Genomic DNA, 72,089 nt, shown 5'->3' with positions numbered 1-72,089 from the left:
CGTATGAACCACACACAGATGGCGCTGCTAATGTCAAATCAATATGACGTTCAAGAAGCACAAACTTTTAAAAGACTATGTGTGAAATTTCATGACATTTCGCTAAGTCATAAAAAAGTGACAGCCGTTTAAGTGAAGCTACTTTTGTTATTTTCAAAACAATGGATCATCACTAGTTGAGTCGTATGAACCACACACAGATGGCGATGCTAATGTCAAATCAATATGACGTTTAAGAAGTACCAACTTTTAAAAGACTATGTGTGAAATTTCATGATATTTCGCTAAGTCATAAAAAAGTGACAGCCGTTTACGTGAAGCTACTTTTGTTATTTTCAAAACAATGGATCATCACTCGATGAGTCGTATGAACCACACACAGATGGCGATGCTAATGTCAAATCAATATGACGTTTAAGAAGTACCAACTTTTAAAAGACTATGTGTGAAATTTCATGATATTTCGCTAAGTCATAAAAAAGTGACAGCCGTTTAAGTGAAGCTACTTTTCTTATTTTCAAAACAATGGATCATCACTCGATGAGTCGTATGAACCACACACAGATGGCGATGCTAATGTCAAATCAATATGACGGTTAAGAAGTACCAACTTTTAAAAGACTATGTGTGAAATTTCATGATATTTCGCTAAGTCATAAAAAAGTGACAGCCGTTTAAGTGAAGCTACTTTTCTTATTTTCAATACAATGAATCATCACTCGATGAGTCGTATGAACCACACACAGATGGCGTTGCCAATGTCAAATCAATATGACGTTCAAGGAGCACCAACTTTTAAAAGACTATGTGTGAAATTTCATGACATTTCGCTAAGTCATAAAAAAGTGAGAGCCGTTTAAGTGAAGCTACTTTTCTTATTTTCAATACAATGAATCATCACTCGATGAGTCGTATGAACCACACACAGATGGCGCTGCTAATGTCAAATCAATATGACGTTCAAGAAGCACAAACTTTTAAAAGACTATGTGTGAAATTTCATGACATTTCGCTAAGTCATAAAAAAGTGAGAGCCGTTTAAGTGAAGCTACTTTTGTTATTTTCAAAACAATGAATCATCACTCGATGAGTCGTATGAACCACACACAGATGGCGCTGCTAATGTCAAATCAATATGACGTTCAAGAAGCACAAACTTTTAAAAGACTATGTGTGAAATTTCATGACATTTCGCTAAGTCATAAAAAAGTGACAGCCGTTTAAGTGAAGCTACTTTTGTTATTTTCAAAACAATGGATCATCACTCGATGAGTCGTATGAACCACACACAGATGGCGATGCTAATGTCAAATCAATATGACGTTTAAGAAGTACCAACTTTTAAAAGACTATGTGTGAAATTTCATGATATTTCGCTAAGTCATAAAAAAGTGACAGCCGTTTAAGTGAAGCTACTTTTGTTATTTTCAAAACAATGGATCATCACTAGTTGAGTCGTATGAACCACACACAGATGGCGATGCTAATGTCAAATCAATATGACGTTTAAGAAGTACCAACTTTTAAAAGACTATGTGTGAAATTTCATGATATTTCGCTAAGTCATAAAAAAGTGACAGCCGTTTAAGTGAAGCTACTTTTATTATTTTCAAAACAATGGATCATCACTAGTTGAGTCGTATGAACCACACACAGATGGCGCTGCAAATGTCAAATCAATATGACGTTTAAGAAGCACCAACTTTTAAAAGACTATATGTGAAATTTCATGACATTTCGCTAAGTCATAGAAAAGTGACAGCCGTTTGAGTGAAGCTACTTTTATCATTTTCAAAACAATTCTCTGGCGCATAAGATATATATAAAAAAAGCTTCCCAATGTGCGAGCAATTGGTGACGAATTTTTCTCGCTCCATTACGTCGAGACTGATAACAACATGGTTGTCTATTAGTCTCGGTTGAGTATGCGTGCCATTGCTGGCTGTGTAAATTGATCCTATAAGGACACGACAAATTTTGACGTGTGAAAAGTAAATGCCAGATAGGCAACCAACAAGCAGCTACCAAAAATGTCTGTACTGATACTTTAAATGCTAATGAGAAAGTTTGAAAACTCATTGAAAGCGATAATAACGTGAAAAATCATTGTTTGTTATAATAGAAACCAGTTTTGAGTCCCTCGAAGCTATGGAAAATATTGACACGAATCTCGAAGAAGCGGATACTTCTAGCAACATTTCAATCAAAAAGTATTTAGAAGGATTTAAAATAAAATCCACCATGTAAATCTCTCCAGCAGATTGTTTCCTTTGTTTAAACTCTTTCCAGAGGACTGAAGATAATTTATTTTTATTTTATCGATTTATCGTATGATGTATTTTGAGTCGTATATATATTTTCGATTCACATATTCGTCTTTCAACACTACGTATCAAAGTTGGAAGATATTTGAATTTCAATTTATGTCATCATATGTCATAAAAACATCAGTTGCTTAGATATTCAAAACCCAAAAACTACATTAGAAGAAAATAATTATCTCGAAGATAAATAAGATATTTAAGAAAAGGATAAACAGATACTGTAATTAAAGAGGAAATAAAACAGAAAATTAACATCAAAATATAAAACTTTTTCATTATCATATGCACTAGGACTTTTCCCAATAACAATCGAAAATTTTTCACTAAACTAAAATCTAAATACTCAAAAACAAAAGAAGAAATATTATATATTAAGTATTTTGTGATTACTATGACGCTATCTAACTACATAGGGCAGACATCTCAGTATTTAGAAAATAGATTAAGAGGTCATCAATACGATAAAAAATATAGAACTGGATTAATACAATAAAAAATACAAGAAAAAACCTTCTTTCTGATCATTTCCGTATTAGGAAAGTTTTATATTTATAAATGACTAATTTATTAGAAATAGCAAATATTTCTGAGCCTAATTTCGATCTTTTAGTGTTATCTGGAGTGAAAATAGAAATGTATATTGAAGATGATGAAAAAACTTTGGAAGTGATTAAGTTCACAGTTCTATTTCGACAATGATTCACTCTGCAACCTAGCTTGGTTCTTCTAAAGAAACCTCAGTGATTTTTGCTACTCAAGTTTACATTATAAGACTTTTTCTACAACCGTGAGTAAAAAGTAAATAAAAAAACTTTCTGCTTGAATTAGCAAAGCAAGAAACAGTTTCCCTTCGGGACATTGCATCAATTTACAATAATACTGAAATTGATACAAGCTTATCACTCAAGCTCATATCTGCTCTTATTTCCCACAAGACTTACCGTCACTGTCCTAAATACACTTTAATTTAATTTTCTTGACGTATGTGATCGAGGTAGTTCATTTAATTTTTGACCGTTGTACAATTATCAAGATCAAAACTTTCAATTTAATACGTTACCGGGATACACACAAAACGCATGCTTAGCCTACTTCCCTAACAACATTCCAAATTATGCATAAGGGTGTAGGACTTATTTTTAAAGGACAATAATACAAAAAGTATCTAGAAAGAAGGTTAATTGTAAAAACAGTGTCATACTAAAATAATCTTTCAATACCAAAGATGTTTTATGGTTTCCTGTACTTGCTAGAGCAGTTGTGAGCTAGGAGAGCATAAATAAATCTTTTAGAAAGCTACCAAGGGATACAAAGTTATATTTATAGTTTTAGGATAAATATGTCTGATAGCGAAGAGAAAATGGAAATATTTTTGATCAGAAAAAGTTTAGATAGTATGTAGTTATCCAAACAACCACCAGACAGTGTGGTTTTGATTATAACTGGAAGATTTTGCTCTTCAACTATCAATTTGGATGATTTTTTTGGAAAGTAACATTTGAAATCATTCCACAAACGTCTTCAAACCATACTAGAGATACTTCTGATTATATCATTGAGAAAGACAGAATATTGTAGCCATGTGAGATCTTCCAGAACAGTGAGATGATCACCAAGTTATTTTAAAAAATTTTAGCGATGGAGGAAGCAACTAATCCCAAAGAAATCACTGCATGAAGTAACAGATCACCATTCTGTCTGTAAAATGGAGTCATAGATCTGTTGAATATTTGATGTATATCTGTAGCGTATTCCCAAGGTTTCTTCAACATTAAATATTCGTGGATCTATCTGGTTAGCACCATTTGGTACTCACTAATGAGCTCTTCTGCATATGATTATTTGTTTTTTTTGTGCTTTCAGTGGGTGACTGACATCTTCAAGTGTTTTGGTTACAGTCACTGTTCATTCTCATTCCAAAGCTCTAGTCTCCTTGCTACGTTTTCTTCATTTCCGTCTTCCGGTTGTCTACAAATTCCTCGTAAATATTCGCTTCATGTATTTTTGATTATAATTATATTTGATTCTTGGAAATTAGTTCATATTATCATATAAAAGTTGTTTTGTCATCTGCATATTTCTAATTTATTGTGATTAAAGAAATCGATTGTAAGGACGACCCTCTCTGGCCTATTTTTCTTGATCTATCATTATTCATGTCAACGTCTATCGGTAAAAAACATCCAAGTGCTGTCAATTTATTCAACGGCATAGCTATTAAGACTGAAATATGGATGGGGAGGAGTCACACTTTTCATTTTCTTGATAAAGCCGCTTTCACACAAATTTGTCTTTGGGTATGACAAAAAAAAAGTTTCGTATCTGATTATAACTCTGAGATTTCCACGGCGATCTGATATATAATATGAACAAATCATTCATAATACAAGGGGGTCCTAGTATAAGTTTACTAAGCTTAGATGAATTTGGGTAAAACATTTATTTGTTATAAAAATTTGATAACATTTTTTGGAAAAAAAAATAAACTTTCAGTGATTGATTTGGACAAACGTTTGGAATTTTGTGAAATATTTATGAGGCATTCAACTTTTTTTAATAGTATATCATTTTTAGACGATGTAACGTTTTATTTAAGTTTAATTTACATATCAGCACCCCCAAAAAATTATTGTTTGTGTAGGAATCGTCGGAGAAAGATTTATTTTTTTTTCGGGAATTTTACATTTGAACTATATTTGGAACAACCAAAAATATTAGATTCCAGTATTAGTTTCCAATGTTAGTTTCCAGTATTAGTTTTCAGTATTAGTGTCCAATATTAGTTTATAGTATTTGTTTCCAATGTTAGTTTCCGGTATTAGTTTCCAGTATTAGTTTATAGTATTAGTTTCCAGTATTAGTTTTCAGTATTAGTTTCCGGTATTAGTTTCCAATATTAGTTTCCAGTATAAACTTCCAGTATTAGTTTATAGTATTAGTTTCCGGTATTAGTTTCCAGTATTAGTTTCCAATATTAGTTTCCAGTATTAGATTCCAATATTAGTTTCCAGTATTAGTTTCCAATATTAGTTTCCGGTATTAGTTTCCGGTATTAGTTTCCAGTATTAGTTTATAGTATTAGTTTTCAGTATTAGTTTTCAGTATTAGTTTCCGGTATTAGTTTCCAGTATTAGTTTATAGTATTAGTTTCCAGTATTAGTTTTCAGTATTAGTTTCCGGTATTAGTTTCCAGTATTAGTTTATAGTATTAGTTTCCAGTATTAGTTTTCAGTATTAGTTTCCGGTATTAGTTTCCAGTATTAGTTTATAGTATTAGTTTCCAGTATTAGTTTTCAGTATTAGTTTCCGGTATTAGTTTCCAATATTAGTTTCCAGTATAAACTTCCAGTATTAGTTTATAGTATTAGTTTCCGGTATTAGTTTCCAGTATTAGTTTCCAATATTAGTTTCCAGTATTAGATTCCAATATTAGTTTCCAGTATTAGTTTCCAATATTAGTTTCCGGTATTACTTTCCGGTATTAGTTTCCAGTATTAGTTTCCAATATTAGTTTCCGGTATTAGTTTCCAGTATTAGTTTCCAATATTAGTTTTCAGTATAAACTTCCAGTATTAGTTTATAGTATTAGTTTCCATTATTAGTTTATAGTATTAGTTTCCATTATTAGTTTATAGTATCAGTTTCCAGTATTAGTTTCCAGTATTAGTTTCCAATATTAGTTTCCAGTATAAACTTCCAGTATTAGTTTATAGTATTAGTTTCCAGTATTAGTTTCCAGTATTAGTGTCCAATATTAGTTTCCAGCATAAACTTCCAGTATTAGTTTATAGTATTGGTTTCCAATGTTAGTTTCCGGTATTAGTTTCCAGTATTAGTTTATAGTATTAGTTTCCAGTATTAGTTTTCAGTATTAGTTTCCGGTATTAGTTTCCAATATTAGTTTCCAGTATAAACTTCCAGTATTAGTTTATAGTATTAGTTTCCGGTATTAGTTTCCAGTATTAGTTTCCAATATTAGTTTCCAGTATTAGATTCCAATATTAGTTTCCAGTATTAGTTTCCAATATTAGTTTCCGGTATTAGTTTCCGGTATTAGTTTCCAGTATTAGTTTATAGTATTAGTTTCCAGTATTAGTTTTCAGTATTAGTTTCCGGTATTAGTTTCCAATATTAGTTTCCAGTATAAACTTCCAGTATTAGTTTATAGTATTAGTTTCCGGTATTAGTTTCCAGTATTAGTTTATAGTATTAGTTTCCAGTATTAGTTTTCAGTATTAGTTTCCGGTATTAGTTTCTAATATTAGTTTCCAGTATAAACTTCCAGTATTAGTTTCCAGTATTAGTTTCCAGTATTAGTGTCCAATATTAGTTTCCAGCATAATCTTCCAGTATTAGTTTATAGTATTAGTTTCCAGTATAAACTTCCAGTATTAGTTTATAGTATTAGTTTCCAGTATTAGTTTCCAGTATTAGTTTCCAGTATTAGTTTCCAGTATTAGTGTCCAATATTAGTTTCCAGCATAAACTTCCAGTATTAGTTTCCAGTATTAGTGTCCAATATTAGTTTCCAGCATAAACTTCCAGTATTAGTTTATAGTATTAGTTTCCAATATTAGTTTCCAGCATAAACTTCCAGTATTAGTTTATAGTATTAGTTTCCAATATTAGTTTCCAGTATTAGTTTCCAGTATTAGTGTCCAATATTAGTTTCCAGCATAAACTTCCAGTATTAGTTTATAGTATTAGTTTCCATTGTTAATTTCCGGTATTAGATTCCAGTATAAACTTCTTGTGTTAGTTTCCAGTATTAGTTTCCAGTATTAGTTTCTAGTATTAGTTTCCAGTATTAGTTTCCAACAAGTATTATTTTCGATACTAGTTTGAGGAAGGTGGATTGAAAGACATGGATCAATAGAGTGGCCACCTAAATCACCTGATCTTACCTGCTTTCACAATTCTTGTCCACAAGCTGTGATTCTGTACTTTTCTACTCAAATTCGATTTTATCTTCTAATTTCATCCAAGAATTTACATTATTCGTTTCTGTTTCTACGAAGTTCTTAATTTTTTTCTATCCCTCCGAATGTTTTGTTGTACATTGCAAAAATTATTTAATGTAATAGGCGTTTAAGAGCCGAAGCATATTTCGTTTCGATTTGTACTATCTCTTAATCGATTTCTACGAAAATTCTCTCTTTCGTTTAAATAACTGGTTCAATTCTAGTTGAGAGGACTCGAACGGAATTGATTGTTTCCAAACGGGAGTAATCTAATCCCGTTCATTGACCACGTATCCGTAGAGGAGGCTCTGCATGTTATGTTAATTGAATAAAGTTAATATAGGCCGTAGAAAATCGAATTATAGACATACTTAGCTGACTGATGTAGAAATATTTATTTCAACTTCTCATTTATTAACGAATGTATATACATTCTCATATAACCAGCAATATATTAAAGAAGAAATTGTCTTATTAAGATAATCCCACTTGATTTATTACCTAAAATAATATCAGCCGTACGCCACTGGCAAATCCACAGTAAAATTATATTTATTGCAAATACTGTATCATGCTGTTTACAACACGTTAAAGTTTTATTTTAGGTTATAATTTTTCAAATTTAATTCTTGTATATGGTTCGAAGATGTTCCCAAAATTACCTGGCCTGACCTAGAGATGGCGGTAGACGCCATGTTGTTTAGTGTCCATAGAGCGGTACTGCATGATCGTCGAGCTGGCGGGCATAGTAGGAATTTCCAAAAGTGCAGTACATCATATTTTAACTGAAAAATTCGACATGAAAAAGCTGTGCACGTTTGCTCGGAATGGAGCAAAAACAGCGTCGAGAAGATGTTTCCATCGAGTGTTTTATAACCATGGGTGAAACGTGTGTCCGTCACTTCACATCGGAAGCAAAAGAACAATCAAAACAATGGACTGAAAAGGGAAAACCGGCTCCAAAGAAGGTACAGATCTTTCCATCTGCAGGTAAGGTCAAAGCATCTGTTTCTGGGGAAGCGCGTGGGATAATTTCCATTGAATATCTCGAAAAAAGAAAAACATGCACCCTATTCGCCAGATTTAGCCATCTTGAATTATTTGTTGTTACTAAATTAATAGTAAATGATGGAATGCCATGCACCTTCTTGGCAATTTATCGACTAGAAACTATTTTGAACCTTCTAAGGAGACTTCCAGGGCATGCACGTCTGGTGTTTCATTGAAGCATCAGCTTGAATGACGCAGTATATTAATCTTCTTACAAACCTATAAGTTAGAATTCATAACTTAGAATGATATTTAAAAATCAATTTAGATCTTATAGTGGCACGTGTTGTTTCCAGTGTTTTTCATCAAAAAAAGCTTTTTAGAGGAAGTCGGAAAAAATTTTATCTTTAACGACCACCCCACTATACATATTTAGGAAAAATCTAGAGCTACATTTAATTTATGATATAAATTGATATAATTCAACTTGAAATATGAGAAAGTGCGTTGTACTTATGGAAAATCGTTTTGCTTTTAAAGTCGATAGCTATAGTACCATGACTATAACAAAACATTTCGTCATCACTTTTCCAGTGGATAAAACAGTATTCACCTTTTTCGGAATCTGTTCTTCTTTTGCAATCCATTGTCTTAACTGTTTTCCTCTTGTTTCAAAAGTGTAATGGGGGATCCAGGTATGGATCAACGCAAAAAATCGAGTTGATTTTGCTCAAACTTGATTCACGCGTACATAATTTTTCACTCAATATTCTATCTTGCTTGAATCTTGTCGTATTCACTGGAATCTGGATCTGTACATAAATTTATCAAAGCTGGAATGACAAAATATGATTAACAACAATCCCTGTCCGATTATTAACCTTTTGAGTTTGTTGTTTCGTGCTTTCCATCGTTCCATCTGCAAGCAAGATCATGGCGTGAAGTTTGCGTGAGAATTTTCATTAACTAACCTGAAAAAAGAGAAACCATCAACGGCGAGTATTATGCGAACTTATTGCAACATTTGGATAAAGAAATCAAGCAAAAACCGCCGCTTTTTGCTAAGTAGAAAGTGTCGTTTCATCAAGACAATGCACCAGCTCACACATCCGTTATTGCAATTGTTAAAATTGATGGATAAAGTTTCAATTACTCCAGCAGTTAATGGCAATTTTGAGGAGATTGACCATTCTTATTGATCATGGATAGGAAAAATGTATGGAGCTAAAAGTTGTTATTTTTTTCCAAACTTTTTGTGTTTGTTGGGCCCGGTACTTCTTGGACCATCCTCGTATGGTATAGAATAGTTTTTTCAATAGAAAACCATAAGCATAAGCAAAAATCACATAGTGTAAATGAATCCAGATATGCAAATTCTTCAAGTCATCCTGCAAGGCCAATAGAAAAAGAAATCCAGGAAGAAGACAAACATCGTTAATCAAGAACCTCCACACATTTATTTTGTATATCTTTCTGTTTTACTTTAAATGGTATGGAGGAGCCGCCAAAGTGTGTAACTTTTAAAATCTAATCTGTTATGTAAATATGCTGATTACCAAGTGAATCCATATCTTAAACTTGTTTGAAACCAGATTTATTGACTATAATATCACAAATTCCATTAGCAGACTTGCCTATTTCATAATTAGGCTGTATCTGCACACCAAATCCAATTAATAACATTTTGAGTTTCGACCACTAGCGGCAATGTTGGCAACTACCATGACTACCAAGCAAATATTACTTTCATTACAAAACATAACGTCTTCTAATTGGATAACATGTTATGAATAATTCGATCATCATCAAAATCGTGTTCCATGAGCTCCTTGAGGTAATAACTAGCATCGAATGTACATATGTGGATTTTTCTGAAACTCTAGCACCAATTTTAGTTCAATTTCATTCCTTATCTGCTTTGTATTTATAGCGAGGTTGTAGCTTACAAAACAAGCCTCAAATTTCCAAATATCTAAATGCGTCACTGTTATAAAGCTTCAACGACCGGCATTTTCTCCCTAAACAAAGGATATTACATGTGAATTCTTTCCTAATTACCCTTTTTACAGAAGCAATTTGATGGAATCTTGTTAAGAGTGAAAACGCAAGATTGGAAATAAGGAAAAAAGGAAATCTGTTTAAGCAGGAAAATTCTTCTTGTGACAACTAAACTCTAGTCTGTTATTTTTTTGTATTTTGACTTAATCCACGCGAATCTTCCATTGTTCCAAACAGTGCAGAAAGTCTTTTCCTGATAGTTCCTTCAGGACGCACGCTGCTTTGTCTTTTACAGCTTCGACAGATTGAAGACTTGTTTCTTTTAATACAAATTTGAACATTACCTTTTTTAATAAGTTTGAATCATTTTCCATCGCATTCAAAGTGTAAATACGGATTTCAGACACCAGATTTTGCATCTTAAAACTTGCCGCACGCATTCTTTGTCAATTAAGTAATTGCACGTTCATCTTCAAGCCACTCAACACGTGGACGCGACAAACATTCATTCCTATACATTTATTTTAATGAGTTTTAAGTTCCAGTTACAGTTGTTTCCAAGTTCCATGTGAAATTCTACAAAAATCCGTTGAACTATTGCTACGACAAAATAAAAAAGCGAAGGAAACGGCTATACTGGTTTGTCAACATACATCATCGCATTCGATTAATCTTCATGCTAAACAATTGATAGTCTGTAGCTTTTGTATTTTCATTTATTTTATTTCATCATCCATTTAATCAACTGTCTCATTTTGATTTCAAATTTTGTATTCTCAAATCGTCTGTTACGAATTGAAGATGATGCTTATTGTAAGTCTTGTATTTCCCAATAAACCAATTCAATATTAAACTAATTACTGATATAAATCAATTTATCAAAGGGATTTAACTAGTTTTGACATTTGCTGAATTATTGAATCAAATAATGCAGCGATTGGGTGTACAGATGCAGCCTAATTATGAAATAGGCAAGTCTACTAATGGAATTTGTAATATCATAGTCAATCAATCTGATTTCAAACAAGTTTAGGATATGGATTTAACAAATATCTTCCTGGTAATTAGCATATTTCACACTGTGAGTAACTCCATACTATTTTGAGTACAACAGGAGATACAAAATAAACGTGCCTATTAGTAGTGGAGTTTCTTGATTAACGATGTTTGTCTTCTACCTGCATCTCTTTTTCTATTGGCCTTGCAGGATGGCTTGAAGAATTTGCATATCTGGATTCATTTTGCAATATGTGATTTTTGCTTATGCTTATGATTTTCTATTGGGAAAACTATTCTATACCATACGAGGATGGCCCAAGAAGTACCTGGCCCAACAAACACAAAAAGTTTGGAAAAAAATAACAACTTTTAGCTCCATACATTTTTCCTATCGATGATCAATAGGAATGCCATTAACTGCTGGATTAATTGAAACTTTATTCATCAATTTTGACCATTGTAATAACGGATGTGTGAACTGGTGAAACAACACTTTTTTCTTAGCCAAAAGCAGCGATTTTTACTTAATCCCTTTGCCCAAACATTGCAATAAGTTCGCATGATACTCACCGTTGATAACTTTTCCATTATCGCACGTAAATTTCACGGCATGATCTTGCTTGCAGATGGAACGATGGAAAGCATGAAACAACAAACTCAAAAGGTTAATAATTGGACAGGGATTGTTGATAATCATATCTTGTCATTCCAGATTCCAGTGAATACGACAAGATTTAAGCAAGATAGAATACTGAGTGAAAAATTATGTACGCGTGAATCAACTCGATTTTTTGCGTTGATCCATACCTGGATCCCCCATTACAATTTTGAAACAAGAGGAAAACAGTTAAGAAAGTGGATTGCAAAAGAAGAACCTGTTCCGAAAAAGTGAAGACTGTTTTATCCACTGGAAAAGTGATGACTAAATGTTTTGTAATAGTCATGGTATTGCAGCTATCGACTTTAAAAGCAAAACGATTTTCCATAAGTACAACGCACTTTCTCATATTTCAAGTTGAATAATATCAATTTATATCATAAATTAAACGTGGTTCTAGATTCTTCATAAATATGTATAGTGGGGTGGTCGTTAAAGATAAAATTTTTCCCTAAGCTCTCTAAAAAGATTCTTTTTGATGAAAAAACACTGAAAACAACACTTGCAGCTACAAGATCTATGTTAATTTTTGGGTATAATGATTTTCTCTCTGAAACTATCCTATTAAATTTAAGATAATTTTTTTTTCAAGATCAGATGATGAAACACCTTCATTCTAACTTAGACGTCTAACTTAGAAGTTTAATATACTGCGTCATTCAAGCTCATGCTTCAATGAAACACCAGACGTGCATGTGCTGGAAGACTTCTTAGAAGGTTCAAAATAGTTTCTAGTCGATAAATGCATGGCATTCCATCATTTACTATTTTGTTTTTATTATTTTGGGTAAATAATATAATCAAAATATTTTTCTTAAATGTTTATTATTTCTATTCGTAAACTGAGCTGTTTCTTTCATCAAAAGTAATTGAGTACGAGGATGGTCCTAAAAGTACCTGTTTTAACAAAGAAAACTGAAAAATTTTGGAAAAAATAACAACTTTCAACTACATACATTTTTTCCAGCGTTGATCAATAAGAATCGACAAGCTTCTCAAAACAGCTATCAACTGTCGATATCATTGTGGAAAATTTTTGACCACCGAATCATTTTTTCAAGTTTAGGAACAACAAATAATTCGTGGGGGCCAAATCTGGCGAATAGGGTGCATGTTTTTCTCAATGGAAATCATCGCACGCGTATCTCAAGAAAGAGATGCTTTGACCTTGCCTGCATATGGAACAGTCTTTGCCTTCTTTGGAGCTGGTTTTTACCTTTTCAGTCCATTGTTTTTAATTGTTCTTTGTTTCGGGTGTGAAGTGATGGCTAGTGTACTCGTCGAAGATCATCCAGTACCACTTTGTGGATTTTCTCCAGAATTTCTGGAGTCGTACGGCCTCGTTTAAGCTCTACTACTACTACTAACTGTTGAGATATCATTAAAAATACGACAAAAAGCTTACTTGAAGATTTTATATCTATAGATATCAATAAATTAAAATAACGTTTTATGTAATTTTAAAATATAAATATCAATTTGAATATCTTTTATTTTTTTATTCGATAGATGAAATCAACTGATTTCCATACCAGGTGTGAATGAAGCTTCATGATTAGTTTTTTATGTGCAAAAGCTTTCCTTTGGTAGTCATTAATTCCAAACTGTGTGATGTGTACAAGGAAAATATATGAGACGAACTTGCAGTTTTAGATGGAGAACTGTTTAACACCAGACTTGGCTCCCAGTGACAAAAAACTGAAAGTAGAGGTTTTCAGCTGTTTACTACGACTCAGACATAAAAAAATGGTACATCGTATGCAAAAATTCGATAATCTAAACGAAGATTACATCGAAAAATAAACATGTGTTATTAAATACCAATAAACAAAGTTATTAATTGATTGGTTACCAAAAATATTAAAATATCATTAACGCTTACGATGCACATAATTACTGAGCAATGAATATGCAAATCACGTGATTACTTTTGTTAACTTTGACGCTAATAACTAAATTCCATGTCTATTGGTAATTAGAGACAGTTGAATGAGAAGCTTGAGCTCATAGTACAAAAAATTTTGAGCACGTTATTAATGATAGATGAACCAATACGACAAAAATTCAGTTGGAATAAGCAGGAAATACGAGGGTTGTTCAAATATAAACTGGAATTTTTGAATAAACGCGCGAAAAATAAAGAGGCACTTGGCAGAATACGAGATAGATGTCGTCCCTCTATGAGTTGTTTCTTTATATAATTCTCTTCGAAATATAAATTTTGTTCAAGTAGAAGCTCCTATATGACAACACAATTACACTGTAGTGCTGATACAAGTTTTTCTTTTAACCAAGACTCGAAAAGGGTCCCTCTGAACAGCTATCCTCAACATTCTTCGAACTCAATATCATACAAATCGTTTACCTTTGGAATTGGGTGCTTTTTATTTTGTTTACTTTCTATTTACTGTTTTAAATTTAAAACAATATTTTTTTGAAAATATTTCCAGGTTTCGTACCGAATAAACTTCTATTTCTGCAAGAATACCTTGAGGATTTGGTATTAGAGGTATTAGAGATGATTTAACAGGTTTGATTTTTGGAAAATTCCCTTTCACTTCTCATCGTCACACCTTGGTGTGCATTGTTTCTTGAACAGTATTTATTCTGGACACTCCTTGACTACAAAATCATTTGAAAATGATTAAAATCACTTTTTGAGCCTCTGTTGATAGATACTGTCGTTTCTTCTCAATTATTTCGCCTCTATATTTGCAAATCGACTTGTTGGTGGTTTATCTTGAAGCAAGAGTTGTCACAGTTATCAATACACAGCATAGTTCATAATTAATTTACCGACTGTAAACCGGAAAACTTACTAAAAGTACAAGGAATCAGGTTTTTGTGTAATGTCGTTGTTTATTTATACTTTTGAATGATTCACTGATTCTGAGAATTAGAAATTGTAATACAAGACATGGACAAGTTGTTTACTATTCAGTTTGTAGTGGGGCGTTTCTTATTTCTTTAGTGAGGTGAGGAGGTGGCTTTGCCCGAATTTTCGAGTGTCTTTATGAGGTAGAGTCTGTTCATAGTATCAGTTTCCCCCCAAAAAATTTGTAATAAATAGAGACTCGAGAACAATACATGGAAATTGAGTTTTATGAGATGAAATAAATCTGAAACAGACTGAATTTTTCTTCAAATTTTGCCAAAACAACTTTCGAATTTTCAATGTTTAGTTCATTCTAAATTTAAAACCATATTTTTTTGAAAATATTTCCAGGTTTCGTACCGAATAAACTTCAAGGATAAACTTCCATTTCTGCAAGAATACCTTGAGGATTTGGTATTAGAGTTATCAGAGATGATTTATCAGGTTTGATTTTTGAAAAATTCCCTTTGACTTCTAATCGTCACACCTTGGTGTGCATTGTTTCTTGAACAGTATTTATTCTGGACACTCCTTGACTACAAAATCATTTGAAAACAATTAAAATCACTTTTTGAGCCTCTGTTGATAGATATTGTCGTTTCTTCTCAATTATTTGGCTTCTATATTTGCAAATCGACTTGTTGGTGGTTTATCTTGAAGCAAGAGTTGTCACAGTTATCAATACACAGCATAGTTCATAATTAATTTACCGACTGTAAACCGGAAAACTTACTAAAAGTACAAGGAATCAGGTTTTTGTGTAATGTCGTTGTTTATTTATACTTTTGAATGATTCACTGATTCTGAGAATTAGAAATTGTAATACAAGACATGGGCAAGTTGTTTACTATTCAGTTTGCGGCGGGGCGTTTCTTATTTCTTTAGTGAGGTAAGTGGGTGGCTTTGCCCGAATTTTCGAGTGTCTTTATGAGGTAGTATCAGTTTCCCCAAAAAAAATTTGTAATAAATAGAGACTTGAGAACAATCCATGGAAATTGAGTTTTATGAGATGAAATAAATCTGAAACAAACTGAATTTTTCATCAAATTTTGCCAAAACAACTTTCGAATTTTCAATGTTTAGTTCATTCCATAAAAAAAACTACGTTCTAAACCGAATATGGTATCATATAATTATCAAGGAACGAATTTGAATATCGTGCTAAACGAATTTCGAAACAGACATTCCAATACCATAAAAATGTTAATGTATTCCCGTTACTTTAGCTGAATTTTCAACGGGCCTCGTTTAAAATAACTAAACGGGGTGTAGAACATATTCTAGTACCCTTCTAAACCCCTTTCAACTAACAGTAAACTAATTTGCGAAACGACCGTAACACATTTGGTTTGCTAATACCGGCGAAATGTCCCAAACTGGACTCGCGTTATTTTAAATATGGCAAACGCGGAATAAGGTTTTAATTAACGGACTGTATAAACAGCCAAATATGTACGGAATTGAATGGGGATCGTTTCAACTTTTTGTTATACATGATACCATTCTTCTTTTATCTATTCTTGCCACTATTTTCGGTCTTTTGCTACTTTTCCCATTTGCTGTATTGCTTTCTTCTGCTACTTGTTCTAAATAAGTTTCCTTGGACCTTCTTTTCGTTATTTTCTTAAGTCTTTTCCAGTTTTTTACATTACCGTATCAGGAAAGTATCAAAACAAAACTCTTTTTGTTATTTTCTTATGTATGAAACTATCAGAACTTTTACAATTGCATCTCGATTGGTAAAAATTCTTCTGAAGAAACTTGGTCTGTTATATAAGATTTGATCAAACACTATTGACCTCGACCCAGACGAACTTAACAATTTTAAAATTATTTCTAAAAGAATCAGTGTCTTCCTCAGACCTGTAGATTGATTTGGGCTAGAGCCAACCATACTCAGCATTCAAACCGAGACCTGCGGCAACGATGAGTTATCAGCTAAGTTATTTTTGAATTTTTCAGAAGTGATGATTAAAGTTTTATCTTCTTTAATCAACGAATCCATGCACTTAACAATTAATTTTATACTGCTTCAGTTTTTAGTGATTTCGCTAATACCTTCGATTGTGTTGATCATGGAATTCTGATTAACAAACTAGAATTTTATGGCATCGGAGGTGTTGGTAAAAGCTAACGGTAAAGTTTCAAGTAAATTACCAGCTGGCAGCTTTGAGACCAGTTCCTTTTGGCTATTCATTAATGATGTCACGTTAATGGTAAACTGACTTTATTCGCAGATGACACCAGTGTAATCTAGGGTGGAGCTTAACATTCTACCATAGATCTCATCAAGTTCTGGTCTGACGCGAACGGTCTCTGTTTAAATATTTAGAAAACTTGTTTTATATTTTTATATTATCCTTAACCATCCTTGTTTTGTCTGTCATTTTTCTTAGTTGTTTCTCTATTTTACTATGTGTGTTTTTTTGTTTATTACCCATGTCTCACTAGCTTTGTTTCATCCTTTATTAAGTCTTTTATTGCATCTACTTTTTCTTCTATTTTCTCGATTGTATCTACTAACTATTATTTCCATATCGTCTATTTTTACCAGTTTTAGATTTCTGTAACCAATTATTGTCTCCAGTTTATAGTTCGTCTCTTCCATTATTTTTATTATCCTACCCATGGAAAGTGTGAATGGATGAGGACTCCAATTATCTCCTCATTCCATTCCCGTCTCCATTTCAAACTCCTCATCAAAGTATTTCTTCTAGTATATATTTCATTTGGTAATATCCTTTTTTTATGTAGTATCATCAATTTATTTTCTTGCAAGTCTCTGAGTAGTTTATTTGCGTTCCATGCTGAATGGAAAATCTTCACTAGCCATCCTTTATAACGATAAAATTATTAAGAACTCTATATAACGAAAAGTCAACAGTTTTTGACGAAGATGTTAACGACATTAACGATTATAAACCTTATATAAACTTTATAGGATGGATTGAATTTCTATTTATCGATTTTTTCGGTATATCTACTTCTTCAAGTGCTTAATGTCGTTTTTTTTGTGTGTATTAAGTTGTGAAACTAATTAAAATCGATGTTTTTGTTTTCTTTTCGTTCGCGGTAATCTACGATTTATCTTTTCGTTAGCAGACAACGTGTTACATCAAATTATTCATAAATTTTCATAAAGAACAGTATTATTCATTTTACTACCCTTTAAAAACCACCAAATGAGTCACCGACACTAGTCCCACTATCCCCTCATCGTCGGCATCTACATTTTTATGCTAATTTTGCCACACTCCAAAAATAATGACATACGAAAAATCTTTTTCACTTCCGTAGTGCCGTGTGTTTCCCTTACACACGTTAAGGCTTTTTATACCAGGACGTATCAAAATGTTTATTCAATTTGGTACAATTGAGGTTAATCTGAAAAGTCTTCGATTCAATCAATCAATCTTTCAGATTTATTGATTGTTATAAATTTTATACACATGTTTTCATAATCTACAAAAATCTTCTGATGTTCAATAGTTAGTTATTTTTATATTGAAAAACTAAAAAAATTTCAAAATCTTAAGCCTCTGACACTGGTCTAGTGTAGTGATATTAAATCAGCTTCCGAATACCAGTGAACGTGATTTTTTCACTGCTTGTACTTCTATTATCCTTGTTCTTTAATTATAGTAGCACATAACATATGTACAGAGTGTCTCATATTTTAAAGGGGATCCAAGAAGTAACGAAAAGCAAAACTATAACGTATAATCTTTGGAGAATGAGTAGGTGGAATAGAATTTTATAAAGTTGTAAATATTAAACGCGTTTCTTACGTTTTGTTTTCCCATGAAATCGCTCTTTATGAGTCACAATTATGGGATTTAAATTTAAGTGTAAGAAATTTACGTAATTTGATATTTTCTTGAAGATATTTATTTGTGTTTTTTCTTTTCGATATATCGTAGTACGAATTTGCCTACCAACGAATGCACCCTCGTTTGTAAGGGGTGAAAATCTATAGTATAAATTAAGCTTACGGCAGACTTGTATGTGGATGTGCAGTGTTGATTTGGATAAGGGAAACAGAGATGGGAATTAATGGAAATAATGATATTATTTTAGTAAATGAAGGTGTGAGTGTATGCTTGAAGGTTAATAAAAATGTTTATAAAATCGTTTATTGGTCATTCTAGGCTCCCCCATTACTTATAACTATACATTTGTCATTTCAGTTGATCAAACCGGAACCGTCCAAACATCTTTTAGAAACTTCTGATGTCAATTATTTTGAATACATTTCGAATCTACCTAGAAGATGCTGAAAATAATCTCCACCCTCTACTTAGTAAACAAATAATACGAGGGCTACTACTTAAGTTTTCAGACAAATAAAAACAAATATCCATAACTGGATATCATAAATTCGATGTTTTGACTGTTCAAAAACGTTTTTCTTCGAACTGATGTTTCGGATTAAGCCAGCGCGGGGCCTGTAGCTGATTCTGGATCCCTTGGTTTGTTCCGAAGTAGATGAGAGAATAAATGATACCATTTTTTGAAATAAACTCCCTATATTTGTTATTACTTTCATAAATCAAGTTTGTTTGCTGTTTTTAAAACTTTGTTTGATAAAATATTTTAGACGTACGTTATTTTAAATATTTATCACCAAATTGGTGTTGATATAATATGGTACAACTAGACTAACAGGGTGAATCAAACAAAAAATCTCATCAACTTTATTTTGCATAAGTTCTTGATATTGCCGTTTTGTATTCAAATGTTGATTCTTACTTGTATGCGTGAACTATCTTGGATGTCCAATATTGTTTAACTATCCCACCGAGACAGGCGTTAGTGTGCGGGGCTTCTCAATTCGCAGGCCCGTTAGCATTTGCTACGTGGCTAATCCGGCACTGGTTATAGAATACGAATTATGTAAAAACTTAGTTGAAGAGTAAATTTATATAAAATGTCTTTAATTGTAGGCGTTTCAAATTTTAGTCTACTGTTTTCGATGTTATCTTAAAGATTAATTTGTTATCAGATGATATTTTTGAGAATTCTCATTCAAGGAACGGTAATTTTTTATTATATATATACAGTAATGAATGAAATAATTTGTTGTTTAGTAACCGAATACCTTCCATCTCTAGTGACTAAAAAGACTGTTCGTTAGTGGTTCGGATTACAAGTACACCCTAATTGCTGGTTCAGAGGAAAGGAAATGTGATAGGAATTTTTGCTTTTCCTGTTTGCCGTATTAAGGATTCAGGATGTAGGGTTAATGACTACTAACAAAGTTTTTGTTTAAAGTGTACGTGGTTTTAACAATACACAAAAGCCACTTGTTAATTATTTTTTGCCACTTTCATAGTGTTTTCTCATCAAAGAAATATTTTAATACCCTCGATCAAAATAATTTTTTCGTGTTTCCAAATCGTCTTCATTTTAGGTCTTTTTTGGTTTAAAACTACTTTCGGCCTATTCAAAATCTTTGAATATATCTAAAAAATAAAAAAAAAATATTTTAAAATAGAAGAGACTTAGATTCAAGACGATTTAGAAACATAAATATATTAAAATGTCTAAGAAATGAAAAATTAAAGAAATAATTTTTTTGTGTTTCCAAATCGTCTTGGTTTTAGGTCTTTTTTGGTTTAAAACTACTTTCGGCCTATTCAAAATCTTTGAATATATCTAAAAAATAAAAAAAAATATTTTAAAATAGAAGAGACTTAGATTCAAGACGATTTAGAAACATAAATATATTAAAATGTCTAAGAAATGAAAAATTAAAGAAATAATTTTTTCATGTTTCCAAATCGTTTTGATTTTAGGTCTTTTTTGGTTTAAAACTACTTTCGGGCTATTCAAAATCTTTGAATATATTTAAAAAATAAAAAAAATATTTTAAAACAGCAGAGACTTCGATTCAAGTCGATTCAGAAACATCAACATATCAAAATGACTAAGAAATGAAAAATTAAAGAAATAATTTTTTCATGTTTCCAAATCGTTTTGATTTTAGGTCTTTTTTAATTTAAAACTACTTTCGGGCTATTCAAAATCTTTGAATGTATTTAAAAATAAAAAAAATATTTTAAAACAGCAGAGACTTCGATTCAAGTCGATTCAGAAACATCAACATATCAAAATGACTAAGAAATGAAAAATTAAAGAAATAATTTTTTCATGTTTCCAAATCGTTTTGATTTTAGGTCTTTTTTAATTTAAAACTACTTTCGGCCTATTCAAAATCTTTGAATATATCTAAAAAATAAAAAAAAATATTTTAAAATAGAAGAGACTTAGATTCAAGACGATTTAGAAACATAAATATATTAAAATGTCTAAGAAATGAAAAATTAAAGAAATAATTTTTTTGTGTTTCCAAATCGTCTTGGTTTTAGGTCTTTTTTGGTTTAAAACTACTTTCGGCCTATTCAAAATCTTTGAATATATCTAAAAAATAAAAAAAAATATTTTAAAATAGAAGAGACTTAGATTCAAGACGATTTAGAAACATAAATATATTAAAATGTCTAAGAAATGAAAAATTAAAGAAATAATTTTTTTGTGTTTCCAAATCGTCTTGGTTTTAGGTCTTTTTTGGTTTAAAACTACTTTCGGCCTATTCAAAATCTTTGAATATATCTAAAAAATAAAAAAAAATATTTTAAAATAGAAGAGACTTAGATTCAAGACGATTTAGGAACATAAATATATTAAAATGTCTAAGAAATGAAAAATTAAAGAAATAATTTTTTTGTGTTTCCAAATCGTCTTGGTTTTAGGTCTTTTTTGGTTTAAAACTACTTTCGGCCTATTCAAAATCTTTGAATATATCTAAAAAATAAAAAAAAATATTTTAAAATAGAAGAGACTTAGATTCAAGACGATTTAGAAACATAAATATATTAAAATGTCTAAGAAATGAAAAATTAAAGAAATAATTTTTTTGTGTTTCCAAAACGTCTTGGTTTTAGGTCTTTTTTGGTTTAAAACTACTTTCGGCCTATTCAAAATCTTTGAATATATCTAAAAAATAAAAAAAAATATTTTAAAATAGAAGAGACTTAGATTCAAGACGATTTAGAAACATAAATATATTAAAATGTCTAAGAAATGAAAAATTAAAGAAATAATTTTTTTGTGTTTCCAAATCGTCTTGGTTTTAGGTCTTTTTTGGTTTAAAACTACTTTCGGCCTATTCAAAATCTTTGAATATATCTAAAAAATAAAAAAAAATATTTTAAAATAGAGGAGACTTAGATTCAAGACGATTTAGAAACATAAATATATTAAAATGTCTAAGAAATGAAAAATTAAAGAAATAATTTTTTTGTGTTTCCAAATCGTCTTGGTTTTAGGTCTTTTTTGGTTTAAAACTACTTTCGGCCTATTCAAAATCTTTGAATATATCTAAAAAATAAAAAAAAATATTTTAAAATAGAAGAGACTTAGATTCAAGACGATTTAGGAACATAAATATATTAAAATGTCTAAGAAATGAAAAATTAAAGAAATAATTTTTTCGTGTTTCCAAATCGTCTTCATTTTAGGTCTTTTTTGGTTTAAAACTACTTTCGGCCTATTCAAAATCTTTGAATATATCTAAAAAATAAAAAAAAAATATTTTAAAATAGAAGAGACTTAGATTCAAGACGATTTAGAAACATAAATATATTAAAATGTCTAAGAAATGAAAAATTAAAGAAATAATTTTTTTGTGTTTCCAAATCGTCTTGGTTTTAGGTCTTTTTTGGTTTAAAACTACTTTCGGCCTATTCAAAATCTTTGAATATATCTAAAAAATAAAAAAAAATATTTTAAAATAGAAGAGACTTAGATTCAAGACGATTTAGAAACATAAATATATTAAAATGTCTAAGAAATGAAAAATTAAAGAAATAATTTTTTTGTGTTTCCAAATCGTCTTGGTTTTAGGTCTTTTTTGGTTTAAAACTACTTTCGGCCTATTCAAAATCTTTGAATATATCTAAAAAATAAAAAAAAATATTTTAAAATAGAAGAGACTTAGATTCAAGACGATTTAGAAACATAAATATATTAAAATGTCTAAGAAATGAAAAATTAAAGAAATAATTTTTTTGTGTTTCCAAATCGTCTTGGTTTTAGATCTTTTTTGGTTTAAAACTACTTTCGGCCTATTCAAAATCTTTGAATATATCTAAAAAATAAAAAAAAATATTTTAAAATAGAAGAGACTTAGATTCAAGACGATTTAGAAACATAAATATATTAAAATGTCTAAGAAATGAAAAATTAAAGAAATAATTTTTTTGTGTTTCCAAATCGTCTTGGTTTTAGGTCTTTTTTGGTTTAAAACTACTTTCGGCCTATTCAAAATCTTTGAATATATCTAAAAAATAAAAAAAAATATTTTAAAATAGAAGAGACTTAGATTCAAGACGATTTAGAAACATAAATATATTAAAATGTCTAAGAAATGAAAAATTAAAGAAATAATTTTTTTGTGTTTCCAAATCGTCTTGGTTTTAGATCTTTTTTGGTTTAAAACTACTTTCGGCCTATTCAAAATCTTTGAATATATCTAAAAAATAAATAAAAATATTTTAAAATAGAAGAGACTTAGATTCAAGACGATTTAGAAACATAAATATATTAAAATGTCTAAGAAATGAAAAATTAAAGAAATAATTTTTTTGTGTTTCCAAATCGTCTTGGTTTTAGATCTTTTTTGGTTTAAAACTACTTTCGGCCTATTCAAAATCTTTGAATATATCTAAAAAATAAAAAAAAATATTTTAAAATAGAAGAGACTTAGATTCAAGACGATTTAGAAACATAAATATATTAAAATGTCTAAGAAATGAAAAATTAAAGAAATAATTTTTTTGTGTTTCCAAATCGTCTTGGTTTTAGGTCTTTTTTGGTTTAAAACTACTTTCGGCCTATTCAAAATCTTTGAATATATCTAAAAAATAAAAAAAAATATTTTAAAATAGAAGAGACTTAGATTCAAGACGATTTAGAAACATAAATATATTAAAATGTCTAAGAAATGAAAAATTAAAGAAATAATTTTTTTGTGTTTCCAAATCGTCTTGGTTTTAGGTCTTTTTGGTTTAAAACTACTTTCGGCCTATTCAAAATCTTTGAATATATCTAAAAAATAAAAAAAAATATTTTAAAATAGAAGAGACTTAGATTCAAGACGATTTAGAAACATAAATATATTAAAATGTCTAAGAAATGAAAAATTAAAGAAATAATTTTTTCGTGTTTCCAAATCGTCTTCATTTTAGGTCTTTTTTGGTTTAAAACTACTTTCGGCCTATTCAAAATCTTTGAATATATCTAAAAAATATTTTAAAATAGAAGAGACTTAGATTCAAGACGATTTAGAAACATAAATATATTAAAATGTCTAAGAAATGAAAAATTAAAGAAATAATTTTTTTGTGTTTCCAAATCGTCTTGGTTTTAGGTCTTTTTTGGTTTAAAACTACTTTCGGCCTATTCAAAATCTTTGAATATATCTAAAAAATAAAAAAAAATATTTTAAAATAGAAGAGACTTAGATTCAAGACGATTTAGAAACATAAATATATTAAAATGTCTAAGAAATGAAAAATTAAAGAAATAATTTTTTTGTGTTTCCAAATCGTCTTGGTTTTGGGTCTTTTTTGGTTTAAAACTAATTTCGGCCTATTCAAAATCTTTGAATATATCTAAAAAATAAAAAAAAATATTTTAAATAGAAGAGACTTAGATTCAAGACGATTTAGAAACATAAATATATTAAAATGTCTAAGAAATGAAAAATTAAAGAAATAATTTTTTCATGTTTACAAATCGTTTTGATTTTAGGTCTTTTTTGATTTAAAACTACTTTTGGCCTATTCAAAATCTTTGAATATATCTAAAAAATAAAAAAAAATATTTTAAAATAGAAGAGACTTAGATTCAAGACGATTTAGAAACATAAATATATTAAAATGTCTAAGAAATGAAAAATTAAAGAAATAATTTTTTCATGTTTCCAAATCGTTTTGATTTTAGGTCTTTTTTGGTTTAAAACTACTTTCGGGCTATTCAAAATCTTTGATTATATTTAAAAAATAAAAAAAATATTTTAAAACAGCAGAGACTTCGATTCAAGTCGATTCAGAAACATCAACATATCAAAATGACTAAGAAATGAAAAATTAAAGAAATCATTTTTTCATGTTTCCAAATCGTTTTGATTTTAGGTCTTTTTTAATTTAAAACTACTTTCGGGCTATTCAAAATCTTTGAATGTATTTAAAAATAAAAAAAATATTTTAAAACAGAAGAGACTTCGATTCAAGACGATTTAGAAACATAAACATATCAAAATGACTAAGAAATGAAAAATTAAAGAAATAATTTTTTCGTGTTTCCAAATCGTCTTGATTTTAGGTCTTTTTTGATTTAAAACTACTTTCGGGCTATTCAAAATCTTTGAATATATTTAAATATTAAAAAAATATTTTAAAACAGAAGAGACTTCGATTCAAGACGATTTAGAAACATAAATATATTAAAATGTCTAAGAAATGAAAAATTAAAGAAATAATTTTTTCGTGTTTCCAAATCGTCTTGGTTTTAGGTCTTTTTTGGTTTAAAACTACTTTCGGCCTATTCAAAATCTTTGAATATATCTAAAAAATAAAAAAAAATATTTTAAAATAGAAGAGACTTAGATTCAAGACGATTTAGAAACATAAATATATTAAAATGTCTAAGAAATGAAAAATTAAAGAAATAATTTTTTTGTGTTTCCAAATCGTCTTGGTTTTAGGTCTTTTTTGGTTTAAAACTACTTTCGGCCTATTCAAAATCTTTGAATATATCTAAAAAATAAAAAAAAATATTTTAAAATAGAAGAGACTTAGATTCAAGACGATTTAGAAACATAAACATATCAAAATGACTAAGAAATGAAAAATTAAAGAAATAATTTTTTTGTGTTTCCAAATCGTCTTGGTTTTAGGTCTTTTTTGGTTTAAAACTACTTTCGGCCTATTCAAAATCTTTGAATATATCTAAAAAATAAAAAAAAATATTTTAAAATAGAAGAGACTTAGATTCAAGACGATTTAGAAACATAAATATATTAAAATGTCTAAGAAATGAAAAATTAAAGAAATAATTTTTTCATGTTTCCAAATCGTTTTGATTTTAGGTCTTTTTTGGTTTAAAACTACTTTCGGGCTATTCAAAATCTTTGAATATATTTAAAAAATAAAAAAAATATTTTAAAACAGCAGAGACTTCGATTCAAGTCGATTCAGAAACATCAACATATCAAAATGACTAAGAAATGAAAAATTAAAGAAATAATTTTTTCATGTTTCCAAATCGTTTTGATTTTAGGTCTTTTTTAATTTAAAACTACTTTCGGGCTATTCAAAATCTTTGAATGTATTTAAAAATAAAAAAAATATTTTAAAACAGCAGAGACTTCGATTCAAGTCGATTCAGAAACATCAACATATCAAAATGACTAAGAAATGAAAAATTAAAGAAATAATTTTTTCATGTTTCCAAATCGTTTTGATTTTAGGTCTTTTTTAATTTAAAACTACTTTCGGCCTATTCAAAATCTTTGAATATATCTAAAAAATAAAAAAAAATATTTTAAAATAGAAGAGACTTAGATTCAAGACGATTTAGAAACATAAATATATTAAAATGTCTAAGAAATGAAAAATTAAAGAAATAATTTTTTTGTGTTTCCAAATCGTCTTGGTTTTAGGTCTTTTTTGGTTTAAAACTACTTTCGGCCTATTCAAAATCTTTGAATATATCTAAAAAATAAAAAAAAATATTTTAAAATAGAAGAGACTTAGATTCAAGACGATTTAGAAACATAAATATATTAAAATGTCTAAGAAATGAAAAATTAAAGAAATAATTTTTTTGTGTTTCCAAATCGTCTTGGTTTTAGGTCTTTTTTGGTTTAAAACTACTTTCGGCCTATTCAAAATCTTTGAATATATCTAAAAAATAAAAAAAAATATTTTAAAATAGAAGAGACTTAGATTCAAGACGATTTAGGAACATAAATATATTAAAATGTCTAAGAAATGAAAAATTAAAGAAATAATTTTTTTGTGTTTCCAAATCGTCTTGGTTTTAGGTCTTTTTTGGTTTAAAACTACTTTCGGCCTATTCAAAATCTTTGAATATATCTAAAAAATAAAAAAAAATATTTTAAAATAGAAGAGACTTAGATTCAAGACGATTTAGAAACATAAATATATTAAAATGTCTAAGAAATGAAAAATTAAAGAAATAATTTTTTTGTGTTTCCAAAACGTCTTGGTTTTAGGTCTTTTTTGGTTTAAAACTACTTTCGGCCTATTCAAAATCTTTGAATATATCTAAAAAATAAAAAAAAATATTTTAAAATAGAAGAGACTTAGATTCAAGACGATTTAGAAACATAAATATATTAAAATGTCTAAGAAATGAAAAATTAAAGAAATAATTTTTTTGTGTTTCCAAATCGTCTTGGTTTTAGGTCTTTTTTGGTTTAAAACTACTTTCGGCCTATTCAAAATCTTTGAATATATCTAAAAAATAAAAAAAAATATTTTAAAATAGAGGAGACTTAGATTCAAGACGATTTAGAAACATAAATATATTAAAATGTCTAAGAAATGAAAAATTAAAGAAATAATTTTTTTGTGTTTCCAAATCGTCTTGGTTTTAGGTCTTTTTTGGTTTAAAACTACTTTCGGCCTATTCAAAATCTTTGAATATATCTAAAAAATAAAAAAAATATTTTAAAATAGAAGAGACTTAGATTCAAGACGATTTAGGAACATAAATATATTAAAATGTCTAAGAAATGAAAAATTAAAGAAATAATTTTTTCGTGTTTCCAAATCGTCTTCATTTTAGGTCTTTTTTGGTTTAAAACTACTTTCGGCCTATTCAAAATCTTTGAATATATCTAAAAAATAAAAAAAAAATATTTTAAAATAGAAGAGACTTAGATTCAAGACGATTTAGAAACATAAATATATTAAAATGTCTAAGAAATGAAAAATTAAAGAAATAATTTTTTTGTGTTTCCAAATCGTCTTGGTTTTAGGTCTTTTTTGGTTTAAAACTACTTTCGGCCTATTCAAAATCTTGGAATATATCTAAAAAATAAAAAAAAATATTTTAAAATAGAAGAGACTTAGATTCAAGACGATTTAGAAACATAAATATATTAAAATGTCTAAGAAATGAAAAATTAAAGAAATAATTTTTTTGTGTTTCCAAATCGTCTTGGTTTTAGGTCTTTTTTGGTTTAAAACTACTTTCGGCCTATTCAAAATCTTTGAATATATCTAAAAAATAAAAAAAAATATTTTAAAATAGAAGAGACTTAGATTCAAGACGATTTAGAAACATAAATATATTAAAATGTCTAAGAAATGAAAAATTAAAGAAATAATTTTTTTGTGTTTCCAAATCGTCTTGGTTTTAGATCTTTTTTGGTTTAAAACTACTTTCGGCCTATTCAAAATCTTTGAATATATCTAAAAAATAAAAAAAAATATTTTAAAATAGAAGAGACTTAGATTCAAGACGATTTAGAAACATAAATATATTAAAATGTCTAAGAAATGAAAAATTAAAGAAATAATTTTTTTGTGTTTCCAAATCGTCTTGGTTTTAGGTCTTTTTTGGTTTAAAACTACTTTCGGCCTATTCAAAATCTTTGAATATATCTAAAAAATAAAAAAAAATATTTTAAAATAGAAGAGACTTAGATTCAAGACGATTTAGAAACATAAATATATTAAAATGTCTAAGAAATGAAAAATTAAAGAAATAATTTTTTTGTGTTTCCAAATCGTCTTGGTTTTAGATCTTTTTTGGTTTAAAACTACTTTCGGCCTATTCAAAATCTTTGAATATATCTAAAAAATAAAAAAAAATATTTTAAAATAGAAGAGACTTAGATTCAAGACGATTTAGAAACATAAATATATTAAAATGTCTAAGAAATGAAAAATTAAAGAAATAATTTTTTTGTGTTTCCAAATCGTCTTGGTTTTAGATCTTTTTTGGTTTAAAACTACTTTCGGCCTATTCAAAATCTTTGAATATATCTAAAAAATAAAAAAAAATATTTTAAAATAGAAGAGACTTAGATTCAAGACGATTTAGAAACATAAATATATTAAAATGTCTAAGAAATGAAAAATTAAAGAAATAATTTTTTTGTGTTTCCAAATCGTCTTGGTTTTAGGTCTTTTTTGGTTTAAAACTACTTTCGGCCTATTCAAAATCTTTGAATATATCTAAAAAATAAAAAAAAATATTTTAAAATAGAAGAGACTTAGATTCAAGACGATTTAGAAACATAAATATATTAAAATGTCTAAGAAATGAAAAATTAAAGAAATAATTTTTTTGTGTTTCCAAATCGTCTTGGTTTTAGGTCTTTTTTGGTTTAAAACTACTTTCGGCCTATTCAAAATCTTTGAATATATCTAAAAAATAAAAAAAAATATTTTAAAATAGAAGAGACTTAGATTCAAGACGATTTAGAAACATAAATATATTAAAATGTCTAAGAAATGAAAAATTAAAGAAATAATTTTTTCGTGTTTCCAAATCGTCTTCATTTTAGGTCTTTTTTGGTTTAAAACTACTTTCGGCCTATTCAAAATCTTTGAATATATCTAAAAAATATTTTAAAATAGAAGAGACTTAGATTCAAGACGATTTAGAAACATAAATATATTAAAATGTCTAAGAAATGAAAAATTAAAGAAATAATTTTTTTGTGTTTCCAAATCGTCTTGGTTTTAGGTCTTTTTTGGTTTAAAACTACTTTCGGCCTATTCAAAATCTTTGAATATATCTAAAAAATAAAAAAAAATATTTTAAAATAGAAGAGACTTAGATTCAAGACGATTTAGAAACATAAATATATTAAAATGTCTAAGAAATGAAAAATTAAAGAAATAATTTTTTTGTGTTTCCAAATCGTCTTGGTTTTGGGTCTTTTTTGGTTTAAAACTACTTTCGGCCTATTCAAAATCTTTGAATATATCTAAAAAATAAAAAAAAATATTTTAAAATAGAAGAGACTTAGATTCAAGACGATTTAGAAACATAAATATATTAAAATGTCTAAGAAATGAAAAATTAAAGAAATAATTTTTTCATGTTTACAAATCGTTTTGATTTTAGGTCTTTTTTGATTTAAAACTACTTTTGGCCTATTCAAAATCTTTGAATATATCTAAAAAATAAAAAAAAATATTTTAAAATAGAAGAGACTTAGATTCAAGACGATTTAGAAACATAAATATATTAAAATGTCTAAGAAATGAAAAATTAAAGAAATAATTTTTTCATGTTTCCAAATCGTTTTGATTTTAGGTCTTTTTTGGTTTAAAACTACTTTCGGGCTATTCAAAATCTTTGAATATATTTAAAAAATAAAAAAAATATTTTAAAACAGCAGAGACTTCGATTCAAGTCGATTCAGAAACATCAACATATCAAAATGACTAAGAAATGAAAAATTAAAGAAATCATTTTTTCATGTTTCCAAATCGTTTTGATTTTAGGTCTTTTTTAATTTAAAACTACTTTCGGGCTATTCAAAATCTTTGAATGTATTTAAAAATAAAAAAAATATTTTAAAACAGAAGAGACTTCGATTCAAGACGATTTAGAAACATAAACATATCAAAATGACTAAGAAATGAAAAATTAAAGAAATAATTTTTTCGTGTTTCCAAATCGTCTTGATTTTAGGTCTTTTTTGATTTAAAACTACTTTCGGGCTATTCAAAATCTTTGAATATATCTAAAAAATAAAAAAAAATATTTTAAAATAGAAGAGACTTAGATTCAAGACGATTTAGAAACATAAATATATTAAAATGTCTAAGAAATGAAAAATTAAAGAAATAATTTTTTCGTGTTTCCAAATCGTCTTGGTTTTAGGTCTTTTTTGGTTTAAAACTACTTTCGGCCTATTCAAAATCTTTGAATATATCTAAAAAATAAAAAAAAATATTTTAAAATAGAAGAGACTTAGATTCAAGACGATTTAGAAACATAAATATATTAAAATGTCTAAGAAATGAAAAATTAAAGAAATAATTTTTTTGTGTTTCCAAATCGTCTTGGTTTTAGGTCTTTTTTGGTTTAAAACTACTTTCGGCCTATTCAAAATCTTTGAATATATCTAAAAAATAAAAAAAAATATTTTAAAATAGAAGAGACTTAGATTCAAGACGATTTAGAAACATAAACATATCAAAATGACTAAGAAATGAAAAATTAAAGAAATAATTTTTTCGTGTTTCCAAATCGTCTTGGTTTTAGGTCTTTTTTGGTTTAAAACTACTTTCGGCCTATTCAAAATCTTTGAATATATCTAAAAAATAAAAAAAAATATTTTAAAATAGAAGAGACTTAGATTCAAGACGATTTAGAAACATAAATATATTAAAATGTCTAAGAAATGAAAAATTAAAGAAATAATTTTTTTGTGTTTCCAAATCGTCTTGGTTTTAGGTCTTTTTTGGTTTAAAACTACTTTCGGCCTATTCAAAATCTTTGAATATATCTAAAAAATAAAAAAAAATATTTTAAAATAGAAGAGACTTAGATTCAAGACGATTTAGAAACATAAATATATTAAAATGTCTAAGAAATGAAAAATTAAAGAAATAATTTTTTCGTGTTTCCAAATCGTCTTCATTTTAGGTCTTTTTTGGTTTAAAACTACTTTCGGCCTATTCAAAATCTTTGAATATATCTAAAAAATAAAAAAAAAATATTTTAAAATAGAAGAGACTTAGATTCAAGACGATTTAGAAACATAAATATATTAAAATGTCTAAGAAATGAAAAATTAAAGAAATAATTTTTTTGTGTTTCCAAATCGTCTTGGTTTTAGGTCTTTTTTGGTTTAAAACTACTTTCGGCCTATTCAAAATCTTTGAATATATCTAAAAAATAAAAAAAAATATTTTAAAATAGAAGAGACTTAGATTCAAGACGATTTAGAAACATAAATATATTAAAATGTCTAAGAAATGAAAAATTAAAGAAATAATTTTTTTGTGTTTCCAAATCGTCTTGGTTTTGGGTCTTTTTTGGTTTAAAACTACTTTCGGCCTATTCAAAATCTTTGAATATATCTAAAAAATAAAAAAAAATATTTTAAAATAGAAGAGACTTAGATTCAAGACGATTTAGAAACATAAATATATTAAAATGTCTAAGAAATGAAAAATTAAAGAAATAATTTTTTCATGTTTACAAATCGTTTTGATTTTAGGTCTTTTTTGATTTAAAACTACTTTTGGCCTATTCAAAATCTTTGAATATATCTAAAAAATAAAAAAAAATATTTTAAAATAGAAGAGACTTAGATTCAAGACGATTTAGAAACATAAATATATTAAAATGTCTAAGAAATGAAAAATTAAAGAAATAATTTTTTCATGTTTCCAAATCGTTTTGATTTTAGGTCTTTTTTGGTTTAAAACTACTTTCGGGCTATTCAAAATCTTTGAATATATTTAAAAAATAAAAAAAATATTTTAAAACAGCAGAGACTTCGATTCAAGTCGATTCAGAAACATCAACATATCAAAATGACTAAGAAATGAAAAATTAAAGAAATCATTTTTTCATGTTTCCAAATCGTTTTGATTTTAGGTCTTTTTTAATTTAAAACTACTTTCGGGCTATTCAAAATCTTTGAATGTATTTAAAAATAAAAAAAATATTTTAAAACAGAAGAGACTTCGATTCAAGACGATTTAGAAACATAAACATATCAAAATGACTAAGAAATGAAAAATTAAAGAAATAATTTTTTCGTGTTTCCAAATCGTCTTGATTTTAGGTCTTTTTTGATTTAAAACTACTTTCGGGCTATTCAAAATCTTTGAATATATTTAAATATTAAAAAAATATTTTAAAACAGAAGAGACTTCGATTCAAGACGATTTAGAAACATAAACGTATCAAAATGTGTAAGAAATAAAAAATTGAAGAAATAATTTTTCATCACTGGTGTCAAATGCTTAGTCAATTATATCGTTTCTATAATTTTATCATGTAAAACACTATTCAATATTCAATAACTTTCCTAGATTAGATTCGCGCCCGGGTCCTTCAGTTTTAAGGTACAGAGCATTAACACGGACCTATTTTAACATATTTTTGAAATTTATAAACTGAAGTATCTTTTAGAACCACATAAATTTGACTCAAACCTGTCAATATCATTGGTGGCTAAGAATTTTCATTGTTTCTAGTTAAATTATGTTAAAAAACCAACTGAGAATAGATATTTAAAAAGAAAGTGACTTTTCTTTAATACCACCAGAAATTAGAGAAGCTGTTGAAGTTGTTTCGTCGACGTGGATAAAGTATAATATTTTACTCGCGTATACTTATACAGAGTGTCTCAATAACTTTATTAACTGTAAAAGTAAAACGCTCGATTCAATTCGTTAGATTCAAGCTATGCCCTTCAATAGATTAAAATCTAATATTTTAAATTTTTTTTCGAATTATATTCGTTCATCAATTCTTAATATTTATCGCCAAAAATAAAATTTTTCTTCAAATTCTAGTTATTAATATTCTAAATCTCCGAGTGCAGACGGTTGTAAAATTTGGTGGTGGGATATACTAACAGTAATAAACCACTCTCCAACATACAGGTGAAGATAATATAAGTTGGTTAATAAATAAAAATTTCAAATAGAAAATCATTTAGAGCAAAGACTTCGAAGAAAAGAGTTTCCGACAGTAAACAAAGTTTAATTTATTTCGATCAAACATCAAAACAAATCCCAAATCCATTCATTCTTCAGCTGCAGTCATCGACACCTTTCTATCTGAATCATCGAGTTTCTTACAAAACAAAAAACGGAAGCTTAGTACCCTTGTCTGATAAGTGGGTTTCCCGTCCTTAGACCAGCTGTGACGCTATCAGGTGGTCGACGACCAGGTATATCGAGCACGTGGAGGTCTCCCTCTTCGGAATTCTGTACCCACCACGGATAATGATACTGTGACACGCGTTCTAATAGTTTGCCACGTGTTGGTCGAGGGGTAAAATAGAAGCCCCTAAGCGCCGGCTGGCGATGTTGACAAACGTAAAATAATATATTTGATTCAAGGGGAATCACCATTTTATATTGACTACTTTTTGATACTACTATCAAAAGCTATGTTTTATGTAGCGAGTGAATTAACCCCGTACATTACTATTGTTTTAAGTTTTAGTTGATACAAGGTTCATTCAAAAATATAATGTTAACGTTATTTATATAATATCGAGTATAAACATGTGTCAGTCAACAGCACCAGTAAATAATTATAATGTTTTAATGAGTCTTTATGATGAAAATACGTATAAAAGACATCCATATATATTTCCTATTGATAATTTTACCTATAAATCAAGGTGAGGTGTATAAAAGACTGTTTTATTGGAAAGGAAATTACCATGACTATTAATACCTCATGGTACTTGACTAATTTGACATCTGTACCATTTTAGAAGATCAAATATTCATTTTCATTCAAAATTTCTTTATTTCTTTTGATGATTTCAAGCTCTAAATAGTCATTGAACGTTTTGTTATTGTATTTATTCTCATTCTTGTCATTGTCTTCGTCTTCATCGTCTAGTTTATCTTCGTGTGTATCTTCATCCTTTCTAGTTCTCATGATTTCCTTTTTTCTAAACCTTTTATCTGCTTACTACCAAATATAGCTTCAAAGGGGCTTCTGTTGATTCCCATTTCGTATCATTATTCTTTAGTTACCAACTTATCACTGATCTGGTTGGATCTCTCAATAGAGAGTTGACTCTTCGAACGCGTTGGTCGACCATGAACAATTTTAAGACCGGACCAAAGAAGAGCAAGTTCAGAAATAACTGAATTGAGACTTGGAAACTAATCGAAAGCATTATGGTAGAGGAAAATCTTTAAACAGATGACTTCTAATAACTTATTTTTAAGTTTTCAATCTCTCATCACTGTCAGAAACTATGATTTGAAGAAAAACAGTGACAAACTTGGCAACACTGTTGATTTAATACTCGTGCTACTGCAATGGCATATGCACAAACAACGCGTGGTTTAACAAGGGTTTATTTGGGTTGAGAAACGATAATGTGGTTATAACAGATAAAATTCGTTCGAAAATTTATTCACAGCAATATACAGAATGACTTATAGAGTTCTTTATCCGTTTTAAATCATTATAATGTATGGGAAAACACGGAAAGTACTTTTCGTTGAACAAAACTACGGATTAGACGCGAAATATTTGCAATTGCAGAAGTCACAATCGATAATTATTGGAAAAATTTCATTTAATAACTTCATTTATAATGTTTTCAATATTTAACTAAGGCGTAACCGCTACTTTTTGTCAGTTCATATTTGAGTGCTTATTAAACCTGAAGTTAACAGATTTCCTTGTTTGCCCAACGTACTTCCCATTACATTCCCAAATTATTCAAAAAAAGTACCAGGGAATGGAGATTAGCCATTTTATGGTATAATTGGAGGAATCAAATGGTACATGGAGCATAAATTGAATTCTGAAGAATGGTAAATGTCCTTATCTACTATTTTTATGGGATTTTGAATTAAATTTTGAAAATACAGCAAATGAATTGGTTCTGTTTGATTCAAATATAAGAATTGAAATATGGTAAACATTCATATTGCATATAAAATCCTTTTTGGTACTGGTAATAAGCTTCCATTTATAGGTAGTGCTGTTAAACGTGTGTATCATACTGTTGAATGGTCTCAAGAAATATTAGAATGTTATAGTCCAGTAAAAAGTACTTTTAAATGGTCTAGTGTGGTAGTAATATCCTTGTTATGACTTGTATTGATTCAAGTCCACAAATTATTATCTGGATACTCTGCTGTACAACTTTCTGCTGTTCTTATACTAGGTTTGCTACTAGAGTTGTTTACAGAAACTTAAAACATTTATGTTGGCCAGAGAAACATTTCGCAGCTGCTAAAAAAAATCGTGTACGATTGGTGTACAGAAATGGTAAAAAAATAATAATAACGGTGCTTCGAAAGACGTTTACATGATCTTGATAACCGAAAACAACAATCGACTGTATGGGTCCTTCATGAGCTCAATCCAACAAAAGTTGGTTGCACTCGAAGACCTTTGAAGCAGATGGTCGCCTGATAACTGGACATGTTGTCAACTTTCTATTGGAGCAAGGTAGAACGGTCAATTATGAATGGTACACCAGCAATTGTTAGAAAGACCAAAAGGCGAATCATTCTCCACCCCGACAATTCGAGCTGTCGCACATCATTTCAAACAAAAACGTTTTTGTACAGTCAAAACATCGAATTGATGGGTCATCCGCCGTACAGTCTTTGTTTGGTTAGGTTAGGTTTGGCACCCAATGATTCCTTCTCATTCCCGAAGTTCGAAAATAAATTGCGAGCTCAATTCTACACCTAGAGATGCGATTGATACGTTCAAATCACAAAAAATGTTTTGGCATTGGTTCAAACCCAATTATACATATTGGTTTTTATTTGTCTATCTCAAAACTTAAATAGCAATCTTCACAGTTTTTATTGGTTGAACTCCAACGATTTTGCATTTAGAGGCTCAATTTTTTGGTTTATTACAGTTTCTGTATTTGAAAATAGAAGGACTGTTTAATTTTCACTCCTGATCCTATTAGTCCGGGAGCTGGCAGGGATTCCTGTAGCCCTTTATGGGTCGCCACGAAAAAATGAATGATAATCGATTTTTGGGGGTTGTAGGTCGGCACCCTGGTCATTTTTTTTATTAACAATTTAATTGGCCATAATTCATTATCTACAATAGTTACGGGGCTTTTGATGAAACAGTCTAGTTGAAAATATTCTAACGAATATTTCCGTTTTCTAATTTTGAAAAAATATTTATTAGAATCAAAGTTATAGGCAAAGTAGAGTTAAAAACTGCAAAAATACGCAGATTTCTCTTTTAATTAGTCGTATTTCGAGCTGGGCAAATTGAATTGAGACTTTTGAGGATCAATTTCAAAGAAAATACTTTTCTCTTCAAAAATAGCTCTCATACATACATTTCCAAGCATTTAGAACAGTTTTATAGCTCTTGGAAGACAAAATTTTAATAGAAAAATGACATTTTTATTTGTTTATAGGCAATTCGTACAAAGCAGACTGAACATTTTCGAAGAAAAAATTGCGCCATTTTATTCCTCATAGTAAAAGACAACTTTTAAGCCCTCATTTGAAATTCCATTGCAATTGGTTAATAAACTACAGCCGATTTTCAGAACACGGCCGGCTTACAATCGACCGTTTTCTTTGGCAGCCTGTAGCATAAATATTTTACCAAATATCTTGTTAGTTGTTTTTGCATTTTTTAATAACATCTTACACAAATTATTACCACATTTTCTTAACGATTCTCCGGACCAGAAAACATAGATATCAATCATTTTTTCGTGGACACCCATAAAGGACTACGAGAACCCCTGTCAGCGCCCGGACTATATTTGAAACAACTATGATGAGTTTATTTTCTGCTTTAGTGTTTAAATGAAACGTCTTCATTTTTTTACTATTCGCGACAGACAAATTTCAACAATGGCATTTCCAATATGAGAAAAAACTCAATGAATAAGTTCCGTTCTGATGGCAATGGCACGTGTTCGTGAAAAAAAAGGTAACGGCCATAATTCAAACTGATGAAATTGGTGCCACAAAAACTTTTCGGATAATCAAAAAAAAAACAGTGGCGTTGCTAGCGATTGGGGAAATTTACGTTAAAAATAAAATTCGTTACAAAAATATCTTTAAACCGTTGAATCGACCCAAATCAATCACACTCTTCAACCAAGTATTGATCCTTAGTAATCTACGATCATTTTGACATACGGTCAATTTTTAAATCATTAACTCGACTTTTTTCTTTTTGTGATCATATACTTATTGATCTTTCGAAGTCGGTATAAATTTTTAAAGGGTTTTCCTACTTGGGACATAGTTCTTCATTGGAATAAGAAGCATAGTTCGGAAAACCTCTTCTTTAGAGTAGTAAAATAAAACAAAAAACTTTTTTAGACGACGCCATCTGAAAGTTGTTCGTTCTGCATTCATTTACATACCGAAAGTTGCGTTTGAGTGTTCCATGTAGTGAAAGTGACAGTTCCGTACTGCAAAACACTTTCGGGACGTTCTGGAGTAAACAACTTTAACTTCATTAAATGTGACACTTGCCACTTCAATGTTGACAGTTGACAGTTTCACTTCGATGATTTTGGATAACCTTAAATTTTTAATTTTTTGAAATTATTTGTTTTATCCGAAGTTTAGTTTAAATTAATGAATAACAATGAATGAATCTCTTTCCAGCTTGTGATTGAGTTTCTAGACTTTCAATTATAATGTAGAAACATTTTTTCAGTACTCAGATTGTCTCATTTATTCAGCTTGATCTGGAAACATCAAGCTAATAATGTGATGGTACCTCAAGGAGTTATATTTCACTTAATAATGTTGAGATGATTAAATTTATTTTTTTGTGGTGGCCAATTGTCAAATAGAATGTCCAGGTGTATTTTCCCGTAAGGACGCTTCTGCGAATATCGCGTATAAGCAACAGGGGACGGAATCCAATTTGGAAAAACATAATAGGTTAACGGTGTATTGTCGGGACTCCGGATGGATTAAAACATAAACCTTTCTAGCAAAAATGTCGCTTGACGCAGTGATAAAAATAAATCATACTTGTTGAGTGACTTTTATCGTAAATAAAACTTTTACACTAGAAAATGTCATCGCGGTTTCGTGAAAAAAAGAAAATATAAAATACGCAAAAACATATTCTCCTAAATTAGAAACTAATCGAAAACTTCTATGGTTTATCAAAAGTTTTGATGTAACGAAATTTGAAATACAAATAGTTGAGTACATTTACATCACACTATATATTTGTGATGTACGAGGATGATTCCATAAGTACCTGGCCAACAACAAAATGTCGGAAAAAAAATACTTATTCCTCAAAATAGCCATTAACTACAGACATTACCTCTTCATTGTTGGAAAATATTTGACCAATTTTTCAATTCTGGTAACAGAAAATAATCAGCTAAATCTGGTGAATAATTTGCATGAGGTAACAATTCAAACATCAATTCATTAATTTCTTTTTAATGCAGTTTTTGCCTACGCCATGACCTCACCTGTAGATAAAACAGCCTTCGTCTTCTTTGAAGCCGGTTCTTCCTTTCCAGTCCATTGTTTTGATTGTTCTTGTTCCATAGTGAGAAAACACGGCGCCCATCTTACACACAGCTTTCTCATAACCAAATTTTTAGTTAATATGCGATGTATCATACTTTTTCGAATTGACTACTATGTCTTATAGCTCGACGATCATTCAGTACAGCTTCATAGATTTTCTTCAACATTTTTCGCGTCGACCACTGCGATTTTTTACTGTTGATAACGAAGGAGTAGTCCCACCAAAGTAGGATCTAGTTCAGCTTTTCTACTGGTTGGGCTAACGCCTTTTGTATCACAAATTCACAACGTGGTGTCTTCAAACCTTCTTCTATTCCAAGGATTGTTGTGTTTATCATCAAAAGAAATCTGTAAAACTGATCGTTGATACATAATTTTGAAATGTTTTGGGTTCTTTTACTACTAGATTCCTTCAATAAAATCATTCGTTGGTATAAAATGGTTGAACAAGACAAGCAAGACTTCAGAGAAAATGATATTGATCCCGAGAATTCTAAGTGATCTGAAAAGAAATAATGTACAAACAACATTTAGAAAAATCTTTATTTTATGTTATATCTATTTTAAATAACGGTCTATAGTCTATTTTTATGAATGAGTGAGTAATAAAATTCGTAATCCATAGATGGAATATTTCTTTTTCTGCAGGTAGAAAAGTGTAATTTTTTAGAAGATCTTTCGTCATAGATATGAGAAACTCTTATGTAAGAGTTTGAACTTTTAAAAAATACGTTCATAAATAATAATTTCAATATAAAAAATGTTTGAGTTAATCCCTTTATTAAAAATCCAAAATATCTGAAAATATAATTAAATGATTACCACGACTTTTGAGGAACTATCTGGAATGAATTATTGATTATTATTTATATTTGACTAATTACAAATTTTTCCGCTTTTCAAAAGTTTTTACAGATATTTAGGACATTGGAAAAACTGAGGAAAGGTAGTTTCATTGATAAGAATAAGTTTTAGGAATATAAAATAACGTTATTGTAAGATTTAGTCAAAATTCTCGGGATAAACAATTAATCAATGATAAATAAATAAAATGGACTCGTTTTTATGGGGTTACAAAAAGAATAAAATGTAAAAAATGCCTCTAATAACAAGGGATGAAATGATGAAGAGAATAGGGAATTAATTTCGAAATTTATCCATAGAAATACTTCGTAATTTGAGTTTCAATCATCGCTTTCAATCATTCATAGATATTTTTAGAAATCATTTCGAACACATGAAAAATTAGTTATAAATTTTTAAATCCCTCGTAGAACACATCACAACTCTATAATATTGTAATGGGGAAGTCAAATATGCAAAAAAATATAGAGTACTGAATACACCAAAACTCACAATTTACAATACCTGACGCTCGTTTTGATCACCAAGTTATCGTCTTCAGAGATTACCTTCTAGTCTCTGAAGACGATAACTTGGTTATCGAAACGCGCGTCAGACAGTGTAATTGTGAGTATTGGTGTGGAAATAGTGTGTTCCAAAACAATTCCAGAAATTCCAACTTAAAATATAGAGTGTTTCATTTAATTAAATCTAACTTTAATATGGCACAGCATTCTAATCACCCTGTATTATTTACAGTTAATCTACATGTAAATTGTTTTATCTTATTTTAATCGATTAATATTTTTATGTGTGTTTTTTCACTTATTATTTGAATTTTAGGCTGTGGGGAGATTTGAATGAATAAATATTATTTATAATCGAATTTTTAGAATATAAATGAGCAGATTTCTATGATATTTACGTTGCACTTGCGCCGTGTAAATCTTTATTTAACCTAAATAGTGGTTTCCATAACGTTCTCGCAACGCTTCTACCACTTGATGAATTTATAAGGGAAAAGCAACAATCGTAGTTACACACGAAGCATCAAATATAACACAACAGGCCTAAATGCGCGTGGGGCTACGAGTATACGATGGGCGCGCAATAGTAGTTCTATCCATCGGGGCCGGAACGAATGGCGGAGGGTGATTTTTACCCCATCTCATCGCTCTCCGTCTTTCCACCACCACCTACTGTTATATAAAAGCAAAGCCGTAGTGAGGGTGCGTTTCAGAATCACGAGGGCGACGTTTAGTTTAGTTTGTTCCGTTTGTGCTGTCTTTTCTCTATTCCTCTGTCTCCGCTATTTTCTTCTTCTCTTTAATAAAAAAAAAATAAAATAAAATAAAACCCGATGTGCATGTGCGTGTGTGAATCAATCGAAATAAATACCGAAAATAATAATCGAAATATCAAAATGAAGTGACTGTTGAAATTATTAACGAAACAAAAAAAACATAGAAAAGTACGCGAAATGCCGCGTTGTCTTATGGCCAAAAAATTTAAGGCCTATACGTGGCCTACCGAAAGATCGGATTCTCCGGAAGAAGAAGATGAAGAAATTGATGTTGTCGGGGATTCGCCAGCCACGGCAACGGCGACTTCTTGTTGGGGGCCGTCGAGTCCTACCGAAGGGGCCACCGCTCCCAGTCCACCACCCACCTCACCACACGGGACTACTCTACTCTATAATAGTAAGCTTTCAAAAATCTATCCTCAATTGTAAATTCGTTTATATATTCCAATCAGCAGCTCAAAATTGATAATGTGTATAATTTAATTGATAATTTTCTCTCATCAAAATGATAATTATCGTTATACAGAACGTTTTATGGACAGAATACTTTCAGGAATCGAGAAAAAAATTATTTCAAATTCATCAACAAATATATTAAGTTTAGTATTTTTTTCTTTCTGCTTTACATGATTAAATTGTGGAAACATTTACTTACAATATAATGCAAACATGGAATAAAAGAAACAAATTTAGTTGGAACGTTTTGCTTTTTTATATCTTCGATTTTCTCACTTATCAACTGCTCTACTTAAACAGGTACCAAAACCAACTGTTTAGATCATCTGAGATGCCATTTCCATTCTATAATCATCACTTCATCTTCAATGCTACTGGAAAACGAAAAATGAAGAAACTACTTAGCACATGTCTAGATTAAGATCCAAATTCTATTCGTAGCTTTTGCCTATCTCACTCATCAACTGCTCTACTTAAACAGGTGCAAAAACCAACTGTTTAGATCATCTGAGATGCCATCTCCATTCTATAATCATCACTTTATCTTCAATGCTACTGGAAAACGAAAAATGAAGAAACTACTTAGCACATGTCTAGATTAAGATCCAAACCCTATTCATACCTTTTGTATATCTCACTTATCAACTGCTCTACTTAAACAGGTGCAAAAACCAACTGTTTAGATCATCTGAGATGCCATTTCCATTCTATAATCATCACTTTATCTTCAATGCTACTGGAAAACGAAAAATGAAGAAACTACTTAGCACATGTCTAGATTAAGATCCAAACCCTATTCATACCTTTTGTATATCTCACTTATCAACTGCTCTACTTAAACAGGTACAAAAACCAACTGTTTAGATCATCTGAGATGCCATTTCCATTCTATAATCATCACTTCATCTTCAATGCTACTGGAAAACGAAAAATGAAGAAACTACTTAGCACATGTCTAGATTAAGATCCAAACCCTATTCATACCTTTTGTATATCTCACTTATCAACTGCTCTACTTAAACAGGTGCAAAAACCAACTGTTTAGATCATCTGAGATGCCATTTCCATTCTATAATCATCACTTTATCTTCAATGCTACTGGAAAACGAAAAATGAAGAAACTACTTAGCACATGTCTAGATTAAGATCCAAACCCTATTCATACCTTTTGTATATCTCACTTATCAACTGCTCTACTTAAACAGGTGCAAAAACCAACTGTTTAGATCATCTGAGATGCCATTTCCATTCTATAATCATCACTTTATCTTCAATGCTACTGGAAAACGAAAAATGAAGAAACTACTTAGCACATGTCTAGATTTAGATCCAAACCCTATTCGTATGTTTTGCCTATCTCACTAATCAACTGCTCTACTTAAACAGGTGCAAAAACCATCTGTTTAGATCATCTGAGATGCCATCCCCATCTCCATTCTATAATCGTCACTTTATCCTCAATGCTACTGGTGAATGAGGAAGGAGACAAATGCTTAGCACATCACACGTGTTAGGCTTCAAAAGCTGAACAAGCCTTACAGATGGCTTATTTAAAAGAGTTATGATTTACCATCATCGATCTTTGGTAGTTTCAATTATGACCATGAAGATCCAAATATACATTAGAAGGTAGAGAATACTTGTTCAATTTGGTGGCGACTGTACTTTAAATTCAAATTTTACTTCAATTACTTGCCATATCTCGTGATTTATTTTTTTATACTATATACTTTTTTATACTTTATATCTTTCTTTATATCTTTTTTCATTCCTCAATGTGAGAATTGTAAATATTTCTAAATCTGAAGTATACATCAATTTATTTGCGTAACAGGTTTCCACTTGAACCTGAAACTCTTATTGTAGGATCAGCACAAATAAATACCAATAATACCATTGAAAATGACACTTGTATGGTTGTATCGAAGCTGTATGAGTGCGTTTATGTAACTTAACTGTTTATTTTAGATTCAAAAATTCATATAAATAGAAATCTAATAGTTTAATAAACATTAATACAGTTTTTAATTAAAATAAAACAAAAATTTATTATATTTTCGATTCGATTGTGGATGTACATTGATGGCTTTCTTTAACGGACAACAGCTGTTGATAAACAACCACCCTATTGGTTCTTTTTGAACTACATAATAGTTGAGTTGATGGTCACACTGCTGGTTAGAAAATTATTGCACGAAAATGTTCGTTAAGGCCGCTTGACATTATGCAATACAACGTGCAATGCAATGCAAGACGCAATATTACTTGATCAAAAGCATACGCAGATGAAGTTCATCTGATTGTTTCATGTAAGATATTTTGGCTCATTGATAAGCGGTACAAAATATTAGATGCAATTTGAGGTTAGGAATTTGTTTACTTTTACTGTTTACAGAAACTTGCATGGAATTTATTGCACGTTGTATTGCATGACGTCAAGCGGTGTTTATAAATATTCCAAGTATATGTGAACAACTGAAATAGCACGTTCTGAATACGTTCACAATTACAAATGTCAAACTTTATGATGTCAAAGTCATATTTGACATATTCACATCAGTGTTGCCAAGCGTCGTGTGAAATAAATTACTTCGAGTCAGATTTATTAAAAGAAGAGGATGGAATAAAGATGTTGTATGAAAATATATATAAGTGAATGAATCTATTTATAAAACGTATTATTTGTATATCTTTGTATATTTTTCTATCACAAAAACGAACAAAAATTTTAATTCCGTTATTCTATGAGCTGACACAAGAAACTGAATTGGAAAAGTAACGCCAAGAATTGCGTCTTCTATTCTCGAAAACAAAGCCATTATGGATATCCAGCTTTCTTCAATTAGGTCAAACGTCTCTTCCTATTCCTTAACGCTAGTTTTTATTAGCTCGTTTTAAAACACAATAACACAACAAAAAACGTCTTATTTATACAAACTTTACTATAAGTAACACTACACAAAAATGAAATTTCTAAGCATTCTTTTTTACAATACGACAGTTAAATAGTAAAAGTAAATTCACCTTGGAGTGAAATTAATCTTAAATATGATATATACACGGTTTTTATTCCGATGGAACAATTGAACATGTTCGTGGAGGCTCTTATACAGGGATAGTCACAAAAGTACCTGACCTGGCCTAGAGATGGCGGTACATACCACCATATTAGAAAGTACACAATCTATACAGCGTATGTTTTAAGTTTGAAGACGCCATCTTGTGCAGTATTTGTTTGGCAGCCATCAATAGTGAACGTTTTCAATGAATTTGCAAACATAGAGAAAGTTAGCTATCGTTATGTGATATAATACTTTCATTTGAAAGACTTTATCTCAAAAAATATAAAGCTGAACTAGATTCTACTCTGGGTGAGACTGCTCCTCCTTTATTAACAATAAAATATTGGGTAGCAGTGTTTAAACGAAGCCGTACGACCGAATTAATGAATTAAAGTTTGAATTGCTACCTTATGCACCCTATTTGCCAGATTTAGCCCCCTGGTTCATTTCCTTCTCCTAGACTTGAAAAAACGACTTGATTGTCGAAGATTTTTCAACAATGAAGAGGTGATATAGGTAGTTAATGGCTATTTTAAGAATCTTGACGATTTTTCTTAAAAAAAGGATATCGAATAAGCTAACTGACGATAACAGGAATTAAAGAACTAATTATAAAATGATCACATTTGATTGTAAGTCACCACGGTTTCTGTGGAAAATTTCTATGGATTAATGAACATAACGTCGAAACTACTAACAAATCTACTTAATAGCAACCTATTTGCCGGATCTATATCCTTGCGACTTATTTCTTTTTCCCGAAATTTAATACGACGTTTTCTGAGTCGATTGAGGTCACTACAAGTTCTTAACTGGGTTGGAATTACTTCGATTTCTCTAAAACGTTCGTTTTTTATCCCTTTTAAAACCTCACTCATAATGGACACTTGACATGAGGCAAGAAAACGTGCAAGAAATTTTATGCAAACCTCGTAATTTATTTGATATTTTTCGCTCAGTTTATAGGCTGTTGCCTTGCTTTTGGTGGTAGATAGAAAAAGGAAAAACAAAACAAAACAAAATTATATTTGAGAATGAATGAAGAAAAATTTGACAAACTCCCAAGAAAAATAAAACATTGGATAATTAAGAAATCCTTGGTACCAAATCGATAATGTTACAAGTGCGAGATCTTGCATGAAACACTCAGATGAAAAAGAAGGATCTAAATATGTATTTTTATTTGGATTCGAACGATTTTAATTCAAAGTAATGTATTCTATGTTATAGTTTTTTTTTTGTTTGCATAATTGAAACATAATTTATTAGTGCCAAGTTTACGTTACTGAAAGAATTTGTTAAGACCGCTTGACATGATGCAATGCAACGTGCAAGAATTTGCATGGAATTTCTTGCAAGATCAAAATATTGCATAGATGAATCCTATTTATTGACATTAAGGCATTTTGACATGAATACATCGTGCAATGCATACAAGACGCCATATTTGTTTCAGTTGTTGTGTTCTAGGGAGAAACCTAGTTACTTTTGGTTTAACGACCGACTAAATGTCAGTCTTAGACAGGTGACTTTGGTAAAACTAATTATTTTGAACTTGTTAACAAATACGAGCAGAAACAAAATCAACATAAGGTTAAATTTACCACGAGGTCGAAATTATTAGCTTTACGAAAGTCAGCTGATCCAAGACTGAAATTTGGTTGGTTGTTTGGTCAAAAGTAACTAGATTTCTCACTAGAATTGCAGCTTGCACCAAAAACTTCATCTGCGCATTATTTTGATCAAGAAATATTGCAACTTTCATTGAATTGCATCATGTTATGTTACCTTTAATTTATTAAAGTCTACAACCTAATAATTGAATTGAAATACTGATATATCTTGAAATGACAGATTTATATCGACTTGAGCTACCAAAAGATTGGAAAATGTCTCTATTAAGAAGAAAATAAAAAAAATTGTGTGTTTCAGCTCCGACGCACGACTGGAGTTTACTCCTTAAGTTCGATAGTCTAACCAGACGCAAAAAGAGTTTATGTAACTTGGTTGATTGCCAGAATATTTTGGGCTTCCTTCATTAATTTTTTTTTAATCTGTAAGCTCGCTGTCTCTCGGCTGGAGTTTTTGCAGGTTTAGATTTTTTCCTAGTCAAAAAATATAAAAAAAAATTAGAAAATTTATAAATGCATAATTATAAAAATTTCAACCGACTTTAAAAAAATTGATAAAAAAGGTTTTTATAAACATTTTTTTTAAATTATTATAATTAATTTTTTATTTAAAATATAATATTATCTTAATAATTAACAAAAATGGTTATAAAAAGATGTCACTAAATCTTTTACATACTATAATAAATAGTACATGACAATTATTTAAATAAGCTAAAAAATAACTTTTCGAAAGAAAATTATATAATGAAAAAATATTGTCGATTTTTCTGATAATATTATCGAATTATTGACTACAGTTGATAATATTTAAAAATTATTTATAAAATAAATCATAATAACGTGGAAGAATTTATAGACATCGACAAAAAAATTAATTTTTGGTTAGGTTAGAAATTTTCTATTTTATGTGGATGCGCTCGATAATTCATATTGGGTTGATTATCTAATTTTATGTGTTGTTTTCAAATATATATTTATATGAACTACATCGATAATTATTAAAATATTTAATAAATACAAATTGCACATGCTCATACATATAATACATGAATTATAACGTACCTTGCAACCACGTGTTTGTTAGATGTTCCGGCAATATCATCTACACCTCTTTCTGCCATAGTTATTTGAAAATACTTTCAGTTCACTTTAGTGTAACACAATGATAAAAATTAAAACTTCACAATGACAGCAATATAAGTATGTTGACACTGACAAATTAGAAAGTTGCGCATCATAGGGTGCGCACCAAAAACGTAACGAGGTCATTCATCGATAGATTTTACTCCTCACATTTTTCTCCTACCGGGCTCCTTATATATGCAAATCGATTCTTAAGGAGTAAACTCCAAAAAGAAATAAGAATTATGTTCGACGTCTTTAAATATGGAAAACGATTTTCATTGACATTTTTATAGAGATAAACAACCTGGATATGCTACACGATATGCATTAATTGATCAATAAACGTTTTATTTAAATTACCAGTAGTTGAAATTTTTACCTGATTTATATTTATATATAAAAATGCATTTGAAGACATGCAACATGAATATTATAATATCAGAATCGGACTGAATTGCTCCAATTAATCAAACGACATGTATATTATTTATAACTGTTGTAGACAAACAGAAACTAATTCTTCCAATTTATTATTACTCAACTTTTTCCGATTTTACTTTTTCGTTGTCCTGTTTTCTCGATAAAAACTTTGGTTATAATAATACAGTGTTATTCTAAATGATGGACCCATTTTTAACGATTCGTATTTATTAAAGTACAAACGATATATGAATAATTTTTATACCAATAAAAAGAGGAAGTTTCAAAGTTTTTTTTTTTTACTTTTTCACATCTAGCCAAAGTTATCCCACCACACAAGCATGTGTGTCTGCTGTTACTGAGTGCACGACTCCGCAGACCGTTCAGAGTTGTAGCTAGAAATAATAAAAAATAGTCACGTGGGGTAAGATCAGGAGATCTCGGTGGCTAATGTGTAGCCAGGTCTCCATTTTCCCTGCGACCAATCCAGCGCCGAGGAAAGGATTCATTTAAAACGTCTCGTACATCGAGGTACCAATGGAATGGAGCTCCATCTTGTAGAAGTCTTGAGAATTTAAAGGAATAGTCATTGTTCCAGCATGTCTAGATACGTTATTCAGGTCACAGTTCTTTTCACAAAAAAAGTCCATATAAATTTGGGCACAAAACACATTAATCCTCGGTGGGTTTCTACCGTGTTGTATGTGGATTTTGCAAACCTCATATGCGAACATTATTGACATTTCCACTGTGGTGGAAAGTTGCTTTATCGTTAAAATTGATACGATGTCCAAATATGTCACTCTCCATAATTTCTAGCACACAATTGCAAAATTCGAGATGTTTCATTAGAGTTGAGATCCTGCACGAGTTGTAAACGGTGGGGTTTGTACAACAAACGCCGTTTCAGATCATTCCATACAGTTTATTGAGGTATTCTAAGTTCTCTACTAGCTCTATTGGTACTTGGGCTGAGAACGAAACTGTCTTCTATCCGTCTGACACACGCGGTCGGACTGTGCTTCTTAATTTTCACACACTTCCAGTCTCTTTAAATTGATTGAACCAACGAGCTATGCTTTTTCTAGTTTGTGGTTTGATACCAAATTCAGCACGCTGCACTACAACTAGCGAACTCGATAACATGAAACACTTTGTGCTTCACAATCGCCATCTCACTCACAACTGGCAGTGATAGAAAATGGCGGCATATTGACGCGAGAACTCTAGCGGCCGCTTCCGGAACCATCACCACCTTACTACACTTTTAATACATTAAAAAAACTTTAGAAGTTCCCCTTTTCATTGGTGTAAAAATTATTCATGTAGGGTTTGTACTTTAATAAATACGAATTTTTAAAAATGGTTTAAACAGTTCTTTACAAAGTTGTTAGAAAATGATGTTACAAATATTGAAATAGTCGATTTTTTATGAATAATTGATAGAAAAATGAGGAGAAAAATATTTTTTTAGTAGTCATCCAGTCCAAGTTTAAGATATACATATTCTAAAACTAGTTTATAATAATTACAGTTTTTAGTCCAACGAAATTTTTTGTGATAAGATATCCACGATTCCTCTTTCTCTTTGCTTGTCCTATGTTGCTTGATTCTCATAAAAATTTTATTTTATTAAAGATGAAGGCAACCGTCTCTTATATAATCAAGGTTTTCATAAGGCCGATGAGTTTCAAAATCATTATTCTCTGGTAGTTTTAGAAATGTATTTGTAGGTAATTTGATTCATTGCAACTTTTTTTTGCTTCCACACTCGATTTCTTCACCGTTTTCGTTGGGCTATTTTATTCTGGGGATTATCTGAGACAAGATTGGGGTGGTGCTGGTGTTGTTGGTTATTTCAGCAAATTTATGTTTTTTATTTCATTTGTATGTTTGTTTTCGACATCCAATTCTAACCGATTTTCCTTTATACCTTTCGTCTTTTGTTCTCTTTCTTATCTTTTCTCAAATTTACATTTTTCATTCTATTCTCCAATTATTTATATAAATCCCATAATCTCTCATATTTCCCAATTAATTTTTGTTTTCCGTCAATTTTACCACCAAATTTGTGTTGGATTCAGTATGAGTACAATTGAACAATCTTTTAGTTCAAAGCGATGGTTCGAAAAAATCGACTTAAATAAAAAATTCTAACAAGAATAACTTCTCTAAAGTGTTTGGATTATATCATAATATTTTTGTACTTTGTTATTCATTTGCTACAAACACCGAAGATGGTGAAAATTCTTGTTGTCAGATTGTTGTAGTTACCCCAGAAAACATATAAAAACTCCACAACTTGGTTATATTTAATCGTAAATTGAAATTGCGTGAAATAGCTGAGGCCGAAGAGATATCAGAAGGTAGTTTATTTACAATTATACATAAAGTTTGACCAACTGAAAGCTTTTTTCAATTGGGTTTCAAAACAACATAGAGTTGATGGTTCAGAACAGCGTTTGACCATGTTCACATGTAATAAATCAGATATTTTTGAGTTGATATATGACAATGGATGAAATATGGATCAATCATTTCACTCCGGAATCAAAACGATCATCATTTAAGTGGACTGAAGCCGGTAAACCACGTCCAAAAGCACAAAAGTCACTTGGGCTTCATTATTTTGGGATGCGCGTTCATATCCAAAAATGATGAGACGATGAATTGAATCGTTTGAATGCAAAAATTAAAAAAAACGGCCTCATATATCGAAGATAAAAATCATTGTTTTACTAAGACAATGCACCGATTCACAAGTCGATGAAAACGATGCTTGAATTGAATAAATTACATTTCGAGTTCTGCAACTTTTAAGCAGAAATTTTCTTATCAAGATAATGGTGTTTTTTTTCACTCATTCACAAGGCATCATCATGAACTCTTTGATTTCTTCTTCATATTCAGATAATTGCATGTCTTGAAGAAATAAAGCCAGAGAATTATAGATCTGCACAACGCTTGAGATTCTGGAAGCCTCTTTTAACATTAACGAATAGCGTATTCGTAATAAATTCCAGTGCAACAATTTTTGCAGACCTTTTTTATGTAATTCCGCACCAAGATGTGTATAGTAAAGAAATTGTAATAAAAAATCGAATAATCTGTTAACAGATTAATTATTTCTTTAATTTATTATTTCTTAGATCTTTTGATATGTTTATGTTACCAAATTTTATTGATTTTACTTTAAAAATTAGTTTTTTTGAATAATCCTTGAAATATAGATAAAACTGACGTTTCGATTTTTCTTGATAAAGACTCAAAGAGAAGTAGAAACGTCAATTTATTCTATATTTCGAAAATTATTTGAAAAAACTATTATTGAAAAAGAAGAGACCTGAAATCAAGAAGATTTAGTTACATATATTAATTATCTCTTTAATTTATTATTTCTTAGATCTTTTGATCTGTTTATGTTACTAAATTTTATTGATTTTACTTTAAAAATTAGTTTTTTTGAATAATCTTTGAAATATAGATAAAACTGACGTTTCGATTTTTCTTGATAAAGACTCAAAGAGAAGTAGAAACGTCAATTTATTCTATATTTCGAAAATTGTTTGAAAAAACTATTATTGAAAAAGAAGAGACCTGAAATCAAGAAGATTTAGTTACATATATTAATTATTTCTTTAATTTATTATTTCTTAGATCTTTTGATCTGTTTATGTTACTAAATTTTATTGATTTTACTTTAAAAATTAGTTTTTTTGAATAATCTTTGAAATATAGATAAAACTGACGTTTCGATTTTTCTTGATAAAGACTCAAAGAGAAGTAGAAACGTCAATTTATTCTATATTTCGAAAATTATTTGAAAAAACTATTATTGAAAAAGAAGGGACCTGAAATCAAGAAGATTTAGTTACATATATTAATTATTTCTTCAATTTATCATTTCTTAGATCTTTATATATGTTTTTGTATCTAAAATTTATTGATTTTACTTTAAAAATTAGTATTTTTAAATAAATTTTGAAATATAGATAAAACTGACGTTTCGATTTTTCTTGATAAAGACTCAAAGAGAAGTAGAAACGTCAATTTAATCTATATTTCGAAAATTATTTGAAAAAACTATTATTGAAAAAGAAGAGATCTGAAATCAAGAAGATTAGGTTACATATATTAATTATTTCTTTAATTTATTATTTCTTAGATCTTTTGATATGTTTATGTTACTAAATTTTATAGATTTTACTTTAAAAATTAGTTTTTTTGAATAATCTTTGAAATATAGATAAAAACGACGTTTCGATTTTTCTTGATAAAGACTCAAAGAGAAGTAGAAACGTCAATTTAATCTATATTTCGAAAATTATTTGAAAAAACTATTATTGAAAAAGAAGAGACCTGAAATCAAGAAGATTTAGTTACATATATTAATTATTTCTTTAATTTATTATTTCTTAGATCTTTTGATCTGTTTATGTTACTAAATTTTATTGATTTTACTTTAAAAATTAGTTTTTTTGAATAATTTTGAAATATAGATAAAACTGACGTTTCGATTTTTCTTGATAAAGACTCAAAGAGAAGTAGAAACGTCAATTTATTCTATATTTCGAAAATTATTTGAAAAAACTATTATTGAAAAAGAAGAGACCTGAAATCAAGAAGATTTAGTTACATATATTAATTATTTCTTTAATTTATTATTTCTTAGATCTTTTGATATGTTTATGTTACCAAATTTTATTGATTTTACTTTAAAAATTAGTTTTTTTGAATAATCCTTGAAATATAGATAAAACTGACGTTTCGATTTTTCTTGATAAAGACTCAAAGAGAAGTAGAAACGTCAATTTATTCTATATTTCGAAAATTATTTGAAAAAACTATTATTGAAAAAGAAGAGACCTGAAATCAAGAAATTTAGTTACATATATTAATTATTTCTTCAATTTATCATTTCTTAGATCCTTTTATATGTTTTTGTATCTAAAATTTATTGATTTTACTTTAAAAATTAGTATTTTTAAATAAATTTTGAAATATAGATAAAACTGACGTTTCGATTTTTCTTGATAAAGACTCAAAGAGAAGTAGAAACGTCAATTTAATCTATATTTCGAAAATTATTTGAAAAAACTATTATTGAAAAAGAAGAGACCTGAAATCAAGAAGATTTAGTTACATATATTAATTATTTCTTCAATTTATCATTTCTTAGATCCTTTTATATGTTTTTGTATCTAAAATTTATTGATTTTACTTTAAAAATTAGTATTTTTAAATAAATTTTGAAATATAGATAAAACTGACGTTTCGATTTTTCTTGATAAAGACTCAAAGAGAAGTAGAAACGTCAATTTAATCTATATTTCGAAAATTATTTGAAAAAACTATTATTGAAAAAGAAGAGATCTGAAATCAAGAAGATTTAGTTACATATATTAATTATTTCTTTAATTTATTATTTCTTAGATCTTTTGATATGTTTATGTTACTAAATTTTATAGATTTTACTTTAAAAATTAGTTTTTTTGAATAATCTTTGAAATATAGATAAAAACGACGTTTCGATTTTTCTTGATAAAGACTCAAAGAGAAGTAGAAACGTCAATTTAATCTATATTTCGAAAATTATTTGAAAAAACTATTATTGAAAAAGAAGAGACCTGAAATCAAGAAGATTTAGTTACATATATTAATTATTTCTTCAATTTATCATTTCTTAGATCCTTTTATATGTTTTTGTATCTAAAATTTATTGATTTTACTTTAAAAATTAGTATTTTTAAATAAATTTTGAAATATAGATAAAACTGACGTTTCGATTTTTCTTGATAAAGACTCAAAGAGAAGTAGAAACGTCAATTTAATCTATATTTCGAAAATTATTTGAAAAAACTATTATTGAAAAAGAAGAGATCTGAAATCAAGAAGATTTAGTTACATATATTAATTATTTCTTTAATTTATTATTTCTTAGATCTTTTGATATGTTTATGTTACTAAATTTTATAGATTTTACTTTAAAAATTAGTTTTTTTGAATAATCTTTGAAATATAGATAAAAACGACGTTTCGATTTTTCTTGATAAAGACTCAAAGAGAAGTAGAAACGTCAATTTAATCTATATTTCGAAAATTATTTGAAAAAACTATTATTGAAAAAGAAGAGACCTGAAATCAAGAAGATTTAGTTACATATATTAATTATTTCTTCAATTTATCATTTCTTAGATCTTTTTATATGTTTTTGTATCTAAAATTTATTGATTTTACTTTAAAAATTAGTATTTTTAAATAAATTTTGAAATATAGATAAAACTGACGTTTCGATTTTTCTTGATAAAGACTCAAAGAGAAGTAGAAACGTCAATTTATTCTATATTTCGAAAATTATTTGAAAAAACTATTATTGAAAAAGAAGAGACCTGAAATCAAGAAGATTTAGTTACATATATTAATTATTTCTTTAATTTATTATTTCTTAGATCTTTTGATCTGTTTATGTTACTAAATTTTATTGATTTTACTTTAAAAATTAGTTTTTTTGAATAATCTTTGAAATATAGATAAAACTGACGTTTCGATTTTTCTTGATAAAGACTCAAAGAGAAGTAGAAACGTCAATTTATTCTATATTTCGAAAATTATTTGAAAAAACTATTATTGAAAAAGAAGAGACCTGAAATCAAGAAGATTTAGTGACATATATTAATTATTTCTTTAATTTATTATTTCTTAGATCTTTTGATATGTTTATGTTACTAAATTTTATTGATTTTACTTTAAAAATTAGTTTTTTTGAATAATCTTTGAAATATAGATAAAACTGACGTTTCGATTTTTCTTGATAAAGACTCAAAGAGAAGTAGAAACGTCAATTTATTCTATATTTCGAAAATTATTTGAAAAAACTATTATTGAAAAAGAAGAGACCTGAAATCAAGAAGATTTAGTTACATATATTAATTATGATCTTTTGATATGTTTTATGTTACTAAATTTTATAGATTTTACTTTAAAAATTAGTTTCTTTGATTAATCTTTGAAATATAGATAAAAACTGACGTTTCGATTTTTCTTGATAAAGACTCAAAGAGAAGTAGAGAAGGTCAATTTAATGCTATATTTCGAAAATTATTTGAAAAAACTATTATTGAAAAAGAAGAGACCTGAAATCAAGAAGATTTAGTTTACATATATTTAAATTATCTCTTTAATTTATTATTTCTTAGGTCTATTGATATGTTTATGTTACCAAAATTTTATTGATTTTACTTTAAAAAATTAGTTTTTTTTAAATAAATTTTGAAATATAGATAAAAACTGACGTTTCGATTTTTCTTGATAAAGACTCAAAGAGAAGTAAGAAACGTCAATTTATTCTATATTTCGAAAATTATTTGAAAAAACTTATTATTGAAAAAGAAGAGACCTGAAATCAAGAAGATTTAGTTACATATATTAATTATTTCTTCAATTTATCATTTCTTAGATCCTTTTTATATGTTTTTTGTATCTAAAATTTATTGATTTTACTTTAAAAATTAGTATTTTTAAATAAATTTTGAAATATAAGATAAAAACTGACGTTTCGATTTTTCTTGATAAAAGACTCAAAGAGAAGTAGAGAAACGTCAATTTAATCTATATTTCGAAAATTATTTGAAAAAACTATTATTGAAAAAGAAGAGACCTGAAATCAAGAAGATTTTAGTTACAATATATTAATTATTTCTTCAATTTATCATTTCTTAGATCCTTTTATATGTTTTTGTATCTAAAATTTATTGATTTTACTTTAAAAATTAGTATTTTTAAATAAATTTTGAAATATAGATAAAACTGACGTTTCGATTTTTCTTGATAAAGACTCAAAGAGAAGTAGAAACGTCAATTTAATCTATATTTCGAAAATTATTTGAAAAAACTATTATTGAAAAAGAAGAGATCTGAAATCAAGAAGATTTAGTTACATATATTAATTATTTCTTTAATTTATTATTTCTTAGATCTTTTGATATGTTTATGTTACTAAATTTTATAGATTTTACTTTAAAAATTAGTTTTTTTGAATAATCTTTGAAATATAGATAAAAACGACGTTTCGATTTTTCTTGATAAAGACTCAAAGAGAAGTAGAAACGTCAATTTAATCTATATTTCGAAAATTATTTGAAAAAACTATTATTGAAAAAGAAGAGACCTGAAATCAAGAAGATTTAGTTACATATATTAATTATTTCTTCAATTTATCATTTCTTAGATCTTTTTATATGTTTTTGTATCTAAAATTTATTGATTTTACTTTAAAAATTAGTATTTTTAAATAAATTTTGAAATATAGATAAAACTGACGTTTCGATTTTTCTTGATAAAGACTCAAAGAGAAGTAGAAACGTCAATTTATTCTATATTTCGAAAATTATTTGAAAAAACTATTATTGAAAAAGAAGAGACCTGAAATCAAGAAGATTTAGTTACATATATTAATTATTTCTTTAATTTATTATTTCTTAGATCTTTTGATCTGTTTATGTTACTAAATTTTATTGATTTTACTTTAAAAATTAGTTTTTTTGAATAATCTTTGAAATATAGATAAAACTGACGTTTCGATTTTTCTTGATAAAGACTCAAAGAGAAGTAGAAACGTCAATTTATTCTATATTTCGAAAATTATTTGAAAAAACTATTATTGAAAAAGAAGAGACCTGAAATCAAGAAGATTTAGTGACATATATTAATTATTTCTTTAATTTATTATTTCTTAGATCTTTTGATATGTTTATGTTACTAAATTTTATTGATTTTACTTTAAAAATTAGTTTTTTTGAATAATCTTTGAAATATAGATAAAACTGACGTTTCGATTTTTCTTGATAAAGACTCAAAGAGAAGTAGAAACGTCAATTTATTCTATATTTCGAAAATTATTTGAAAAAACTATTATTGAAAAAGAAGAGACCTGAAATCAAGAAGATTTAGTTACATATATTAATTATTTCTTTAATTTATTATTTCTTAGATCTTTTGATATGTTTATGTTACTAAATTTTATAGATTTTACTTTAAAAATTAGTTTCTTTGATTAATCTTTGAAATATAGATAAAACTGACGTTTCGATTTTTCTTGATAAAGACTCAAAGAGAAGTAGAAAGGTCAATTTAATCTATATTTCGAAAATTATTTGAAAAAACTATTATTGAAAAAGAAGAGACCTGAAATCAAGAAGATTTAGTTACATATATTAATTATCTCTTTAATTTATTATTTCTTAGGTCTATTGATATGTTTATGTTACCAAATTTTATTGATTTTACTTTAAAAATTAGTTTTTTTAAATAAATTTTGAAATATAGATAAAACTGACGTTTCGATTTTTCTTGATAAAGACTCAAAGAGAAGTAGAAACGTCAATTTATTCTATATTTCGAAAATTATTTGAAAAAACTATTATTGAAAAAGAAGAGACCTGAAATCAAGAAGATTTAGTTACATATATTAATTATTTCTTCAATTTATCATTTCTTAGATCCTTTTATATGTTTTTGTATCTAAAATTTATTGATTTTACTTTAAAAATTAGTATTTTTAAATAAATTTTGAAATATAGATAAAACTGACGTTTCGATTTTTCTTGATAAAGACTCAAAGAGAAGTAGAAACGTCAATTTAATCTATATTTCGAAAATTATTTGAAAAAACTATTATTGAAAAAGAAGAGACCTGAAATCAAGAAGATTTAGTTACATATATTAATTATTTCTTTAATTTATTATTTCTTAGATCTTTTGATATGTTTATGTTACTAAATTTTATAGATTTTACTTTAAAAATTAGTTTTTTTGAATAATCTTTGAAATATAGATAAAAACGACGTTTCGATTTTTCTTGATAAAGACTCAAAGAGAAGTAGAAACGTCAATTTAATCTATATTTCGAAAATTATTTGAAAAAACTATTATTGAAAAAGAAGAGACCTGAAATCAAGAAGATTTAGTTACATATATTAATTATTTCTTCAATTTATCATTTCTTAGATCCTTTTATATGTTTTTGTATCTAAAATTTATTGATTTTACTTTAAAAATTAGTATTTTTAAATAAATTTTGAAATATAGATAAAACTGACGTTTCGATTTTTCTTGATAAAGACTCAAAGAGAAGTAGAAACGTCAATTTATTCTATATTTCGAAAATTATTTGAAAAAACTATTATTGAAAAAGAAGAGACCTGAAATCAAGAAGATTTAGTTACATATATTAATTATTTCTTCAATTTATCATTTCTTAGATCCTTTTATATGTTTTTGTATCTAAAATTTATTGATTTTACTTTAAAAATTAGTATTTTTAAATAAATTTTGAAATATAGATAAAACTGACGTTTCGATTTTTCTTGATAAAGACTCAAAGAGAAGTAGAAACGTCAATTTAATCTATATTTCGAAAATTATTTGAAAAAACTATTATTGAAAAAGAAGAGACCTGAAATCAAGAAGATTTAGTTACATATATTAATTATTTCTTCAATTTATCATTTCTTAGATCCTTTTATATGTTTTTGTATCTAAAATTTATTGATTTTACTTTAAAAATTAGTATTTTTAAATAAATTTTGAAATATAGATAAAACTGACGTTTCGATTTTTCTTGATAAAGACTCAAAGAGAAGTAGAAACGTCAATTTAATCTATATTTCGAAAATTATTTGAAAAAACTATTATTGAAAAAGAAGAGATCTGAAATCAAGAAGATTTAGTTACATATATTAATTATTTCTTTAATTTATTATTTCTTAGATCTTTTGATATGTTTATGTTACTAAATTTTATAGATTTTACTTTAAAAATTAGTTTTTTTGAATAATCTTTGAAATATAGATAAAAACGACGTTTCGATTTTTCTTGATAAAGACTCAAAGAGAAGTAGAAACGTCAATTTAATCTATATTTCGAAAATTATTTGAAAAAACTATTATTGAAAAAGAAGAGACCTGAAATCAAGAAGATTTAGTTACATATATTAATTATTTCTTCAATTTATCATTTCTTAGATCCTTTTATATGTTTTTGTATCTAAAATTTATTGATTTTACTTTAAAAATTAGTATTTTTAAATAAATTTTGAAATATAGATAAAACTGACGTTTCGATTTTTCTTGATAAAGACTCAAAGAGAAGTAGAAACGTCAATTTAATCTATATTTCGAAAATTATTTGAAAAAACTATTATTGAAAAAGAAGAGATCTGAAATCAAGAAGATTTAGTTACATATATTAATTATTTCTTTAATTTATTATTTCTTAGATCTTTTGATATGTTTATGTTACTAAATTTTATAGATTTTACTTTAAAAATTAGTTTTTTTGAATAATCTTTGAAATATAGATAAAAACGACGTTTCGATTTTTCTTGATAAAGACTCAAAGAGAAGTAGAAACGTCAATTTAATCTATATTTCGAAAATTATTTGAAAAAACTATTATTGAAAAAGAAGAGACCTGAAATCAAGAAGATTTAGTTACATATATTAATTATTTCTTCAATTTATCATTTCTTAGATCTTTTTATATGTTTTTGTATCTAAAATTTATTGATTTTACTTTAAAAATTAGTATTTTTAAATAAATTTTGAAATATAGATAAAACTGACGTTTCGATTTTTCTTGATAAAGACTCAAAGAGAAGTAGAAACGTCAATTTATTCTATATTTCGAAAATTATTTGAAAAAACTATTATTGAAAAAGAAGAGACCTGAAATCAAGAAGATTTAGTTACATATATTAATTATTTCTTTAATTTATTATTTCTTAGATCTTTTGATCTGTTTATGTTACTAAATTTTATTGATTTTACTTTAAAAATTAGTTTTTTTGAATAATCTTTGAAATATAGATAAAACTGACGTTTCGATTTTTCTTGATAAAGACTCAAAGAGAAGTAGAAACGTCAATTTATTCTATATTTCGAAAATTATTTGAAAAAACTATTATTGAAAAAGAAGAGACCTGAAATCAAGAAGATTTAGTGACATATATTAATTATTTCTTTAATTTATTATTTCTTAGATCTTTTGATATGTTTATGTTACTAAATTTTATTGATTTTACTTTAAAAATTAGTTTTTTTGAATAATCTTTGAAATATAGATAAAACTGACGTTTCGATTTTTCTTGATAAAGACTCAAAGAGAAGTAGAAACGTCAATTTATTCTATATTTCGAAAATTATTTGAAAAAACTATTATTGAAAAAGAAGAGACCTGAAATCAAGAAGATTTAGTTACATATATTAATTATTTCTTTAATTTATTATTTCTTAGATCTTTTGATATGTTTATGTTACTAAATTTTATAGATTTTACTTTAAAAATTAGTTTCTTTGATTAATCTTTGAAATATAGATAAAACTGACGTTTCGATTTTTCTTGATAAAGACTCAAAGAGAAGTAGAAAGGTCAATTTAATCTATATTTCGAAAATTATTTGAAAAAACTATTATTGAAAAAGAAGAGACCTGAAATCAAGAAGATTTAGTTACATATATTAATTATCTCTTTAATTTATTATTTCTTAGGTCTATTGATATGTTTATGTTACCAAATTTTATTGATTTTACTTTAAAAATTAGTTTTTTTAAATAAATTTTGAAATATAGATAAAACTGACGTTTCGATTTTTCTTGATAAAGACTCAAAGAGAAGTAGAAACGTCAATTTATTCTATATTTCGAAAATTATTTGAAAAAACTATTATTGAAAAAGAAGAGACCTGAAATCAAGAAGATTTAGTTACATATATTAATTATTTCTTCAATTTATCATTTCTTAGATCCTTTTATATGTTTTTGTATCTAAAATTTATTGATTTTACTTTAAAAATTAGTATTTTTAAATAAATTTTGAAATATAGATAAAACTGACGTTTCGATTTTTCTTGATAAAGACTCAAAGAGAAGTAGAAACGTCAATTTAATCTATATTTCGAAAATTATTTGAAAAAACTATTATTGAAAAAGAAGAGACCTGAAATCAAGAAGATTTAGTTACATATATTAATTATTTCTTCAATTTATCATTTCTTAGATCCTTTTATATGTTTTTGTATCTAAAATTTATTGATTTTACTTTAAAAATTAGTATTTTTAAATAAATTTTGAAATATAGATAAAACTGACGTTTCGATTTTTCTTGATAAAGACTCAAAGAGAAGTAGAAACGTCAATTTAATCTATATTTCGAAAATTATTTGAAAAAACTATTATTGAAAAAGAAGAGATCTGAAATCAAGAAGATTTAGTTACATATATTAATTATTTCTTTAATTTATTATTTCTTAGATCTTTTGATATGTTTATGTTACTAAATTTTATAGATTTTACTTTAAAAATTAGTTTTTTTGAATAATCTTTGAAATATAGATAAAAACGACGTTTCGATTTTTCTTGATAAAGACTCAAAGAGAAGTAGAAACGTCAATTTAATCTATATTTCGAAAATTATTTGAAAAAACTATTATTGAAAAAGAAGAGACCTGAAATCAAGAAGATTTAGTTACATATATTAATTATTTCTTCAATTTATCATTTCTTAGATCTTTTTATATGTTTTTGTATCTAAAATTTATTGATTTTACTTTAAAAATTAGTATTTTTAAATAAATTTTGAAATATAGATAAAACTGACGTTTCGATTTTTCTTGATAAAGATTCAAAGAGAAGTAGAAACGTCAATTTAATCTATATTTCGAAAATTATTTGAAAAAACTATTATTGAAAAAGAAGAGACCTGAAATCAAGAAGATTTTGTTACATATATTAATTATTTCTTCAATTTATCATTTCTTAGATCTTTTTATATGTTTTTGTATCTAAAATTTATTGATTTTACTTTAAAAATTAGTATTTTTAAATAAATTTTGAAATATAGATAAAACTGACGTTTCGATTTTTCTTGATAAAGACTCAAAGAGAAGTAGAAACGTCAATTTCATCTATATTTCGAAAATTATTTAAAAAAACTATTATTGAAAAATAATAGACCTGAAATCAAGAAGATTTAGTGACATATATTAATTATTTCTTTAATTTATTATTTCTTAGATCTCTTGATATCTTTTTGTATCTAAATCTTATTGATTTTACTTTAAAAATTAGTATTTGTAAATAAATTTTGAAATATAGATAAAACTGACGTTTCGATTTTTCTTGATAAAGATTTAAAGAAAAGTATATTTCGAAAATTATTTGAAAAAACTAATTTTGAAACAGAAGAGACCTGAAATCAAGAAGATTTGGTGATATAAATCAATTATTTTGAATCGTGTCTGAACGGTTTTTTTGAAAACAATTATTGTCTAATCATTTTATTACCAAACATTGTACGATGGAATATCTCTCCATGTTTGTAACTTGGGATACTATCGCTTCCTTTATCATTAATTAAAGAGAAATTAAACAAGTACATACACACATCAATAAATCAACAAAAACTAGTAATTATTTTCGAGTTTACAGTTTCTCGAGTAGTATTCATTTCGTAATGAAGCACAACGACAAGAACCCTTTCATTAAACTTCCAACTTATTATTGCCTCAAAATTCCTGCCTCTTTAGATCTTTAATACGCTTAATGACATTCAAGCAGAAACTGTTGCTAAATTTTGCGGCCTCTTCATCTGAAACTTAGTTACGTCGTTGTATTCTAGAAATTGTACATAATAGACAAATGATAAGAGGAAAGAGACAACACCACCAACATTCATTATTATTAAACTTAAACTACGAAGTTAATGAAACTAAAAATCAACAATGTCTTGTATTGAATCATGTTGAGACATTCTTTTCATACATAACCCAAAATCCTTGCAGCTACAGGCCAAAACACCAGCTTAATTATAGTTGAGTAATTAGTTAAATCTTTGATAACATATTAAATATTTAATTAAACTGTTAAATCATCCAATAAAACACTTTTTGACAATCATTATATTTGGAAAGCGCAAAGAAATATTAAGAGTCCTTGCTAAAAAAGGCTTTAGTTAGATAAACTGATTTTTCATCAAAAATCCTTTACATTCTATGATTTTTTTCACAAGTCTCTGTATTCGAGCAATCAATTTATTGACACCTTTCCAACTTTCCTATTGAGCATTTCTCGTTTCTTTTTGCAAAAATGGACCACAAATGTTCAATGGAATTGAGGTCCAGTTTCTAAGGAGGCCAAATCATGTTCATTAACAACCTCTATGCCTCTTTTTCTTCTGAATATCCTTTGCATAATTTGGAACTATGCTTGGGATCATTATCCTATTGGAAAATTAATCGCAAACCCGAATCTGGATAGACAAGGCCAGCTATAACAGTTTTTCCTCGTTTTGTGCCCTTGAAAAGGCTTTCAAACGGCGATAACACAAATTAGCAACTATCTCTTTTAATAGGTGATTATGCACTTTCACAGGGACAATCTGTACAATCTTAAGATAGCAAAAATTAATTTTTCAATCGATTTTTTAACAAAAAGTTACTGTTTGTTCAACTTGATATTTAGATCGTTGTACATGCGTTCACCATAAAGATTCTGAAAAAAATTATCATAAATTATAATAATTTATTTAAAATACTTACAGGAAGGATTAAAACACAATTAAACGTATCTAATTGAGCTGCATACTTTCGAATATCGTATTATTTATAGAAGGAAAAAATTGAAATGTTGAATTTCTTCTTAAATGTTGTAAAACATCTTAATAATTGTATATAATTATAGTGAGATATTTTTGATCCTTTACGTGCCAAAAATATGATATATTTCTTTTTCAAAAATGATATTTTGATTTTGTTTCAGGTTATCTACACGAAATTTCACCTTCAAACTATACAACATTAGTATCAAACACGGAATCGTCTGATCAACCCAAAGGAACTTACATAACATTGAAAGGTGCCGACGAATCTACTGAGATACGGTATGAATCTAACCACGTTCCTAACAGACATAAAAAATCGCTATCCATGACATATACTAGTACAGGAACGGCGTTAAGTTTACCGCCAAAGAAAAAAGATATATACAGACCATATTCTTTAGAAGACAAACCTTCGCCACCGTTTTTTCATCATACTATTAGAGTACCAGCTGAAGAAGATCTCCACGCCGCTCACGCTATACTAGACTTGAGCGCATCCACGACTGTTTTCCTACCACCTCCACCACCTCAAATACAAATACAAGAACAGTATCATCCCCTCGATTTACCGCAAGAAATTCAAGAAACTCACTCCTTGAATGGCGCCGCAAGTCCTGGTCTTAAATCTACTAAAACCGTCGCTTACACTTACGAAGCCTTTTTCGTAAGTGACGGTAGGTCTAAAAAGAGACACGACACCGAGGATCCTAACATAACTATTAACACGGTAAAATTATCGGAGAAACCTAAATACACCTGCAGCGAATGCGGTAAGCAATACGCTACGTCGAGCAATCTCTCGAGACACAAACAAACCCACAGAAGTCTAGATTCTCAGGCTGCCAAAAAATGTATAACCTGCGGTAAAGCTTACGTAAGCATGCCCGCATTAGCTATGCACGTTCTCACGCATAAATTGGCGCATCGATGCGGCGTATGCGGTAAACAATTCTCGAGACCTTGGCTACTACAAGGTCATTTGAGATCGCACACCGGCGAAAAACCGTACGGTTGCGCGCATTGCGGTAAAGCTTTCGCAGATAGATCGAATTTGAGAGCGCACATGCAAACCCATTCGGCGGATAAAAATTTCGAATGTCCGAGATGTCATAAGACGTTCGCTTTGAAATCTTATCTTAATAAACATTTGGAATCGGCGTGTCTTAAAGAAGAAGTTGTTAATTGTAAAGATGAACAGAATTCTAAAGAAATTAATGTTGCGACGCCTATGCCGGTTCGTGTCTATGCTGGTTGATTTTCTTGAGCGGTATTAAAAATCTAATTAATTTGGCAACTAATCTAGTCGAAAGTAGCATTTTTCGGAATATAATTTATTTATTATAGACTAATATGGTGGATTTAAATTCCACTGGCGATAATTTTGTAGAAAAAGTTGAAAATTTGCAGTGAAAACATTCGATTTCTCAGTTTAATCAAGGTAAAAATCGATTATTAGATTTAAGTTTCCATTGAGAATATAAAAACAAGCCTTTTAGACGCTATATACCTATTTAAATCTTTTGTTTTTGCTTATCCACGAGCTTCTTGTTTTATAAATTATAATTTGAATCATAGTGAAGCTCATTTGTTCGATAAATTTTCTAAATTCATCAGTGAAAACAAGCATATTCATAGATTTGTTGGAAGCATTAAGTTTGATTACAAAAGTTTTCTAGATGCATCCCTAGGGGTCCACGGGAGGCTGTGTACTAGCAATATATGTGAATTACCATCATTTAATTTGATCTTAATATTTTTTGACAAGTTTTGAATATATTGTGTACTAAAAATAGTAATTACGAGGTTAGAAAAAGATTGGGGACTGGTGGATTAAGTAAATTTCGGTGCAAAATCTAATGACGTTGTAATTTTTTCGTAACGTCAAGAAAAACTTTATTTCCATTGTGAAATGGAAAGCACCAACGAGAATATGTATGTTGAATCAATGCTAGCAACAGATCTACAAAAAAGAAATCGTAGAAAATTGTTTGTAGACTTTGAAATTGATATTTAAGTATTTTTAATGTTGTATGATGTTGAATTTTTTTTAAATATCATGAAAAAACTTTTTTAATTGTAAAAAAACGCATTTGCGGTCAATGGAAACAACTTATCTTGTTTGAGGAGCTAGGATTTTCAAAATACTCAACGTTTTTGAAGTTTATGAATATCTCAATTTTAGCAAAGCGTTTTTCCGAAAAATGGGACTTACCGACTAGATTATATTTGCCAAAATTAGAAATTTTTCCATCTAGTCCCGCGACATAGTTTGAATAATAATTAAAGGTAAAATGTCGCGGTCTAATCTCGATCTAAATTTTAACTAGTCAAGCTTTCTAGTCTTTCCTGTTAGTTAAGTTTTCCCATCACGCAGTCGATGGCAACATCGCGCGCGATACGCCGTCTAGATTAGCGGTGATTTATTTTTCATAAACTGACGTCCCTTGTAAATATTTCCCCTCCAAAAGATAAACACATCGCAACACGTCCACTAATTTAGGCTTAGTACGTAAGCTGTACCATTTTTAGACATTCAATATTCAGAAGAATGTACATAAAATAATTATTTGAATATACTTTTCTCCTAAAACGTTAAAGATGTCGATAGAAGTGGGTATTTGTAGTAAATTGAATCAAAAATATTTCAAAGCACGTTGGAATTGATATTAACAAATATCTGAATAATAAATAATCGGTTTAGGTTACTTTTTATGATATTAAATCCAAAAAAAAATTTTAATTCCACATTTTATTGAAATAAAACTTATTATAGTCGTTGGGATGAACAAGGATCAGATATAGAACTTGATTCGATTTAGAATAAACCAAAATTAGAAAAAAGATACTGAAAAACAAGCTTTTTAGATTTTTAAATCAATTTTATTTTGAAATAAGAAGATAATAGGCACTTTTTATGGGAAAATATCATTACTGGATAAAAAAATTGGATTCGAAAGTTCTATTTTCCACATTTTAATAAAATAAGACTTATTATTGTCATTCGGATCAGAGATAGAACTCAAATTCGATTTAGAATTAACAAAAATGGAAAGAATGCCAGAAAAAAAAGTTCAAATGAAGTTTTTAACGTTTTGAAATCAATTTTATTATAAAATGAAAAAATAATGAAAACTTTTCATCGAAAAATATCATTTAAACATGGAGAAATGATTTGGAAGTTCTATTTTCCACATTTTATTGGAAGAGAACTAATAATAGTCATTTAGAAAGAACAAGGATCAAAGACAGACCCAAATTCGACTTAAAATCAACAAAAAAAGGAAAAATTACACTAAGAAACGCTTGAATTGAGTTTTTAAGGTTTCAAAATCAATTTTATTATGAGATAAGAAAATAATAGGCACTTTTTATGAGAAAATATCGTTAGAGCACAAAAAATTGGATTCGGAAGTTCTATTTCCCAAATTTTATCAAAATAAGACTTATTATTGTCATTCTGATGAACAAGGATCAGAGATAGAACTCAAATTCGATTTAGAATTAACAAAAATGGAAAGAATGCCAGAAAAAAAAGTTCAAATGAAGTTTTTAACGTTTTGAAATCAATTTTATTATAAAATGAAAAAATAATGAAAACTTTTCGTCGAAAAATATCATTTAAACATGGAGAAATGATTTGGAAGTTCTATTTTCCACATTTTATTGGAAGAGAACTTATAATAGTCATTTAGAAAGAACAAGGATCAAAGACAGACCCTCATTCGACTTAAAATCAACAAAAAAAGGAAAAATTACACTAAGAAACGCTTGAATTGAGTTTTTAAGGTTTCAAAATCAATTTAATTATGAGATAAGAAAATAATAGGCACTTTTTATGAGAAAATATCACTAGAGCACCAAAAAATTGGATTCGGAAGTTCTATTTCCCAAATTTTATTAAAATAAGTCTTGTTATGGTCATTGGGATGAACAAAGATCAAAAATAGAACTTAATTCGATTTAGAATTAAAAAAAATGGAAAGAATGTCAGAAAAAAAACGTTCAAATGAAGTTTTTAATGTTTTAAAATCAATTTTATTATAAAATGAAAAAATAATGAAAACTTTTCATCGAAAAATATCATTTAAACATGGAGAAATGATTTGGAAGTTCTATTTTCCACATTTTATTGGAAGAGAACTAATAATAGTCATTTAGAAAGAACAAGGATCAAAGACAGACCCTAATTCGACTTAAAATCAACAAAAAAAGGAAAAATTACACTAAGAAACGCTTGAATTGAGTTTTTAAGGTTTCAAAATCAATTTTATTATGAGATAAGAAAATAATAGGCACTTTTTATGAGAAAATATCGTTAGAGCACAAAAAATTGGATTCGGAAGTTCTATTTCCCAAATTTTATCAAAATAACACTTGTTATTGTCATTCTGATGAACAAGGATCAGAGATAGAACTCAAATTCGATTTAGAATTAACAAAAATGGAAAGAATGCCAGAAAAAAAAGTTCAAATGAAGTTTTTAACGTTTTGAAATCAATTTTATTATAAAATGAAAATATAATGAAAACTTTTCGTCGAAAAATATCATTTAAACATGGAGAAATGATTTGGAAGTTCTATTTTCCACATTTTATTGGAAGAGAACTAATAATAGTCATTTAGAAAGAACAAGGATCAAAGACAGACCCTCATTCGACTTAAAATCAACAAAAAAAGGAAAAATTGCACTAAGAAACGCTTGAATTGAGTTTTTAAGGTTTTAAAATCAATTTTATTATGAGATAAGAAAATAATAGGCACTTTTTATGAGAAAATATCACTAGAGCACAAAAAAATTGGATTCGGAAGTTCTATTTCCCAAATTTTATCAAAATAAGACTTATTATTGTCATTCTGATGAACAAGGATCAGAGATAGAACTCAAATTCGATTTAGAATTAACAAAAATGGAAAGAATGCCAGAAAAAAAAGTTCAAATGAAGTTTTTAACGTTTTGAAATCAATTTTATTATAAAATGAAAAAATAATGAAAACTTTTCGTCGAAAAATATCATTTAAACATGGAGAAATGATTTGGAAGTTCTATTTTCCACATTTTATTGGAAGAGAACTAATAATAGTCATTTAGAAAGAACAAGGATCAAAGACAGACCCTCATTCGACTTAAAATCAACAAAAAAAGGAAAAATTGCACTAAGAAACGCTTGAATTGAGTTTTTAAGGTTTTAAAATCAATTTTATTATGAGATAAGAAAATAATAGGCACTTTTTATGAGAAAATATCACTAGAGCACAAAAAAATTGGATTCGGAAGTTCTATTTCCCAAATTTTATTAAAATAAGTCTTGTTATGGTCATTGGGATGAACAAAGATCAAAAATAGAACTTAATTCGATTTAGAATTAACAAAAATGGAAAGAATGTCAGAAAAAAAAACGTTCAAATGAAGTTTTTAATGTTTTGAAATCAATTTTATTATAAAATGAAAAAATAATGAAAACTTTTCGTCGAAAAATATCATTTAAACATGGAGAAATGATTTGGAAGTTCTATTTTCCACATTTTATTGGAAGAGAACTTATAATAGTCATTTAGAAAGAACAAGGATCAGAAACAGACCTTAATTCGACTTAGAATCAACAAAAAAAGGAAAAATTACACTAAGAACCGTTTGAATTGAGTTTTTAAGGTTTTAAAATCAAATTTATTATGAAATAAGAAGATAATAGGAACTTTTTATGAGAAAATATCATTAGAGCACAAAAAATTGGATTCGGAAGTTCTATTTCCCAAATTTTATCAAAATAAGACTTGTTATTGTCATTCTGATGAACAAGGATCAGAGATAGAACTCAAATTCGATTTAGAATTAACAGAAATGGAAAGAATGCCAGAAAAAAAAGTTCAAATGAAGTTTTTAACGTTTTGAAATCAATTTTATTATAAAATGAAAAAATAATGAAAACTTTTCGTCGAAAAATATCATTTAAACATGGAGAAATGATTTCTATTTTCCACATTTTATTGGAAGAGAACTTATAATAGTCATTTAGAAAGAACAAGGATCAAAGACAGACCCTAATTCGACTTAAAATCAACAAAAAAAGGAAAAATTACACTAAGAAACGCTTGAATTGAGTTTTTAAAGTTTTAAAATCAATTTTATTATGAGATAAGAAGATAATAGGCACTTTTTATGAGAAAATATCACTAGAGCACCAAAAAATTGGATTTGGAAGTTCTATTTTCCACATTTTATTAAAATAAGATTTAGTATAGCCATTTAGAATGAACAAGATCATGCAAAATTGTTAACTAATTCTCACTGGCAATTGTATATTCAAAAATTGGGCAAAATAACTTTCTGTACTAAAGTACTAAATAAATAATTTCAACATTTTGTTCTAAATTAGCTTAATTTATTCTTTTCATTATTTGTAATTTTTATAACTATCAATAACTAACTATTCTCTACTAAATAATTCAAAATAGAATATTTTTAAGTTTTATAATATTTTCTTCACCCTTATAATAAACACTTTCCAAACTGACTATGATTATTCTCAATTTCAATTCTAGAAAATTAATGTCACATCATGTTTAAAATCTATAAAAAAGAGGTAGCTTCATTTGAAAAATCTTTTATGATATATAACGTGTATTAAGTTTGTTATTTTGTTATAAAAAGCAGCTATTATAGTACCTAGCAAACGATCCATGTGTTTTAATTGTATTATACTCAAGCTTATCAAAGATATTACCAATTTCAATTTTTTTCATCATTATTTCTTGTAACTGGATCCGGACTCAAACTATTGGATAAAATAATCACGTCAATTTGTTCTTAAGCGATTACCGACCGTTTTCAAAACTATAATGCTAGAAAATCGTAAAGGAAAATGCAGAGACAGGACTATTATCACTTAGATAATATGAAGAACAGAAAATCTTTCACATACCCACCCTTAGTTCATGGATTACAATAATTGTTGCTATTCTTTGTATGTGGATATCAATTATATAACACTAATTTCATTTTGACTTTGTTATATTTTGAAATAAAAACGTTTTTTATCTGAACTGAACAATTTGAAAATTTCATAGAAAATTCTCACCCAATTAATTTGGAATAAGATACAATCTATGAGATCCTAGTCCAACTTAATTAATATACGTCATAGATGACGTACATTATTTTTTATGATGAATGAACTATACTAACAAAGTTTTTTTCCCATTCTAATCATGTTGTATAGGTTATATTGATTCCGTTTTAATTAATGGAAATATATTCTCCTTCCATCGACGTCTTTAACGGATAAAGCGAAATTTTCAAGGTTCTCTAAAGCCTAAAGCAACGTTTCAAATACAACGAACTTATGCAAATATCTAGTATTATTAAACATATTTAGATTAAGGAAGGAATTAATATGTTAAAGCGGCTTCTCCCGCGTAATTTAGTCGCATTTTCCAATCCCGATATCCCTTATGTACTTAGAGAGTTCATTTTAAGATTGCCTGCTTTTAGATATTATTAAAGCACACTTTTAGACTATGTAGTCAAGGGTAAAATCAAATTAGGGTGTAATTTTTTTTTGTTTAATTGAAAATTAATTGAAAATTCCACACATTTTTTAGAACGTCTCACTGAAATATATATGCCATAGGTCCAGATCAGGGGTATAAGGTGTGTATTTGATCTCTGTAAAGCCACATTTGTGTCCAATGGCCCTGGAAATTGAAACAGTGTGGTCTGGAGCATTTTTCGGTGATAATCCTCGTTCACAGTTTTATTTGAATCGAAAGGACACCAACGCAGTCCTAAAGTCACTTTTTCGTTGCTTTTCGTAACCTTTCCTTTCTTGGTTTCTTGGTTCACGCGTCAAATCTCTAAAAATCGCTGATTCTGCACTTCAAGCATCCACCCTCGAATGAATCCATGGATGGATTCAAAGATGGGCATTCTACCAACCCCTGTCATTTCGTTAGGACCTACGACCTAAGTTTTATGGGAGATTCTGGAGGTCTTGTTTTTTTGGTTGCCTCGACGTCTTAATATTCGACAAGAAAAGATCTAATCCGAGTGGCTCTTGTCCTCTTTTACAACAGTCCCCAATGTATAACTCAACAGTTGCTTATGAAATACGCAGTTTAACCTAACTTAACCTATTGTATCGGTTGCCCACCGTTTTCTGTCAGTGTTGCTATAAGTGTTAGAATATTCTGCAGCACACTCGATAGCTTAGGCGTTCCTTGGTCTGCTGGAACTGGCGTTTTCTTAACAGCTACTGCGTAGTTACCTCCTGGTTTTGTTGTCTTCCGCAGTTTTTGCTTTTCGGTTTTATAGATTTACTGAGGATGCAGAGTCTAACGCCCTGTGCGTTCCCGCGCATCTTACGATGTGCACGTCCATGTTGCACGTGATTTTTCCGTAGTGGAAGTTTTATCTATGTGGGGTGTAGGTATTTCAGTTTTTTTAGAACTGATCCTCTGCGGGCTCTGTTGGTAATAATTTTGGGGTGTTTACAGACAGTCCTTT

At 28.2% G+C, this 72,089-nt stretch overlaps 1 protein-coding gene across 1 annotated transcript; it reads left to right on the top strand.

Moving 5' to 3' along the window:
• The first annotated feature begins 41,168 nt into the window (after positions 1 to 41,168).
• LOC130446446 (transcriptional repressor scratch 2) lies at positions 41,169 to 68,808 on the top strand. Its single transcript, XM_056782716.1, has 2 exons — positions 41,169 to 41,635; positions 63,748 to 68,808. Exons 1-2 carry the CDS (start codon positions 41,416 to 41,418, stop codon positions 64,842 to 64,844), a joined length of 1,317 nt encoding a protein of 438 aa, XP_056638694.1. The 5' UTR covers positions 41,169 to 41,415; the 3' UTR covers positions 64,845 to 68,808.
• Positions 68,809 to 72,089: the final 3,281 nt, after the last annotated feature.

Source organism: Diorhabda sublineata, chromosome 7, assembly GCF_026230105.1.
Source record: "Diorhabda sublineata isolate icDioSubl1.1 chromosome 7, icDioSubl1.1, whole genome shotgun sequence".
In the NCBI taxonomy this organism is placed as follows: domain Eukaryota; kingdom Metazoa; phylum Arthropoda; class Insecta; order Coleoptera; family Chrysomelidae; genus Diorhabda; species Diorhabda sublineata.
This window is presented reverse-complemented; position numbering and strand designations above follow the sequence as displayed.

What these genes read in the sequence shown, in the direction of transcription:
- LOC130446446 (XM_056782716.1), top strand. Translation starts at nt 41,416, where the DNA reads ATGCCGCGTTGTCTTATGGCCAAAAAATTTAAGGCCTATACGTGGCCT. An exon ending in GACTACTCTACTCTATAATA is followed by an intron (nt 41,636 to 63,747) that starts GTAAGCTTTCAA and finishes ATTTTGTTTCAG; the next exon opens with GTTATCTACACGAAATTTCA.